Here is a 50,473-nt window from a genome sequence, read left to right as displayed (position 1 = left end):
GATTGTAGGAGACAAGGATGGAAAAGGAGATACCAGGATTTGAATGTTAGGTAAGGGTGGATTTTTTTTTTCCTGAGGCAGCAAGGGAAATGTTGAGGATTTTCAAGGAGAGAGGAGTTATAATCTGATTCAGGCTTTGGCTGGCTAGTTTTGCAATGCAGAAAACACAGGAAACAGAAAATAGAAGCAGGAGGGCCAATTTTCTGGCTGAAGTTTATTCTTTCTTTCTGATCAGTCTGAAATTAGATTCTGTGCCATTTCCTACTTGTCTAATAGAAGTGCTGTAGTACAGTGGTTAATGGCATAATTCCTAGAATTGCCTGGATCTGCCACGTTATCTGTTTAATCTTAGGCATGTTACTAAATGTCTTGGAGTCTAAGTTTCCTTCATGGAGATTATGATATTGTCTTCTTCTCCGAGTTGGTTTTTAAGGATGAACGGCATTGCTCAGGTTTGGAGCCCGTCACTGTGCTAATGCATAAGCATCAACTTACAATGGGTTACAACTTACATGGAGTTAATGTTCTGCTAACCCCAACTATTGAGTCAGCTTTTCATTAATTTTTTTAAAAGTCTGAAACAATAAACTTTAAAAGAGGAAATGTTTATTGACACCCATATTTTCAAAAACAAATTTTGCCTGGGGATTGAACTCAGGGCCTGGGCACTGTCTCTGTCCAAGGTTAGTGCTCTGCCACTTGAGCTGCAATGCCACTTCCAGCTTTGTCTATTTATGTGTTACTGAGGAATCGAACCCAGGGCTTCATGCATACTAGGTAAGCACTCTACCACTAAGCCACATTCCCATCCCCCAGTGTTGGAATTTTTAGGTCCACAATCAGGTGGATCCATTGATTTTTGAGCCAGTAGCAACACTGCATGTCACGGACACAGTGCCCAGCATATGGTGCATGATGAAGGAAACCCTTACCTCACAGCCAGAAGTCAATTCCCAAAGAATCCCCTTTAGCACCGATCTCTTGAGGTTTCCTCTGCCTCTCCATTCAGGGGTCTTCAGAGAATAGTCCAAATCGAAACTATACTCTCATCAAAGTTGAAAGTATGGTGAGTAAAAAAAAAAATGCACTTAAAAAAGATTTGTAAAGGGGCTGGGAGTTTGGCCTAGTGGTAGAGTGCTAGCCTAGCATGCACGAAGACCTGGGTTCGATTCCTCAGTACCACATACATAGAAAAAAAGCCGTAAGTGGTGCTGAGGCTCAAGTGGTAGAGCACTAGCTTTGAGAAAGTCCAAGGACAGTGCTTCAGGCCCTGAGCTCAAGCCCAGGACTGGCAAAAAAAAATTGTAAAAATGTACTTGACATAAAGAACTGAAAATAGACCTTCCTTATGATCCCGCCATACCACTTCTGGGCATCTATCCTGAACAGCATGACCCAGGATATTATAAAGACACCTGCTCAGCTATGTTCATCTCTGCACTACTCACAATAGCCAGGCGATGGAAACAATCCAGATGCCCTACTGCAGATGAATGGATATAGAAAATGTGGTATATATACACAATGGAATTCTACATAGCCAACAGACAAGATAAAATAATGGCATTCGCAGGGAAGTGGATGAATCTAGAGCGAATCATGCTGAGTGAGACAAGTCAAGACCTAAGGAACAAAAGGCACATGGTATCCTTAATATGCAGTTATTAAACCCAAAGTGTACAAGAGCGAGGACTCAATAACTGCATACCCAAAGCTATGGACATGGTAATGGAAATACAAACATAACTATATAGACAAAAAAACCTATGACTCTATAATCATAATGTTTTATTTCATAAATTGATATGTTTCTATGACATACAAACCGTTAGCCTAATTTCGATTAAGTTCTAAATACTAAGTCCCTGAGAATGTAATTAGAGATTCCCTCCTTGAACAATTGTTTGTTAAACTTGTCATTTAAAATATGATGTAAACATAAGCCATATAATTAATGATTGTTGTCCTTAAGGTACTATGTTATCTCTCATCACTTCTACTGTCCCTTGGTTATCTCCTATTGTTACACTATATCACTTTGTTACCTGATATATCGGATATATTTGTATTTGGTTATTTGAAATTGGATAGGGAATGGGGGAAAATAAGATAAGGGGTGGGGGAGGGGGGAAGGGAAATGGGGACCAAGACATGTGAAAGGGTATCAATGTATGGGAATTAATGCACCATTTATCTGGCAAATATCATGTAACCCTTCCATTAATTACAATAAAAATATATTTAAAAAAGCAGAAGAAAAAGAACAAAAAAACATATATATATATTTTTCTTTTTTGACATGATACTATTGTATATTCAGGAAACTTTGAATATTACTGATTTAGTTGCTTGGAGCATTAGAGATGGTAACTACAGGGACAAGAAAGAGGTTGGAAGGTATGGGACTGTCCTGATTTTTCCCTCAACTCTGATTAAACTGAAAAATGTTGCTTGGGGGAAAAAAATCAGTAGGTATAGAGAGCACATTTTCATCACCCTTTCAGCCAATAATATGTTCCAAGTATGACTCTGTAATCTTTTCTATGACATAGTTACTGTGAATATTGCTGTAATAAATACAGAGGCACATTTTTATCTTTAAAAAAAAATGTACTTGACAGGGAGGGAAATGGGGACCAAGACATGAGAAAGGGTATCAATGTATGTGAATTAATGCACCTCCTATCTGGCAAATACAATGTAACCCTTCTTTTAATTACAATAAAAATATATGGAAAAAAAAACATGAAAATAAAAAAATGTACTTGACACTCATTAATAGAGCATTGTATCTTAGCTACAGAGCATGGTACAGGATGGTTGTTTCTCTAATGATCTAGGGACTGACTGGCATTGTGGCTTACTGCTGCCACCCACAATCACAATACGATAGCCTACTACACATGTAAATCAGGAAACAGGACAAACTTCAAAATTAATCAGATGGCTTTTACTGAATGTCCTGTTGTAAAGCAGAACCACAGTAAATCAAAGACAGTTAGCCATCAGTAGCACTCTTATCCCTATTAAGGTGTGTAAAGGGCTTCTGGGCTGCAAATCCCTATCTTAGGAGGATGGCTGTGGCCCTCTGCCTTCTATGGCATACGTGCTTTCCCCAGGGAGTCCACATCTATCCTTCTAGTTCTCACAGTGTCAGGGCTAGCCTGGGCCCCAGGAATCAGGGAACTGTTACCACTGGGAAGGAAGAGGACATGGCTCTCAGCTCTGAAAACAGATTTTTGTCCAAATTTGAGATTTAAGACTTGGACTGGAACCAACTGAGAATGAGATTCCCAGATACACAGGCCCAAAGGGAGTGTCTCAGAGCAAAGGCCATTTACTTAGCCTTTTCATCATGACTGCCACAGAAAGAAGTGAGAGGCTCAACGCTGTTTCAGCTGCCCGGGGGGCTAGCTATGGGAAGCAACTTCAGTGAGGGCTAAAATGTAGAGTTCACAGTCAAGAGGCATCTGAGAATTCTCAGCCTCGGAGGCTTGTGTCTCTATGGTGTGATGAGTAAATATGGCAACCACCTTGGGTCCAGATGGTGTCCTGAATATCTAAGCATAGGGTATAATTCTAGGGTAGCAAACAAGGTCACCTAGTGGACCAACATTTGGAGGTTTCTCAACAAGGTCACTCAGCGACTTCTGTCAGCTCATTTCTGCTGCATGTGGGATGGAATGGATTGTCTGGGAAGCAGTCCTGGATACTCTATTAGACTTAGTCACCATAGAGGCTCTCCATGTCTGCTCCAGTTTTGTGGACTCTGGCTTCAGCTGCATTTCTCATGGCTCCCCGAGCAGGCCAGGAACTGCTTTAGGCACCAACTTTATACAAATTCTCTCGATCTCACTTAGCCAATGAGAATTAACTAATCTGCTGAGTACTTTGGCTTCAATGTGGGGCATCTTTCTAAAGGGAACTGACTTCTTTGATGACAGTAAAGAGACCTGTTGTAGTCCATATTCCTCTTACCAGCCTTATATGGCTTTATCATTCAAGGATTAATGCCATCCCCATTGCCAGCCTCTCTCTTCCTTCCCTGCCTGGTGGCATGCCTCCCCTGTCCTCTCTACTGTCTCACTCATCAAGTCCTCATAAGCAATGATGAATTCACTCACTCTGAGGTGTCAATAACGAAGAACAGCTAGAGCTGAATTTCAGATGGTGTTATTCCAGGCACCTCAAGTTGAAGGGCCCCACAATGGTGGTATGGATCACCGGAGGAGAAAGTCATCATGGAATAGCAGAATATTAACTTTCCTTTCATTTTTGGAGAATTACTCTGTGTAAGTCCAAACTCTAAGACTCCTACCCTTTTAGCATAGATTAAAGGTAAGTGTCCAGCCCTGACTTGACACATAGGAGGCGTTAGCAAATATGGCTCCCTCTTGTTACCTTGGTTTTGGAATTGTTCCAGAGCTAAGTTAAGTGCTAGATAAGAAAATGCAACAAGTTCCTTCACGTGACTTCTGTCTCTGGAGCCAGCAGAAGGTCACTGTAGCTAGATTGCCTAGTCTGAACTGGGCCTAGGATTGGTCAGTCACTGAAGCAAGGTCTGTCCACTTGAGTAAGTTGGTTCAGTTAGACTGAGCCAGACAGTTACGGAGCTACCAGTGAAAGTCACCTAGAGTGAGGCAGATGATGAAGATGCCAAATAAAGCACAGGAAGCTGATGGCAGAGGCGGCTGGAGTTGCAAGGACACACAACATTCACAGGCAGAGAGGGTCCTAAGTCTAGGAGACCTTAAATCAGAACCACGTCCCATTTCTAATTTCAATAATGACATCTTTAGTTGTCTTGTATATCTATAAGATCCTATACTGGTACCACACCTGAGCTGGAGTCTCTGGTCCTGATTCTTTGTAGTATTAGCTTCTTTCCCCAAGACCTTTTTCTTCCATGGATGTCTATCATGGAGAGAAGTGGTCTCCCTCCCTCCTGTCCTATCTAGATGACCTCTGGAGAAGCACCTGTGGCCATCCTGTCTCAGAGAACACTAGGCATCGTACACTTGAGGTGACCCTTTAGGGCTTTCTGCTTTCAGGAATTGGAGCAATGTTTCTGTTCCACAGATGTTATATTCTGTTCCCCTCTGCCAAGAACACAGCACAGCACAGCACCCTGAGCCCACTATCCCCTTGTCCTCTGTTCCAAGCTGACCCTAGACATCTGGGCACTTCCTTCATGTCAGGCCCACATTACAGTTCTGGGAGCCATTTTTTTTTTTACCATTAAATAAGGATCAAAACCATGTGGGGCTTTAATTTGATAGCCTTGAATCTGCTCAAATCCATATTATTCACTCACATAAGCTGGAAAAGGAATGTTTTTTTTTTAATTAATGAGCTTTGTGTAGGATTTATAGCATTAGAAGGGACAAGAGAGGAATGAGGGAAAGAATATAGAAGACATAGAGTTAAGTCCAATTAGAGCTCAAGGAAAAGGGTTTTCCAGAGCTGGGAGAGGCCAAAGTCACAATGTCAGAAGCTAGAAACAAGCCCAGACCCAGGAGGTCCTGTCCAGAGCAGATGGCTCCTTCTTCTCCATCTTGACCTTCAGGAGTATCCTAGGTGTTTCTTATTCCATTGTAGTTAAGGACTAGATAGGTTTGAAATTCCTGGGTGCTGAGCGATGTCTGTGGATGTTTTCTTCTGCCTGCTGACAGGCTTCTCTCAAAGTTGATCACAGGCTTTGGGCTCAGGACAAGGATTGAGAGCTAAGGATGAATTTGGTTTCTCTCACTGGACTTTAGAAGAAGGTCCTGCAGAGAAGAGAACACAGATGAGGTGGGTGCAGACCTTGTGGGTGATGCTTACTGGAGGGTGAGGTCCCACCGATGGGACTCCCGTCCTGGCAGCATGAAGCCCTGCCAACCTCTGGGGTCCCCTCATGGTGTGGCCCTAAGAGGCTCTACACCAACCACAGCCACAGCACACAAGAGGCCAGGGAGAAAGCAGAAGGAACATCTGGGATGGAGATGCAGAAGTCCAGAAAGAAGAGGGGGGTGGTCCTTTGCCAAGAACAGGTGACAAAAAAACATAGGGCCACTTAGGTCACCCTAGAAGCCACGACACAGCAGGCTCACTGTCCTGGGGACATGAGGCCCTAATGTTTTGGGAAACTTGCAACAGAGAAGACTACAAGTCCAAGATGGAGTCTGTCGCAGAGGCCATCAGCTGCCACATCCAATCCCAGTTTCACAGCTAGGGGCACAAGGTGGACAACACACCAAAGCTGGCACAGCGAGTCCCACAGATAGAGAACATGGATCCAGGGAAGGAGAAGCAGAAGAAAGTGTGCGCTGAGCAAGTATCAGGTCACAGCAGAACACAACGGGACAGGAACCAATGGAATCTACCAACCCTGGTTCTTTGGACTAGCCTTCAGGACCTGTGCATGGCCCTGGCTATGCCCACACATAGGCAACACTTATGGGAAAGGGTGGCACCTCCAGAGGAGAATCAGGCTGGATTTCCTGTGGCTTTTCCCAGACCAGCATGACCAGGTCCTGGCACTGTCAGTACCCACAGAGAACTGTGCTCAGCATCACGCTGCTCATTTAGGTGCTTTGTGTGTGACCCAAGGAGGGGGAACTTCCAGGGGCTATAATGTGTCAGAAACCCCGGGTCCCCAGACAGAGCTCCTAACTTGGGCTTTACACATTCCCTTGAGTCCCACAGCATTTCTGAGGGGCTGGCAGTAGGTCTAAGGAGGCGCTTCAGGGTGCCTTTTGTCCGCCTCCAATCAGCAGTCCAAAGAACCTGTAACAGCACTGGCAGCACATGGCCACTGCACGCAGCACAGGCAGACAGGGCCCTGCGGCCTCCTGCCTATTCACCGTGGGCTCCAGCTGCAGGAGGAACCCTTGTCTGTACACGAGAGCACGGTCTTCAAGGAGCTTTCGGACCGGCTGGGGACTTTCGGCTGCAGAAGAGGGAAGAGAAGAGCTACATACGCAGAGCAGAGCAGGAAACAAAAGGGCTTGGTTACTCCCAGGCAGAAATCTGTCGGATCACTTCCTGCTTGGCTCCTGCCTTGACTCCTGTCTAGACCCTGGGTTCCAGACTTTGGTTTCTCCAAGGCATGCAAGAATTCAGGTAGAGAGAGCTGGTCAGCATGGCCATGACAGACAAATAGGGTGTAGCCAGAGAGTGTGTGAGTGATAGATGGGGGAGTGGTGGAGAGATGTTGTGTTGAGGTAAGGGTAGAGATGTCACAGACACAGAACAACAGACAGAAGTAAGAATGCATGTGAAATGACAAGAAGCAGGGACAAGAAGAGCCAGGAATAAAGAGAAACAGAAAGCAAGCAAAAGAGAGGGAATGGGGGAGGACAGAAGAAGAGGAGAAGGGAAAAGGGGGAGGAATAAAGAGAAGAGGGACTCCTAGGGAGAGAGACTGACAGGAAGGATAGAGGAAAGAGAAATAGAGGGCAGAGAAAGACTTCCAGGTATGGATAGACTCACAAGGAGTCACAGAGAATGATAGGTTTGAGGGAAGAACCTGGGACCTTGGTGGCCTAGTGAGGCAGTAATCGTGAATACCACTAGGTATCAGGAAGACCTTCTGGAGGGTGAAAGATGGATACAGAAACCATTATCTGATAATGGTATAGGAGATACACGTGTGAGTGGAGAACCAGAAGTCATGAATCTCTGTCCCAACTTCACACTCAGTACTTGATCTGCAACCTTGAACTTTGGCTTCACATATGAAAAGAATCTGGCCAAGACAGCCTTAGCTCTGAGAACACTGACTTAGTTGGAGAACTTGTTCAGTCTAGATGTTCTAGGACTCATAACTACAGCCAGTCATGTGCCTGCAGGAGGCTACTCCTTTCCAGCTAGAAGAGATTGGAGGAGGATGGGAGGCAGGAGCAGGGCCAGGTGTCTGAGCACACTTACAGCTCATCGTCGTACTCCTTTGGGGGGCAGACTGCAACCACAAGGTCGATCCAGTCCTGTGGGAAGAAGCCGTGTGACTGAGGAGTAGGGTGGATGGCGCACGTGTCCTGGGGGCTCCATTCCCCTTCCTGGCCTTCAAATGGCCTGAAGTTAGCCAGCAGGGCCTTCTTCCCATGGGGAAGTTAGGCACAGATAAGGCTGGAGCCCTCCTGTTTGGCCTGGGCTTCCAGATAAACCCCATACTTTGATGGGGGTCTGAGAAGGCTTTCCAGTCTCTGAGGTTTCCCAACCATCAACACGGGGTTACTAGGCCCACAAATGACACTAAGTTCTCAAATGCTTTCTGTGGACTAGAGTCAGGCAGCAACCTGCAACTCATTCTGGAGAATTTCTTTAGAGCATGTGTTCATGAACTTGGCCCCTGGAAGTCTGGAGTAGGTCCTGGGAAAGAGTTCTTCTAGTAAATTGCTGGACTTCTGGCTCACTAACACTTGTTTCCTTGATGGCGTCACTGCCCTGGTTGGCTTGCCCATGACTGTCACCTTGAGCTTGGCCATATCATTTGAAAAGTAGCAAAATATAGCATTGGACCATCTACCAGGTCACAGTTCCTAAGACTGAGCTGGAATCTCTCTCCCCAGGACCAACTTCCATTCCCTCCAGCACTGCTGTCAAGAGTCATAGATCATTTCTGTTCCCTCTACCCTAAGGCAGCCCTTCAGACAATCAAAAGCAGTCATCATGTTACCCGTTCATCTTCTCTTCTTCACATCCTTTCATGTGGGTCCCAGGCCCATCTGGTCAGCTTCCTTGGCACTGAGCTTAATACCTCAGGCTCAGCTGCCTGCATACAGTTGTATAGGTTGTGCATTGCACAACACGAGTGGGCACCATTCATACTATAGTCTGTAGGAGGGTACTCTCTCAGATTGTGCAGTGCACAGCCTGTGGGAAAACCTTGCTCAGTGGCCCTGATTGAGGTAGGAGTCTAGTACATACAGAGCAGAGGATTACCAGCCCCTCCTTTCTCTAGGGTCTGTTAACACTTTCTAGTAGCTTCCAGTACTTTCTGGATTCTTATTCAATACATCTACTTAGGGAGAGACTCAGTTTTGTTCTCAGGTCAGAAGACTGTCATGCCCACACTTCTGGAGTTGGTTTGTGCCATTGTTATTTTGGACTCAAGGGCAAGAATGACTATTCCTCAGAATTCCATCCTGTCAGGTTTAGTCCATTGGCTTGACAGGAATTGGTGGCTATCATCCAAGAGTTATCTGGATCTTGGGCATCTGCTTTGAGTTGGGGTTACCCCAAAAGTGAGGCCTACGTACAGAGGGCGGGATCTGAGACAGGCAAGTGCAGAGGAAAGAGGAAAGGGCTTGTTCTTACCCCACCCTTATTCCAGGCCTTCTGTAGGGCAGCCTCGGCTTCTGCCAAGGTATAATCTGTCACAATCTTGCCATTGATGGCCATGATCTCATCTCCTTTCACAATGCCACCTGTATGAAGACAAAGGTGATGGGACAACTGGGCTGTATGTGACATGTGGCCCAGCCCAGGGATTGGCAGAATGATTCATTGTGGAGTAGCCTAGGAGGCCCAACCCTGGGCTCTGAAAACTCACATGAACTGAGAAAACAGAAGAAGAAACAACCCTGCCCCAGCACTCAGTGCATGGAAGAGCCTCCATGATGTGATTGAGGTCCTCAACAATGATCTGGAGAGTTTTAGATGCTGGCTAATAGTGCCAAGGAAGATATTGAGCTTGGGTTCAAAAAGGCTTTGCTTGGGGCCGGGAGTTTGGCCTAGTGGTAGAGTGCTTGCCTAGCATGCACGAAGACCCAGGTTTGATTCCTCGGTACCATATACATAGCAAAAAGCTGGAAGTGGTGCTGAGGCTCAAGTGGTAGAGTGCTAGCCTTGAGAAAGAAGTCCAAGGACAGTGCTCAAGCCCTGAGCCCAAACCCAGGACAGGCAAAAAAAAAAAAAAAGGCTTTGCTTGTCAACAACAGGGATTTTGTTGAGAAGGGGACATGGCAAAGCAAGAATATCATGTGTGTAGGGAGAGACACAGGGCATGGCAAACCTCTGGCCCTCTGGGATGGGACAAGACTTCCAAAGATTTTAAGCATCAATAAGTAAATCGACTGGCCAAACTGCCTGGATTTAAGTCCTGCTTCCTTTTTTTGTTGTTGTTTTTACCAGCTATGGGTCCTTGAGGAGCACTTTGATCTGTCTGTGACTCAGTTTCCTAAGCTGAAAAATGAAAACAATTACAGCACCTATTTTGGGAGCTATTTGATTAACACACACGAAGCTCCAACACCAAGCTGCATGCCAGGCACTTAGGACTAGTATGTGGCGTTGGGAGTGTGGCCTAGCATGTATGGGTTTGATTAGGCTTTGGATGGCTTTACACATGCTTTCCATGTGCGGGTCCTTCTAGAAAGCCATTGTTTCCTCTGCCACAAGGTTGGCATTCACTTATCTATTAAGTCTCAGCTTGGTGTTTCCCTTCCCAGCATTCCCTTCCCCCATGAAGCTCCATCTCTCTCTTCAGCTCCGCTTCAGCTCTTGGCAGGTGGTATTGTTACTGCCACGGATCTGGTGATCTTTATGAATGTTTCTTCCATTAGTCTGAGAGTTACTAGAAGGCAAGGCAGCACCTACTTTGTTGGTATATGCTAGGTCTTGGCAACATGGCATATCTTTAGGTAATGTCTGAAATTGGGTGGATGGTTTATAAGATGGACCTGAAGCTCTTAAGCAACTATCAGCCACATAGGCTTCTGTCAGATTTCCCACCACATAATCCACAAACAGGCATGGCCCTGTTCTTCTTACCATGCCGCTCAGCAGCACCCCCTTCGTAAACAGCAGAGACAACCACCTTCCCAATTGGGGAGTCCATACCACCTTCCACGGCCAGATCTAATGATCCTTCCTGGTTACAGGGAAACAGTGCTTAGGGGCCACATAAATGCCTGTAGGCATTTGGGCACAAGCAATCAAAAGAGAGAGATGGGGGGGGGGGAAGGCAAGGAAGGAAGTGAAGAAAGGAGGGACAGAAAGAAAAGGCATAGGCCAGGGCAGTGCTATGGAAAACAGGCCAGATGTCCACTGGGGCTCAGTGGCCCAGCATTGGAGGGCATCCCTGAAACAGGAAAGAGAGCCCTGGGACTTGGAATAGGTAAAGCAGAGAAGGTAGGGGTCAGGGGAAGAGGAGGATGGTGGCCCCACCTCTAGCACTTGCCCAGGTACCTTCTTAATGCGTAGAAGCCGGACATCCTTCCCTATGATCTGCTCTGGGGAGAACTAAATGGGAGGAAAGCAATAGGGCAGCTTTAACAGGTAGAAATGGCTCTGGGCCCTAAGAGGGACATTGAACATGTATGTACACATGCACACACACACACACACACACACACACACACACACACACACACACACACACACACCATGCAGTTCTGACTGAAAGGAGCCTTCACAAGTAGGGACAACTGGAGGAATCCTTGGGGTTTTCAAGTGTCCCATGTCATCCCTGAACCTCCAGGTAGTACAACAGAATGCACTACTACCATCAAACCCTTTTGAACTTTCTCCCCAATTTCGAGACTACTTGCCTGGGGCAGGACTACTCTTACCATAGAGTACGGGTCAAAGCCTTCCTCATATTTCCGGAAATCCTAGAAGCAAAGGGAAGGCATTTAGGATATTATAGCTGTGGTCCTGAGGTCACTGCAAACACAAGCTCAGGAAAAGAGGGTAAATGAGTTCTAACCCATGGACAAGAGATGGGGAAGGGATAGGAGCAGGTGTAGCCTGGATGGGGGTATAGAGAGGAGACAGGCAGTCCCAAAAGCCACAGTACCTTGTTCAGGGATGAGCAAAAAGCTGCAGGAAGCATTCAGAGGCATGCGACCCTACCCCCAGCAGGGGTCCCCAGCAGGGGACTGGGGGAAAATTTGAAGCTGGTGTCTGGGAGCCTGGGTAGATGGCTCTTGTCCTACAGAAAGTCTCATCCCTCAGACTTTTGAGACCCTACCTCACCTCTTCCACATCCCCACTCAGGACATGCCAGGTCCTGGAGGATGAAGGCAGGCTTCTCCACTCAGTCCTCTGACCCAGCAGAACAGGCCAGAACTGCAAGAGGATGCTCTGTCTGGGGAGCAAATAGCTACAAGGTGACCAAGGGAGGTTAAAAAAAGTGCCACCAAAGGCAAGACATGGCAGTGGTGAAACTCTGTTGATCCAGTTTTTGGCACAGTTGTTAATGGATCTAGAAGGTAAGATGTCTTCCCAGGTTGATCTTTTAGTTGGAGAGGAAGGAGGATGCACAGAACTGGGGCCTTGGATTGATGGGATTGCTGTAGGGACAATGCCCCAAAGATTTAGAAAGAGGTCAGTGAGGAGAAGGCAGAGCCAGAACACAAGGCCTTAACCACCACAGTGAACGAAGTCAGGCCCACAACCTGGCATGGTAAGCCTAAATGAAGACCGCAAAGCCACAGCAAGCCCCCATGGGAAGGTGAGAGTTTTGTGCCAGGTGCCCACACACTTCTCACCAGACTGATCAGAGTTGTGCTCAACACAGTTCCCTAGACCACACTAAATGTCCCGAGTCTGTAGTCACCATTGTGGTCGGGCTAGAGACCTTGCTCAAGGTGTAACGGCCAAACTCTGGACACCAGATTAGAAAATAGGTCCCTGGACATCCACCTTCTCCCCCTCTCACTGGCTTTATGTCCTAGGCTCAACCTAAAGGAAGTTTAGACTGAGGACTCAGTGAAGTGTAGTCTGCCTGGAGGGGAGAGATGGGGAAAGTATAGGGGGTCATTTCAGCCTATGGGTTTTGGAGCAGCACACAAGACAAGGGATGCAGTTGCTCATGAATAAGAGAGGTCAGGAGGCAAGATTGGAGCCCAGACCCTTTCCTGTAAAGGGCCTGAATGTCTCGGCCATTCCTTCTGGGCACTCCTGGCTATGACCCACTTTCTCAATGACCCTGACAACCATCTCTCATAGATGAGCCAGCTGGATGGTAGGTCTTGTGTGAATTCAGAGATTTTTTTTTTTTACAGTCCTGGGTCTTGAACTCAGGATCTGGGCACTGTCCTTGGACACTTTTTGCTCAAGGCTAGTGCTCTGCCACTTGAGCTACAGTGCCACTTCCAGCTTTTTCTGAGAAATCAAACTCAGGGTTTCATGCATGCTAGGCAAGCACTCTACCACTGGGCTAGGTTCCTGGCCCTGAATTCAGAAACTTTTTAAGCCATTCCCACTGATTGGCCCTTAAAGAGGAAGCCCTGCTTCTTGTTCAATGGATGGAGAGATTAAAACCCAGAAAGATAGCATTAAATGCCTAAGGTCACTCCGCCAGTGGGTAGACAAGCATGAATTTGACTCCACATCTAGAGCCTTGGAATCTTCTGTTACATGTCTTTTCCTAAGGGTTATTTGCTCCATAAACAACAACAGGCCTTTCAAAGTCTATTTTCAATGACAGTGCTTTGAGAAGCAGGTGATAACTGCTTCTAAGAAATACTAGATCCAAATCTAGGGTCTGACACTAGCTATATCATTGTGGATGCATTTCCAAGTCTCTCTGCTTCTGTTTCTTATCTATAAAATGAAAGTGGTAATAGCCTCTGTCCCCCAGAGTTGTTGAAAGATTAAATGAGTTCATATACATAATGAATTTTAGCAACCAGGTTTGGCACAGCACTGGTCTAAGGATTAGTTGTCTGTAGTCCTGGTTTGGGAACAGTTACTTTTTATTTCCACCCCACCCCCCACCTCGGCCCCACTTCCCAACCCCACTTGGCTTCCCTCCTCCCTAGCCACTTCAATTCCCTGCCAGTGTCAAATCAGCCTGGGAATGGGGAGGCTAGAGAAGCATGGGGCTGCCTGTGAGGTTTGCTGTTTTGATCTTAGGGTTTCTTTCATTGGTGGTAAAACCAACCATCCAATGGCTGGCTCTGGGCATAAGCTCCAGAAGGTAGGGAAACTGGATGCCCATCTGCCTGACATCACTCAGAGACCAGCAGGCACCCTGGGCAGATGGCTGAGCTGAGCGACCACTTCCTGCTGAGAGAAGTTCAACATCAGTTAGGGCTCAGTGAAGTTGTGGTCTTTTGGGAGGGGAGAGGCAAAGGAAGGTACCACGCTGGTGGGAAGGGGGTACTTCAAGCAGCCTCTTTATTCCTAAAGCAAGAGCCAGAGGCCATCGTGGGCTCTGTGACTCTCTGCAGGCTTCCTCTGACCTGCTCTTCTTTAAAAGAGCCTAGGGACTCCAGGGCTCTGTTAACTCAAACATGAGCATAGGAGATGCAAAATTCTCCTTGCTCCTGTCAGGGGAGAGGGGGCACAGTATTGGTCAGAGATTGCTGGGAAAATGACACTTGGAGCCAGGTGGAAATGGACTGGAACTCTCAAGGAGAAAGAAATCATGCACAGATTGGAGGGATAGGGTGTGAAGAAGACCATGCACACAACAGATGTCATTGTACTTGTCTGAATGTTGTCTGATAAACCACCATCCTCTTCAACATCTCCTGAGGCTGGTAGGAAAAAATAAATACCCCACCAGATGTTAAAAATAGTTCTTGACTGCCCCCTGGTGTCAGATCCCGGGCCTGCCTGCCTGGGGCTGTAGTCCCTTCCTAAGAGACATGTGTGACTTAAGATCCAGGCAAGCTCAATCCCCCAGCAGTGATCCAGCCACAGTTAAGCAGACATAGCCTATCTTGAACCAAAGAATTATGTGGATGTTTCAGGCTATCTCAGGAGCATGACCCCTGCCTTTTCAGGAGCTACCAGGGCAGCTAAAGCTCAAAATAAGTATCTGAGTGACCTGCCCTGACATTTGGACAGGGTTTCCTTGAAAGCGAAATAAATCTTCTGGCCTGGCTCTGTCCCCACCTAAAGTGGGAAGCTAATCAGAGGGGAGCACTGTAAAGGATCCCCCTGAGGTCCAGATCCCACACCCATTGGAGCTTAGTGTAGACATGTCTCTCTGTTCCCTAGGACTACTCTTAGGACTTGGCTCTAATGAGCAGTGAGAAGTAAAATGAAACAAAGTGTGGGCCTGTTTTGTCCTCTTCCATAGACAAGGGTACCCCACGTGAATGCCACTCAGACCTCGTGGGCAGGGCATCAAGAGTCTTTGTAGGTAAGACCATGGCTTTAAAGCCTGAAAGATTAGTAAATTTGTGCTCTGCCTTGGGCAATCTACTTTACCTCTGTATGCTTCTGTTTCCATAATTATTAAACACAGGCGACATTAAGAATAATCATGAAGATTTGATGATACCATAATAACCTGGCACATGGCTGTTGCTCTTACTAACTCTTAGCTATACACATTGTCATTTTACCTTTTTTTTTAATCTCTTAGAACTCATCATGAAGCCCAGGCTGGCCTACAACTTCAAAATTCTCCTGCTTCTACCTACTGAGTGCTGGGATTATAGGTATGACCCACCACACTTTGCTTAGCATTGTCACTTTTAGGTGATGATGCAGGCAATGCAGTTAGGCAGGAGACAGGAATGCTACGGGGAGGACAACACTCACTACACCCACGTGGACTCATTGCTTGGCAATAAGTTGCAAAATGATACTTGATCTCACTTTGCATGCATTTCACTTCCCTACAGGGACAGCAGAGCCCAGGAGAGATGGCTTTGCCTTGCTTCTCTAGAAATACACTGGAGGGGACCCAAGGATCTTACCAGGACCTCAGATTTCACAGCTGGCCTGTAGATAAAGTTGGACTCCTGGTGGACCATGACAGGCTTGGAGATGGTAGACACACCAGGGCCTCTTGGAGGCTGTGGGCTTGGGCAGAATGTCTACAGAGTTAGTTTAAGAGAGACCCATGTGAGGCTGTGAATGGGGGGAGGGGAAACCAAGATCAGCCATGACACTTCTATGCGCATGCAATCTACCCCCATGCACAGGAGCCTGTCTGGCCACTCTGCTAGAGGCCCCGGGTACGACTTTCTACAAAGAGATGAGAGATCTACTGTGCAAAGAATGGTTCAAGTAGCTGCAAGGAATCAGTCACTTGAACCAGCAGCCAGCACCAGCAGCCACTGTCACTCAGGAACACTGTCTAAACCTTCCCTTGGCAAACATGGGGGGCACACAGTCCAGCTCCTATATAGTAGTACAACCTATCTATTCTCAGCAATTGGGCACTGAGTGTCCGGAGGCCTTGGGAAGAGGACCAGTAACAGCAGCATCCAGGGGAGTTGACATGACGTGTCTGCTTTCTTCTAATTCACTTGCTCATCTTGGGCAAGGTGCATCTGATTGAGTTATAGCATGCCCAGACTTGTCAGCAAGTCCCTGCTGGCTTCTGAGCCCCTGAAGAACCCCTGAGATCATTCACAAGTGTTTCTACTTTCCTTGACTGTCTGACAGTCTGTGAAAATACCATACTCTCTTGGTTGCTATGCCTTCGTGCCTACTCTTTCCATTTTGCCTGTCTGGATCTCAATCTGGAACATCACTGCCCTCCAGGAATCTTCCATGTTTCCTCTCCATCCTCACAACTTGACACAGCACCTGTGTGCCCTTCAGCCTCACTCCTTCAGCAGTGTGACAGTAGTCAGTCTATTTGTCTGTCTTTCCCACTAGACTGTCTTAGGCAGGGACTGTGGCTGCCTGTCCAGTGATGGTTCTCAGTACCCAGTGCAGTGTCTGGCAGATAGTAGTCATCGGTACATGTGTGATGACTGAATAAGAGAAGCATATGATCCCTGGAGTAGATCTGGACCTGGACCTTGCCTCTAGTGTCAGTATATCAAGTCAACACAACTGACTGTTTCCACTGCAGGCTGTTGGTGGCTGGGCTGACTGTAGACCCTTCATGATGACAACTGGGCCAGAGTGCTGACACAGAAGCAAGGACCTGGTCTTTGAGTCAGGGACAGCCTGGGTTGTGAAGGTCTAGCTCCCTAGAGATGACTTGTGTGGGGGATTTTTGATCTTTCCTGTCCTCTGCTTAAGAATAAACAGTGGAAATGTTGTGATTTGTAAGAGAACCCTGTATTCAATACCAACTGCCTCAAAGTTTGCTGAGATGGCTGTAATTTCTTATTTTGGGCTTTACTCACGCGCATTTGCACTTTGTATTGTTAATAATCATGGTTAATGCCTACTGAGGACCTACTGTGAGTGTGCTACTCTTATAAGCATCAATTTAGAATGCATTACTATTCACTTTTTGCATGTGTGATTCTCATGACAGGTATGTGCAAATATGATCCCTATCTCTAGATGAGAATTCTCAGGCTCAGAAGCATGGAACAGCACATGTCCCAAATAATCCAGCCAGTGAATGGGAGAGCCAGGATTCAGGCTTAGTCAGTCTTGACTTCCTGCTATTCCTTCTGTTATTTTCACGCTCCTTCTCCTGAGGTGCTCTCCCTCCTATCCTCAGTGATTATAGCTCTCATGGCTCAACACATCAGGCCTCAACCATGAAGAGGTGTCTTCAACCTCTCATTAGATGAGCCCTTGCCACGGCACATGGCTTGTATCTGGTTTATAGCAGAGGAAGCTGTTTTCCCTTCAGTCGGCAAAGTTCTGGAAAGATGAAGTGTGACAGACCCGCTTCCTTTAGACCAAGATGCACCCAGCGGGAGCTCAGTCAGTGGACTGCAGAATTAACTTTGGAGCTTAGACTTCTCCCCACAGGACTTAGAACCCCCATTAGAGGTCCAGAGAGAGTTCTGAGTCACAGCCTTGTCAGCCTGCCAGGACCTTCACGTCCACCTTCCTCCCCACTGAGCTCTCCTGGATGCTCTGAGAAGGTTATTTTGTTCTTAAGCAGGAACTAAAAAGGGAAGGTCAAAAACAGCCACTGCTGAGGCGCTATCATGACCAGACTCCCAAATACTCAATATTCCCATTCTTAGCCAGCTCTGACTCAAGCTGGTTCTCTGGCTCTGGGAGCTTTGTATTTCCTGAAGTCAAAGCTTCAGCTCTTCTACAGTGATCACTTCTTCCAAAAGTCTTTGGATAAAAAGTAATTAATAAGCACGATGTCTCTCTTTGGGAGGAAAAATTACTGTTCAGTCTCTCAGCACCCAAGAAGAGCATCTCAAATCTCTTAATAGCAAATTTGGAGATTTCTAGTGCGCCCCCCTCTCTCTCCAATTTTCCTTTAGTCAAGTGTTGGCCAAAAATGCTACGCTTTAAGCTAGTGTAGCTGGTGAATGCCATGGCAAAGGGCACTGTACTGAGGTGACACTTGTCAGCATCATCACTGCATTTGAAGAACTCTGCACTTCTCTCCCCAGCTTCCCTCTCCCTACTTGATTGCAGTTAAGTCACTTCTCATAGTCAAGGCTTTCTGGGATAATATTGAGAAATGACAACCCATGCGGTAAAGCTGGCTAGTCATGATGAGAATCTTAAAGAACCACACTGCAAGTTCCCAGCCCTCACTAGCAAAGACTAGGACATGGATTTGAATGGAGATATGACTACTCGTCCTCCCGAGGCCTGCAGCAACCCTCCATGCCACGCAGACCCCCACACCAGCAGAAATCATGCACATGCAGCACACGCCCACAATGCAGCTTGGGAGGCGAGTCCATACTGGAAAATGGAATGAGAAAGGACTTCCCCTGGTCTTCACAGTGGGAAACAGCCCCCCCTCCTGCCTGCACACACAGCATAAGGAGCAAAAGGAGTACCTTGGGGGTGGGTGGGAAGCTCCGTTCAGGGGCAGGAGAATTGGAGGGCTTCCCACATTGGGTCTTTGCCTCCCACTCCTCCACTGCATTGCCTGGGTCCCCAGTGCGGAAGGAGTGGCTGCCCAGTGCCTCTTCTAGAGCCGAGGGTAGCGGGCGCGTAGGTGTTAGGTCTTGGGTGGGAATGGATGGAGGGGGAGGGATGGGAATGGGAGGTGGGGTGCGCTGCACCCACGGTGAGGACGAGGTGCTTGTGTGGCCTGATGAGGGAAGCACAGGGGGTGCTGGGATCTTGGAAGGTGGGTTGGAGGGTGGGGGGTGGGGCATCACAGGCAAGGCAGAGGGAGTCTTGGGGGGGTAGTAGAACATGTCCAAAGGGATGTCATCCAGGTCAGTGGTATGGAGGTGTAGTCCGCCTGCAAAGCGTCTCAAGGGTGGGGCCAGAGGAGACACAGAAGGCGGGGGAGGCGGGGGCCCTGTGGTCATCTGGGGGTAATAAGGAAGTTCTGTTATTGTCCACACCACAGTGCACGGAATATAATGCTTTTCTAATCTGTTTCTGTTGCAGTTGGAAATCCATTCCCTAAAAACTATGGCGGGGGGGGGGGGGGAGGAGGCACTTGGTTGCGAGATGAACCCACAGGGCTGGTAGAGAGCACCCAAGTGTAGGAGACACGCAAGTGATGGGGATGATAAGCCAGGCAATCAGCCTCTCCTCTAGACAGGAATACAATTTCAGTGTATAAAGGGCACTCTTAGTAATTATAGCAAGATAGCAACTCTGAAGAGAAACCCAGAGCTAAAAGACTATATGCCCTTCTGCCACAGAGAATGGGGAGGGAGCTGGTAGGCATGGGCCCTGGGCAGTGGGAATGGGTGCCAGTGTGGCTGGTGAAGTTTACTATCATGCTTCCGGCTATCCTCGGAGAGGGTGGGGCTGAAGGTAGCTGGAGGTTCTCTACAGAAAGAAAGGCCCTGTTACCTCTGAAATCTCATTATCGGCAGAGGATATCTGCTCAAGGCGCGTCTGACAGAGCCTTTCCACCCAGTACTGAATCTTTTCCGATTCCTCAAGGTCTTCTCGCTCAGTCTCAGACACCTGGGACCCACGACAAGTGCCAAAAGGAAAGGACAAAGGGCACATTTTGAATCTGGTGGCAGAACTGCTCTAAAATGCCCCAAAATACTGGAAAGTAATGGAAATCACCTGTCTAGCGCAAGACTCAAGCTAGTTCCTCCTGACCAGCAGGAGGTGGAAATGAAAATGAGGATGAAAATGACTTAACAGCACTTGCAAGCAAAACAAGAGAAGGGGCTCATACATTGCAGAACCCCAGAATACTCAGAGTTCTCTAAGACTGCCTTTTATTTTTTTGTAGCCTTCTTGTGCATTCCAAGAGTTTAACTTATCTTTACCCCCCTCCAGGCTGCCTTGTCTTTCAGAAGCACAAATTGAATCTTACTGTTAATTTTGTAGCTAATTCCTTCCTCACGTCAGACCTAATACACTTCACATTTTCCAGGACTTCTCTGGGTTTATAATCTAATCAGCTTGGCATTCTGATTCACAGATGCATTAAAGAAAAGCCAAAATAATAATACTTGAGTTTAGGGAGTTAAGGCATTGGAAACAAGAATTGCTTATGCAGTAAGATTGCTCTGGACATGTCTGACAGGAGACAGTCTTAGATATATTTTTAAGTTAATGAGATCCAGCCTCAGACACATTCACCTTCTGTTGATGGGAGTAGCCTCGGACTCATAAACTAATTGGGGAAATCCTCAGCCTTACCATCTGCACAAACAGGTTAGCCTTAGCTAAACCCATATATTCAGAGCCCAGTCAGCTTAGGGAAACATGGCCCTGTGCTCAAAATGTTGGTAGAGACCCGAGATTAATGAAGGCCTATAGACAATAGAAGTGGAGGGTTAGGTGAAGATTTGCAGCCAGCCAGAAGGGTTAACCTCAGACTGAGGCTTTGAGCAGCAAGATCAGCTTCATTACCCCATTGAAGATAGAGAATCCTAGCCAACTCATTTTGGTGGGGCAGAGTAAAAGGAGCAGACTCAAACTTCCAGCCCAGTGTGTTAATGCCTAGCCTGAGACTTATCTTCTGGGCAAAAACGTTAGCCTTCCGCTAGATCCCGAGTCAGTAGGCTAGCTTCATTCTCAAGCATGGACCTAACCTTGGAGCTGATCTTAGACAGCCCCCGTAGGAAGGTGGGTCTCACTCTTCAGACTGGAAGGGAGGCACTGCCCATCCTTGGACTATCTGCAGAAAACAACTTGAGCTGGTCCCTGGCAGTATGGTTCCAGGGTCACTTGACCTGTGAGCAGGACACGTACCTCCTGGGCCAGTCGGTTGATCTTTAGTTGTTTTTCCTTCTCCAGCATTTCCTCTTTCTCTTTGTACAGCTTTTGTTCAAACTCCAATTCCTTCTTATTCTTTCTCAACTCCTGCAGGCTGTCATACTTGGCTTTCTTCTTATCTTTTCCTTTCTGAGCAGATGTAGCATTGTTTAATATGATAAAGGTTACAAAGTAGGGTTGGTACTGGCATAGGACAGCAAGCAGGGCACTGGACTCTCAGACAACCACCCTCTGGTGAGGGCTAGACCTAGCTCTGCTGTACCACACTGAGCATCAGAACTCAGGCTAAAGACAAGCAGGCTTGTCTTTACACAGTGGGAAGACATATTCTTTTACCAGCCAGAAAAACTGGCTCACTAGTTAGCTGTGTGACACTGGTTAGATTCTTCAACTTCTCTGGACCTGATTCACCTCATTTCTAAACTAGAGAAAAATATCTGCTGCACAGGTTTTCATTCAGTGCCCATGAAATAGTATCCATGAAAGAGCACTGTGAACTTCAAAGTGTAATCTAAATAAAAGACCCTGTATTTATTTCCTTGTCTCTGGACACATGCCTTATCCATTATCTAAAGAGAAAGGTAAATGTGTTCAGATACTACAGAGGTGTCCTAGGAGATTCTGCAAAGATCTACTGTCCTGGGAGAGAGGAGATAAAAACAGATCCAGACCTGGAATAACAGATATTGCCCCATGTGGATCTTGGATCTGGAGAGTCCAAACCCAGGGCTCCTTCAATTGAGGATTAGCACTGGAAACTATAGCACTGGGCAATATGGGTGGAGGCTGCAGGACTAATCACCTTACACTGGCCACAGAGTTCCACTGGACTTGGGGCGTCAGATGAAGGGCAAATATACCTTATTGGAACTGGACCCACAAAAGGGAGCCCTATTTTCTGGGTATTTCTCTCATGGAGTCCTGGGGAAGCAGGAGGAGCTAATGGGAGACTACATCAACTATTTTCTATGTAGGTACCATGCACTCCCCTCATGTAGGAGAAAAGGCTTAGGAGGTGACATCCCTTGCCCAATGTCAGATAGCTAGTCAGTGATTGCACCAGGATTCAAACCTAAGAATTCCAGATTGCAGTATTGATGAGTTGGGAATGAGGGGAACGTGGAAGAAAAGAGGTCAGCCCCCTTCACACACAGCCTGAAGCACAGAGCTGGCATGCAGGAGAAAGGATATAGAGTCAACACTAAGGGAATTTCTAGGATAAGAGGAAGCACCCCGTTCACTGAGTTCACCTCCACCTCTAAGAAGTCTTCCTGGTCCTGCTCTGGGATTTCCTGAATCACTTCATCTTCCAAGGTTAGGAATGAGGAATTTAGATTGCCCAGCAATGGACACACAGCTTTCAACTAAGCTGCTGGGGGTAATGGGTCATTATAGACCTCGATAGAATCATCCTATCCTGTTGCCCCACTACCATGCACATCTGGCATGCTTCATAATTGGGACCAACCTTTTGAGAAAGTGGTTTTCTTTGTTTCTGAGTTCTTACTTTTTTGCCTAGCCTGTTCGCTAGGCTCTTAGCTTATGTCAGAGATGAATCAGTCTGAACGTTATACGTTCAGACAGCAATTCTCCAAAAGGAGCAACAGATATTCTGTGTAGTGGCAGCTTGCTAGAATAAGGGCATGACCTCCCATAGAGACCAGCATGATAGTGATGGCCACTGGGTTGGTTTAGAAAGAAGCCAGCAATACTAAGATGTTAAAGCAAGGCTCCTTGGTAAGAGTGCAGACAGTTTCTACCGCATCCCTAGTGAAGTAAAATTTTCCTGTAGATGCAAAGGGGCAAGTGGCTCACAATATGGTCTCCTAGGAACAGGAAATACATCCACATAACTGCTACTGGCAATTGTCTGCGTGAATCTGCCTTCTCTGCAAGACTGTAGGCTTCTTGTGGTAGGATTGCTCTGAATGAGATGTTCAAGCAGTCCTAGTGAGAGATCTTAAGCAGAATTATGAATTTTCCATGGGTTGGTATAGACTGTGGAACTACAGGATGCTTTGAGGTACAGTTGCTGACAAACAAAGTCTCTCCTGTGGCTCAAGACAAAGAGATGATGGATTTCTAGAGCTGGTATGAGAGTCGTGATTGTATTGTCCTTGTAGCTGCCAGCTAATTTATGGCAGATGTTTCTTTTAGATCCAGACTGAGAGGAGAAACAGATGGCATAATATGGTACCTACAGGCAACTGTTCTCTTTGGAAATAAAAATGAAAAAAACCCCACCAAAATATAAGCTGTTTCTGGAATTATAATGGAATTAATGAACAGGAGAAGGCTAGCCCTGCCTCTTTATCAATGGCAAGTTTCAAGTGACATGATTTGTGTGTAGAAGATTCTAGTTCTTTCATATTTGCACAGTTATGAGCCCCTGGAAAACATAAAGCTTATTTGTCTCCTTTTATTATTTTTGCAGTAAAATCCCGTGCATGTTTGTGTGCATGTTGTGCTCTGTAATTGAGTTTGAACAGACAGTGGGTGGAAAAGAATTAGCAGTCTAAGCCAATGAAAGAATCTGAGACACAGATTTAACCTCTAACACAAAAAGCCTAGATACCTATAAGACTGAGCGCTTTCTGAGACTGATAATGTGGGTAAGAATTCTGGAGGAACTATGTTCTAAATTTAGTTGATTTTTATAAATACTGACCTGTGCTCCTATGTAAGGATGATATTTCTGTTTGATATAGGAATGTTCTGAAAGAAGGGGTGGATTTTCCTAACACTTCTGATATGTCCATTTTTCAGACAGGAAAAAGTTATATATCAAGTTTACCCAGCTGTTAATGCATTAGTTTCTGGGGGACAAACTTCTTGTTGGAGGAGATGGTCAAATGAAAACATCCAATTATACTGATAGCCTTCTAAATACCAAATCATCTCGAATGTTAAAGCCACTGATAATAAGAATGGCATTTTTACAATCAAATGCCAAAGTGATTAAGAAAGACACAAATGACAAGAGCATTTTACAGGGCCTAGTGACAGTGTTATAAGATTTAGAGGGAAAACTGGAACCCCCTAGGAATGGAAAGATGCACAATCCCAAGTGCATGCACAGACATTATTATGATTTTTTTTGTGACTTCCTATCCCAACTTCATGCAACCAATTCCCTTCCTGGACAGCCAGTCCACATCTGGCACCAATGATACCATAACTTGTTCTGTGTATCACACCTTGTTATTTCGCACTGTCTGACAGGCTGTCAATCATGGCCCCTGGGTTTATATGACAGAATAAATCAGAATTTCCTTACTCTGCCCTCTGCTGGTTGAAACTGGGACAGAACTACATGCAGCCTGATGGTCTTTGGGCATTTCTCATGCCAGGCATACCTGTCCCACCAAGCCTCTGCCATAGAACCTTGCCAATAGATGTCAGAGAGGTGTAGGTAGGGCTAGCCCTCCAAGAGAATGGGCCAGGTCAACAGGAAAAGACATGTTTGGAGAAAGTCACAACCCATAGCAAATGCAACAGCAAACTGGCCTCACCCGGGACTGTCCTACCTTGCGCATGGTTGGGAATTTGCCATCATAACGGTAAAACCACCCAAAGGCTATAAGAACATAGAACAAAAACTGATGAGGTACATTTACATGGGCCAGAGCATCCACAGAAGTTCACATCCCAACGAATATCCCAAAGGTGGTTTTAGGAAATGAAGAATAGAGTGTTGGCAGATCCAACAGCAAAAGGTCATCTTCTGACTCTCCACTTACCTGGCCTTATCTGGAGCAAAGCAAACCCAGTACCACCTGAGGAAAGCCCCAATTCCCAGGTTCTGGAATGCCTCTTTTTAAGACAGAGGTTGCAAAAGTCAGTGCCAAAAATCAGCAAGCAAACTCTTTGTGAAAGGATGAGTTTTCCGGGGCTGGGAGTTTGGCCTAGTGGTTAAAGTGCTTGCCTAGCATGCACGAAGACCCAGGTTCAATTCCTCGGTACCACATACCAAAAAAAAAAAAAAAAAGCCAGAAGTGGTGCTGAGGCTCAAGTGGTAGAGCTCTAGCCTTGAGAAAGTCCAAGGACAGTGCTCAGGCCCTGAGCTCAAGCCCAGGACTGGCAAAAAAAAAAAGGATGAGTTTTCCTTAACTCATGTATAGTTTTTGAACACAAAGTTCTATTGTAGAAAAGAAAGAAAGAAACAAAGAAAGAGCCTTCCCTATCTGACACTGCTCCATCTATCCAAGAAATGGCTTGAGACAAAAGCAAGCCTGGGTGTCTGCCTAGAACTGCTGTCAGAGAGAACAAAACCGACTTGTCTCACAGCAGGGGTGAGTCTTCCCATTTCAACAGAGAAAGAGGTAGTGGCTAGTGCAGTTCTGGAGGTGCAGCAGCAAGAAAATGTGCTTCCAAACAGGCCAGACAAGCAAGGCATGGCATCTCTTCCTTCCCCAGTGGGCAAGATACCAGAATAGTACCCAAGACCGGAGCGCCCTGAGATCAGGAATGTTGGCTTACATAATTGCCTATCCTTAGCCATGAGTGCTAGACTGTGCTGGTGGAAGCCCCTTACTGTACCAAGTACTACTTCCTCAGTTGTTGGATTTAAGAGGTGTCTAGGGAATCCTGGAGGAGAGGGCCAGCAGCAGCTAAGGATGACTGGGGCTGAACCAGCAGTTCAGATGCACATATGTCTATTCACTGATTCTTTTTCAGCCAGGCCATGTATATCCTGGCCCTAAGGTTTTATGTATAGCACTGTGCCACAAAGGAAGTTGGAGGAGCTTCCCAGACTCTAGAGAGCCCCATCACAGGCTGGCCCCTTGCAGCCAGTGTCTACTCCGCTTGGGGAGATAAGCAGCACAAGCAGGGCAGCCAAGCCAGAGAGCAAAGCAGGGGTGCCAACCTGCTGTCCCCGCACCTCCATGCCTCCATCCGAGTCATCTGTAGGCTTGAGATCAGCTTCCATCCCCTGATCATCTACCAGGGGAAAAGAGGAGCAAACTGGTGAACTGAGAGGATGTGGGACACTGAGAAGCCAGAGATGCTTTCCAGGAGCCTGGGCTCCAGTGTGGCTGCGAGCTCAGGGACAGCAGCAGGGCTCAGGAGCCCAGAGCAGAAATTTCTTGCTCTACTTGGTGCACCAAGTGTTTTTAACCTCTGTATCTTTAATTGCTCTTTCTGTAAAATGGATGAACGGCAAGGGGCTTCGGATTCAATAGGGACAGAACAATTTTGAGGCATTGGACTGAAAGTTGGCAGTGTGGTGAGGAAAATAAACTACCTGACTATTAAACTCGTTTGAAGGCCTGGGCTTGCCAGGGGAGGACGGATCTTTCATCTTCTCTGCCTGGGGGTTCTGGATCTCTGGGGAGTGTCTGAGATTTGCAGATAGCAGGTGGAGGCTTGGGAGGAGATCCCAAAAGTAATGGGACACGTGTGATTAGGAAAACAGGACTTTTTAACATTGTATGTGGAGAATAGCAAACCATTCTAGCTATTTCTAAAGTAGACTGTGGCTTCTTTGGGGCCCTGACACATGATGTAAAAGTTTGCCTGTGGGCAAGGCTTCAATACCTCTTCTTGCCCATGGGCCCATGAGAAGGGTGCATGTTAATCACATTCACTCAACAGTGGAACCCTGTTGCTTCCTTGTCAACCAACAAAGACGATTTTGTCAAGCAATGGGAGTTCAAAGGCTTACCTAATAATTTGGTAGGGAAACCCCTCAACTTCCTATCATGGGTCTGTGGGGCAGGGGATAATTGATGGGCTCCTTGAGAAAGAGAGAGGGAGGAGGGGGAGAAGGCTGGAGATTTCTTATCTAAACCTTCTTATCTCCAAGTCCTGGGTCCTTAATGTACTCTCTTGACCTGCGCTGTGACTAACGGTCTTTTAGGGGCTTCTGTGACAGTGTTTGCTAGTTCTGAGGGGTTGGAAAAATGCTGTTGGCTGACCACAAGTACACGAGCTTGAAGCCACTGTAGGAGCATGCCTAGAGAGCCAGACTGGGGAAAAGGGACTTAGTTCCATCTACATGCTTATGCTGCGAGCTTATGTCAGGCTCAGTTCTGTGCTTTTGTTTATTTGTTCTAAAACCCAGGGTGCACCTTTTACAGGTCTAACCTGCTGGGTAACAGGGTCTCAATGTTAAAAGGTGATCAAGGAGCACAGCCTTGTTCATTTCCAGTTTCCTGGGAATGGGAGGCAGGAATTGAGCTAGATCTTAGGAGATCTCATTATACTTCTGGATTCTCGTAGGACTACAAATTGGAGCTAAATTGTCAGAGAATATAGAGATGGATGGCTGCAGCCACTGCCCCAGGTGAGTTGGAGAACTCCACCATCAATACTAGGCTTTGTGGAACTGCCTGAGAATATAATATGTGCATCTCAAACAATGACGAAAATTCTTGCTCCTTTTGTTCATGAAACAATTTGGTTTAAAAGCGCCAAATAAATAGCAAATGAAAGTTATTTATTTTCCATCTTTCCTGAGAGGATGTGTTTGCTGTGAAGCAGAGATCCAATTTCTAGGAAGGTACTACATTGACTCGGATTACTTTCATGAGAAGCAATTAAAATCGATTTCTGTCTTTCTGAAGCTCCTATTTCATTTGTAAGAGCAAATTAGCTTCCCATCTAAAACCCAGCATATTCACCAGGAATTTAGCTTGGGCCACATTTTCAGCTGATATTGAGTGTCATAGAGTGGCTGATGAGAATGTGCTTTGTCCTTCTGGGAGAAGCACAAGATGACACTGTGTCCTGTTGCCAGGAATGAATACACTGGGAGTTGTTTGTTTGCCCTAACCAGGCATGGGTGAAATGGAGCCATCCAGATGTTGTTCACTCTTCTTTAGTCTAAGTGACCTGCGTTGGAAAGCTTGACATCCAAGCTTGATCCAAAGCTAGCCAGACCGTGTTCCAGCATTCCAATTGGCTGCCACCAAACAGAAATGGGGAGCCTTGGTTCTCAGATCCAGATCCAGCTTCACCTCCATCTGGAGGTTCCCTAAACCTGAGCCATGTGCTCTTATCAATTATAAGTTGAACCCATCTTGGAAGTGGAATACTCAACTAGGAATCCTAGATTTGTGATGGCCATGTCTTTCCCTTGCTTTACTTCTGATCCCTAGCTCCTACTAGTTCATGAAGAAAAGAGACCCCTTTCTGTCCTAGCAGCTTGAGCCTCTCTTAAAGAGGCATTCTGGAAGCTTGATTGGGAGCAGATGACCAGTGAAGGAGCAAGTATAGGCCTGGATGAAAACTGGAGATGAGCACACAGGGTCCACTAAAAGGAGATGGGAAAACGGAGGTCGCAACAAAGCATAGCCAGCAGACGATTGCTGTGAAATCTTATAGTCCTCTCCCTGTCTGCACCCCTGACTTAACATGACAACTGCCCATCTGCTGGGATGTAGATGACAGGATACTTCAGTTACCCATCACCTCAGATCACCAGTGCTCTTTCTTGTTTCACCCAGGTCATGTTCAGAATATAGATGGAAGAGGACATTTACCTATCAAGCTAAGATTGTCATATCATTGGATGCTTTCACTTTTGCACAGCTCCCTATTCTGTATACAGAAACCTGGGAGCTGACAAGGAAAATGGTCCCTGGAAGATGGCCCCTGACACATGGTTGCTCTCTATGTATAGAATGCAGCTCAAAAAGCCATGGCTATTTACTTGGGGATATGGCAGTGACCAATATCTCCACCTAGCCCCTTTAGTTCCTAGAAAGACAGTACCAGCTCCCCATCCCACCATAATACATACACTTTGGCTTGCGAAGGGGTACTGGGTGTAGCTCAGCGGTGATGGTTTTAGGCAAGTTGAGTGGTTCCTTTGATCCCCAATCTTCTTCCCACTGTTTCTTAAACTTTTCTTCCTCCTCCACAATCCTAAAATGAGAAAAACACCCCAAAAACTGTAATTAGAGTAGAACTTTGGCAGGCCCACCTTCTGCCTTCAAGGGGACCACAATCAGACCAAGCCTCATGACTCTAATGTGGTGAATAAGTCAGGAATTCTAACCTGAATAAGAACACGGCCTAAGCAGTTATAAGACTATGCTTTAGTTGCCTTGATATGACAGGCCATACTAAATTTAAAGGATGGCTATAACTAAGGGACAATCTATAGGCCTAATAAAACCGTGTCTGGAGGTGATCTCTGACTATCCACACCCCTGTAACCATGCTTGTGTCCATTTAGACACACATGTATATATGTACATGGATCTCTGCTACTTACTGTTCCATCTCCTTCCGGTATCTCTCATTTTCCTCAGCTGCTTTCTGGGCGATCTCCTTCCTCCTTCTGAAATACATGTTGGCACATGTGAATTCACACAAGTCAACCCTTCCCTATGGCTCATTTCTGATATGAGAAGAGTTTTTTCTTTTTCTTTTCTTTCTTTCTCTCTCTCTTTTTTTTTGTGAGTCATGGGGCTTGAACTCTGGGCCTGGGCACTGTCCCTGAGCTCTTCAGCTCAAGGCTACTGCCCTACCACCCCTTGAGCCACAACCCTACTTCGCTGTTTCTAGTGATTAATTGAAGATAAGGGTTTCATGGTCTTTAGTGCCTGGGCTGGCTTTGAACCATGATTCTCAGATCTCAGCCTTCTGAGAAGGCAGGATTACAGGCATGAGCCACTGCACCTGGCAGTTTTAAGTTTTTCTGAAAGCTCCCTTCCAAAGATGCCAGCACCACCTGTGGAGTCAAGGGAGCTATCCAACAAAGTCTGGACCCTGTGCTCCTGGAAGGTTTTGTCTGGTGTTTCTGGGCAGAGATTCTGTATGCTATCAAAGCCAAGTACCAGATCTTTGCACCCTCCTCCAAAGTTCTGGGTAAAGTGACTGAAGGTAGGAGCGATTTAGGCTGAGTGAGGGTCCTGCCAGGATCCAGAGCAAAGCCAGAGACTGCTTGCTAGCTGTGGGCCCTCCAGGCTGATTCTGAGATAGAGACAATGGGCATATTCTCTTATCTTTCTATTCTAAGTACGTATTCAGTGCTGAGAATGTATCACATTTGTATTTTAGCAATAGTTTCTGATTTATGAATTGCTCACCTTGTTGATTCTCAAATCCATTTTTTTTCAACCACGTAATGTGTGAGACACTTACAATCATAGGTATGTGGCCATATGAGAATGCCCAGACACTGGAATCAGACTGTCTGAATGTGAATCCCAGCTTTGCCTTGTGTGGCTTTGGATGTGACTGGCTTCACCTCTCAGCCTCCAAAATGGGTTAATACTACTTTCCTTCCAGGGCTATTGGATGAATTGTATTATAAAATAAGCAAGGTCCTAATACAGCACATGGTAGGATTCAACATCCAAAGTCCAGAGGCTCTCCTAGCCAAAGAGAGAGGAGCCACATGGAAGCAGAGGATGGTCAGGTGGACCTGCCTTCGGGTGCATGTGGTCTGAGGGCAGGCCTCACTCAGGCTGTGGAGAAAGCTGGGTAGGCAGGAGGAAGGCGGATGGGGTTTGGGAGCAGAATGAGGGTCTGGGAGTGAGGGTGGGGTGCCCTGGGTAGGCCACTCACTGCCGCTCTGTCTCCTGCTGCTCTTGAAGAATCTTGTTGGACTCCATGGCCAGCCGCTTCTGCATCAGGAGCTCCTGGCGCTGCAGCTCCCTCTGCCGCACCTCCTCCAATCGCTCCCGATCAGTCAGGAACAGCTCCCGGCCCTTAGTTGGGGGGGGGGGAAGGGGGGAGAAGAAGAGTTCTCTTGCTCAGTTCTCTGGGGGAATTTGGGCATTTCTTGGCCAATGCATGAGCGGTTGGGCCTCTCGGTGCCATGCACTGTGACACGGATGGGCTCTTTCTCAAACTTCTTGTTGGGCAGAAGTCCTTTCCTTCTATCAGATCTTCAAAAGAGAATTTTGGCCCTTCTTTGAAAAAATAGAAAAAGCAAACAACAACCCAAAACATTTTTCCTTATTTTTAAGTAGTTGTGCAAAGAACCTTGGCCCTTCCTGAGAGAGTGTGACAGAGATCGGGGGCTAGGTGGGGGACTGGGGCTGGGGTCAGGGTCTTGGGGGTCCCATCACCTCATTCTGGACTTACAGCACCAGCTACAATGGAGATGGTCAGGCTGCGGCTACCCTTCAGCACATTCACAGCCTGTGAGGACAAGAGGACTATCAGTGGGACTGAAAATAAACCAGAGTAGGTAAGAAGTAGAATGGGGACATGCTAAAGATGCTGGAGGGTTGTAGGTTAAGGTCTCCTCCATCTTACCTCCTTGTGGTCCAGGTTGGAGAAGTCAATGCCATTAACTTCAACGATCTGGTCCCCTGTCTGGTGGAGAAACAGAAGTAGGATCAGGATGTTTATACAATCCCTTCACTCATTCATCTCCAGGCAGACCTCTGCCAGTTTGCCCGACATGGATGTTGAGATTTCAGATGGCTGTATATCAACCCTTCCTAATGAGCAGACTAGTGGAAAGCTCTGAGGGGGGCCTGGAAGGGCCTCAAGTTCATATTTGCAATCCTTTACATCTTATCCTATCGGCTATCAAGTATAACATTAGAGGTTAGTTTCTTTGGCTGAATTAGGACATCTGCTTTGCAAATTAAGTTCATCATGAGAAGCCATTGTGCTTCTCATGTAGCAGAGGGTGTAGCTGAAGCATCTCAATAACAATAGTTAGAGCTAGTGTTCATTAATCACTTTTTATGTGTCTAGCACAGATATAGCATACATACTATTAATTTCATACACACAGTAACCCATGAAGGAAGGCTCCAGTATCCCCATTTTACATATGAGGAAACGGAAGCAGAAGCACATAAAGTAAATAACTTGTTCAAAGAAAGGGTCAAGAGTTTCAACTCTGGCATCAGACCACTTGAGTTTGAATCCCAGACCTACCATGCTAGGCATGTAATCTTGGGGAAAACCACATACATTCTCTGGTTCTGTTTCCTCATCTCTTAACTAGGTACTATACACAGTAACTAATGCTTAGAGTTTCTGTAGAGCTTAAAACACAGTATAGTGTAAACAAACACACAATGTCAACTCTGGTTGTTACTACTACATTCCCAGGCTCAGGACCAATGACTTTCAGAGCTGGAGACCAAACATCACCCACTCTATGAAGCCTTCTATTGGAGAGTATATTGTAATGAGGAATCACTAGCCAGTGTTGACCAAGAGCCGGCTGTGTGATCACAGTCTGGTCCTACTGCCACTGGGCCGCCGCCAGGTCACTCACCTCCAACCCCACTTCTGCAGACAGAGAGCCAGGCTTCACATGGCTGACGAAGATGCCAGGCTTCTGGATGGGACCACTGGAAATGCTGTGGGAGGTGGGAATGTGGGTGAGACTCTGCTGTCTTGTTACCTGCAGTCCTTGCTCATTCTCAATGTCCTTCCTGTTACCTGTGTCCACAGCTCAGGCTATGGGACATTTGCAAGCCCAGGACCCAAGGAGGCCCTATGTGCGTCTCTCTTCCAGCACGACTTCTGCTGCTACCCGGGGTAATAGCCTTAGCTAACTACTTGTGATTTTTTTCTCCCTTACCCAGTTCCTCACCCAATATACTACATGTCTGTTTCCTGTTTCCAGAGCTTCAGATCAGCCCTTATGACTCAAATGACATCTCCTCTATTAGATTTTCACCTGGCTCAATTTTCTTTTCTTTTCTTTTCGGTCAATTGTGGGGCTTGAACTCTGGGCCTGGTCGCTGTCTCTGTGCTCTTCAGCTCAAGGCTAATGTTCTACCACTTGAGCCACAGTGCCACTTCTTGTTTTCTGGAGGTTTTAATTGGAGATAAGAGTCTCATAGACTTTTATGCCCAGGCTGGCTTTGAACCACAATCCTCAGATCTCTGCCTCCTGAGTAGCTAGGATTATAGGCATGAACCACCAGTGGCTTCTGACTTATTTTTCTATCCCAAGGTTAAGGATAGCACTTGGTCCTGTTATTGCCCCCTTCTAGATCTGGATAGGCATCACTAATCAATCATAGCACTCTTTCCCACGGAGCTGGATACACTGTTAGAATCTTTGCAGAGTAGTACCTTTGGCAGCCATTACTAATCAATTAGAGATGGCACAAATAGGAAAGCTGTTTTCCATCCCTGACTCAGGATGAAGCTCTGTCAGAGTCCTTGCCATCCTATGTTGTAACTATTTTTATGATTGGCTTCTATACTAAGTTATCATTTTCCGCAAGGAAGGAAGGAAGGAAGGAAGGAAGGAAGGAAGGAAGGAAGGAAGGAAAGAAAGAAAAAGAGAGAGAAAGAAAGAGAGGAAGAAGGAAGGAAGGAAGGAAGGAAGGAAGGAAGGAAGGAAGGAAGGAAAAGAAAGAAAGAAGGAAAGAAAGAAAGAAAGAAAGAAAGAAAGAAAGAAAGAAAGAAAGAAGGAAAGAACCTTTTATCATTTATAAAAATGTTAAGTAGAGCTTGGGAGTTTGGCCTAATGATATAGTGCTTGCCTAGCATGCACAAAGACCCAGGTTCGATTCCTTAGTACCACATATATAGAAAAAAAGCTGGAAGTGGTGCTGGGGCTCAACTGGTAGGGTTCTATCCTTGAGAGAGCCCAAGGATAGTGCTCAGACCCTGAGTTCAAGCTCCAAGACTGGTTAAAAAAAAGTTAAGTAAATGTGAATTAAAAGAAATAGGAACAGATGAAATAATAATAGCTAATATTTGCCAACCAACTCACTATCTACCAGACTTTAAGCTTAGTACTTTATTTCATTCATAATCCTACGAAATGGATATTATTACTCCCAATTGTACAGAATGTGTGGAGGGGGAACAGGCTTCATTCAAGGTCATGAATCTCAAGTATAGACCTGACTTCTGAGTGACTATAGTACCTAAATATTTAACAAGTCTTCATGTGGTCCAAGGCCTGTTTGGAATTCCCTGACTACCTCTTCAGAAGGTGCACAGGTGGCAAGGGAAGTGTGATAGAGACAAACAGCTGGACACAGTCCTTTGGCAGTGATTCAAGGGCCCCCTCTCAGGAATGTGGCTCTGCCTCTTGGCCTTAATTTTCTCCCCTTTAAAATGGAACATGTTAGTGCTATCTCTCTGGCCCTACAAGTGCTTGTGAATCCCAGAGGGGAAAGAAAATAGGCACTTTGAGATGCCTCTATCACTTATATAGGATAATTCCCATGACAAGTGCCCTCAGAAGCAGAGGTGAGGAAGGGAAAAGGTGCTGGGAGTCTGATGAGGTATCTACTAGTTGTGACTGAGCCCTGGGGTGTCACTGCCACCCACCTGCAGCCAAGGCCTCGGGAGCCCACGAGGCTGATGAACACCTTCTTCTCTTTGCTTGTTCGACTCCCAGGGGAGCCTAGACTTCCTCGTCCACCCTGGAGGAGGGACAGTTACTGGTTATCTATGTGCGTGCAAGTAGCCCTTGAGCTTGAGAAAGCTGGTGAGCACTGATGAATTCCCACAGGCCAAAGGGCCACAGTACTCCTTAAAAGCTGAGTCCGTATGAGTTCTGACAACTAAGGGTCAACCACCCAAATGGGAATTCTGGGTGTGTTGGGGGCTGTGTGAAGACATTTCCCCAGAGCAATCTCTCCATTCCATACAGCTGGAAGACCTGTGCACACCCCATCACAGGCAGCTCTGCACCTTACCCCAGATTCTGACACAAACTGATCCACATACTGCCATTTGAGGGGCTCATCAGGAGAGCTGAAGGGAAGGAGAAATAGAAGGGTGATTGTTAGAGAAGTTCAATGCCAAGGCTGTAGCCTTTGTCCAGGGGCAGAGCTGGCATGGAGCCTAGACCCAGGACCTGGATGCTGTGGGAAGAGGGTTGTACTCACCTCTTCACAGGTATCAGGCCAATGTCTATGGGAGAAAGACATGGGTTAGAGTGAATTTTCTGTTCTTGGGGCTGTACTCTCACTCTCCTCCTCCAAACCCCAGGCCCTCTGGCCTCACTCACGTCTCACTTTGATGGACACAGTCTTCTTGGTACGTATAAGGTTGATGACCTCCTCATGCGTGCAGGACGAGATGGAATATCCATTGATCCGGACAATTTCATCCCCTACCTTGGCCCAAGAGAGAGCAAGTGAGCCCCAAGTGGAAGGAGTGGCAGGTGGCAGGGCCAGTCTATGACCAGACTCTCTGGGCCTGCTCTCTAAACCAGGACTGACAGCCATCCTGTCCCCAGGAACAACTTTGATATGTATCCTAGTACTTCATCCCAGCCAACCTATCCTCCGTCAGCCTGAAGGAGCCCAGGGCAGACAGCACTTCCAAGCACTCTTTCTTACAGATGAGGAAATGAAGAAAGAGGGTGAGGTACTCAGGGGATGGATAGCAGGGCTGGATTAGGACTCCTTTCGCTCTGGTGCCCCTTTCATCCTATTGGGGTCCAACCAAGTTCTGGAGCCCATGCAAATCCAAGCCCCAAGCAGCCCTGCCTGGCATTTGTCCCACCCCACTTTTATGTGGCATGCTTTCTATCTCTGTTAATTATCCCAACACTGTAACTAAGTGAAGGCTTACAAGTCCTGACCCAAGCTCATTCCAACACAAATACACAATCTCTCTTTTTCCATTCAAAGAACATTCAATGAACATTTTAACTCTGATGTAGTACTAATCTCTGAATTCCTATTACAGGCACAACAAAAAACAATGAATGAGTTTTGGTATCCAATGTCATAGGTTCAAATCCCTGCTTTTTTTTTTCTTTTTTCTTATTAACTTGTGATTCTGGACAAGGTTCTGAACTCTCTGAACCTCAGGTGCCCTTACCTGTCAAATGGGGAGTGCTGGGGTTGGTATGAAAATTCACTAAACTCATGCCAGTGTCTGGTACACACCTAATGCTCGATAAATAGTTGCTTTTGCTACCATTACGCCTGAGTATGCTCACTGCTCAGCTCTCTCTTCTCAGAGCTCGGGCTGTGAGGACATATCAGTGAAGATATATGTAGAGTATGTAGAGTTTGGGGCCTGCAAAACCAGCTCTGGACACAGACCATGAGGAAAGCGATCACTGATGCACACTGCTACTTCTACTTCCGGGGATCTGTCCTATAGCACCTCATGGAATAACCAAAGAGCTGAAAGACCTTCCTGTATCAGATGATGAGAATGAGAGTCAGGAAATGGAGACCTGCAGAGTGAAGTGACTTGCTCAAGGACACCCAGCAAGCAATCAGGGCTGCTGGGAATTGTAGTCAAGTCTCTTTGACAGAAGACAATGGATGTTGTCTCTTCCGTGTCTAGATGCAGAAAAGAAGGGCATGTGGCCAAGCTTGGCTGCAATCCCCTGCATATCGCCCTCTCTGGATTACTGCCATCTGTCAGTGCCCTCAAGACTCATGGGTCAGCAGAGACTTCCCTGTCCATTTTACAGAGAGGACAACAGGGCATAGAAGATCATACTTTAGTCTTAGAATACACATTACGGTATATAGAACAGTCTGCCCTATACAGAGCAGAGGATGGACATAAAGACAGAACACTTTTAAAGAAAACTTACAAGTATCCTATAGGCAGCAAAAACAGATGACTAGAGCTCTAAGATTAGGTCCATCGAAGGGTTCAAGCCCTCACAAATAATCAAAATCTTTAGTCTTAATTTGCCTTTCCCCAGCCTTACAGAATCTTCTCTTTGTTTCCCTCAGATTTGAGAAATTTGAACCTTGGGCAGGCCAATGGATGCAGACATTTTTCTCCAAGTTTCTTTCCATTTAGTTCCTTGTTTTGTTCCTAAAGGGAGTTTGCCCAGGACTCCATTAAAATGATTCCCACAAATGCCTGGATTGAGTTGCAGGATCAACTTTGCTCTCCCCCCTAGCTGTTCATGGAATCCTGCAAAAGGGCCTTTGTGCAGAGAGCATGGAGACAAGATGATCTGAGGGGCAGAGGGACAAAGGGACAAAGGGGAGCTGAACCTGTCAGCCCCAGAAAGGGTAGATAATTCATAAGCCTAAGAAGCATCTGAGAAGGTGAAAGTCTGAGTTTCATTTAATGCCTTCCTGCCCCCAGCCATGCGGCACTGCTGAGAATACACACCCTGGGAGGAAAGCTTGCCCTGGAAAAAAAAAAAAAGAGCCCAGCTGACGCCAAGAGAGGCACTCCTTATGTTTTCTTCTCTGGTTGAGTTTCTGGGCTGGAAAATGTGCTGCAGAGAAAGGGAATAATGAAGGGGCTGAAATTTCAGCCGTCACCAGGAGCTGTGAGACAGGGATTTAGAACAAAGCAATGTCTGTCAGCTCCTTGTCTCTACCCTGTACTCCTTGGTGACTAGCAGCATTACAGCTGGAGGCCCCTGGAGCCCCAGGCTCTGCTAATGATTGGGATGCTGATAATAATCACTATGGAAACTGCCTTACCTGGACAGACCAAAACTCCAGACATGGAGCTGCACACACCAGGAGAGAGGCACCCGGGGAGCTGAAGAGAGATCCCTGGCTTGGCACTAAGAGAGACCCAGGTTCAACTCCTCACTCTGATACTTACTGGCCTCTGAGCCTCTATTAACTATATAAAATGAAGATGATTCATCTAACACAATAATGAGAAACGAACGTAAGCCCTTGTCTAGTCCACAGAGTGTAGGTAGCCATTCGATCCCCCTTTCTCTGATGATTTACCAAACAGTATCTGTGTGTTAGGCACTATAACCGCACTTTCTAGCAATTGCTTGTTCCTTGTGCAACTAGATAATTTTATCAATCTCATTTGACAAGTGAGGAAACTGAGGTCCCAGATCAGATCACTAAAGTCCTACAAGGAACAGAATGTTCCTAAAGGTTGGATGCTCCTGTTATAGTCTCTGCTGCGTTAGACTTTTTTTCCCTGCTGCTCAAACACTCCTTCACATTAAGCTTCAGATGCCCAGACATGATCCCATTCCTCCTTTGAAAGAAGGAAAAATGGAGGACAGGAGGTGGCAGCAGCTGGGATAAGGTAGTGTCAGAACCGAAGCTTGACTCAAGGAAACAGGCCTGCATCCTGAGTCTGGATTGCTTGCAAATGTATGTTAGAGCATGCTGGTCTCATCCTCTCTCAGATGCTCAGGAGAGAGTGGCCCTTGGCCCCCATTCCCTCAGACTCTGCTTATTTACCTGGAGTCCAACACTATCTGCTTGGCCACCTTTGATGAGATGGGAGATGAAGAGCCCACAGCCAAACTCAATGCCACCACGCACGCTGAGGCCAAGGCCCTCGGGGTGCAGTCGATCCAAACGTACCTCCTTTAACTTCCTGTCATGGTGAGGTGGTGAGCAGTCAGCGGTGGCCCAGCTAGCATCTGGCTATCAGAGTAGTATTGCCACTTTTGGGGAGGTACCCTTCCCAGCCTCCATCTCACTCCTTTTCCCTTGCCTCTAGCCTAGTGGATCTCTCCATACCTAGAGCGCCGAGGGGTCAGCTGGTCATATTCCACCTGGTGCTTCAGCGGAATCAGGGGTCGGATGGCATCAAACAATGGTAGGCGGTTGGGTTCATTGATGACCAGCTTCAGATCCCCCACAAGCACTGTGACATCCATCGTCCTGCAAGGCATGGAATCCCAGGCTCTTCATTCCTGCTCATGACCTGTGTGCCATTGCCTGGGTCCCAACCGCTGGGACCAGACCTAGGAATTGAGGACAACATTCCCGAAAACCCCAGAACTCCTATCTCTGGGCCAGAGGTTGATGGTGTCTCTTCTACTCTCATCTGCCACTTGGCCTGCTGGTAAAAATCTACAAATTTGCCACCACATACCTCTCACATGCCTTCACACCATTTAGACTCAACATTGCCAGCTGCCTTGTCAGCTCGATCACTTTTGATTCGCAAAACCCTTCCATGGCTTTCTACTGCCCAGAGCACACAATCTGTCTTCCTTGGCAGGCTCAGAGGACTTCAGGACCTCACTGAGGATTCTCACCACTCCATGTCATCTGTGTACTTTGAGTCCTGCCCTACCCCAAGTTACCTGACATTCCCTATTTATGCCTGTGCGTCCACACTTCTGCACCTTTGCAGGTGCTAGACTCTCACAAATGGGATTGTTTCCTGAGAATCCACCTATCAAGATCTGGCTTCTTCTTCCCTGCCCAGCCCAACCCTTCCTAGCACTTCTCTGCTCCAGGAGTAAGAAGTGAAAACTATACATTTGTATCTTATCTCCCCTTGACAGTTGTTGTATTCTAACATGTTAGAGTTCTTGTATCAGTCCATTTTCCCCAACCAGACCGGGAGATACTTATTCTGATTCTGCGTATTGCTCCACTCATGGCAGGAACTTAAAACTGAAATACTGAATGAAGTGGGAAGTCTGGGAATGTGGCTTAGTGGTAGAGTGCTTGCCTAGCATGCATGAGGCTCTGGGTTTAATTCCTCAGTGAGAGACTGGAGACACATGATGTTATGGCTGGAGTCGGCTGGCCTTTCTTGTTATGTCCCAACAATCATGCTCTATTGAACTTCTTTCACTACTTGATAAATTTCCTCATCAGATTATGAGTGATCAGAGAGTAAGAGTCAATCTTTGGTCACCAAACACCCTGAGTCCCTAGTTAAGAGCAAAACACAAAGTATTTGTGCAAATATGTAGGTAAACTGTGAATATGCCAATGAAATGTCTGAGCTCCAATGTCTGGAATTCCTTCCTTGAACACAACGGCTTTCCAGTGGGTAGCCCACAGGAGCTGGGGCCACACACTTACTGGTGGTACATCCGTAACACATCATAGAGATAGTCCTTCTCTGCATCATTTTCAATCAGAAAATCCACCTGCAAAAGCAAAAGACAAGATTACAGCTCCAGATGCAACAGACCCTTAGCAGTCTCAAGGAGGAGACCATCAAAACCTTCCCAGGCTAAGGCTGTGAGGAAAGGAGGGAGACCAGGGGCCAGGCTCATGTATCAGTCCCACACAGAGTACTTGGGGAGAAAGTGCTTCTCTGCACAACTGTAGTGACTAGGTCAAGCTTTGCCACCGGGGAGCATGACATACATATACACACATAGAGATGTATACACACACACACACACACACACACACAAACACACACACACACACACGCGCGCGCGCGCACACACACACACACACACACACACACACATACGTATGTCCTCACATGACATGACACATGCCCATGTCAATGTTGCCACTCTATCACCCAATCTGGAAGCAGCCCACTGTCTTACCTGATAGTGGCTGTAGTGCCGGATAAATGCTTTCAGAAAGGATTTGGGCCACTCACTCAGAAAGCACATCGATCGCTCATTCCTATGGTGACTTCTATGCCAGGAAACTCTTCTTTGGCACTCTTTGGGTTTCCTTGAGTCCTATACACTAGTCAGCCCCTGTCCACTCCTCTCCTCTCCTCTCCCAGGTCCCTGCATGTCCCTCAAGTGGAAGGGTCAGGTTACATCATTTCACCTTTGCTGACGTCAATGGCTGGGACTCCAAGGTCAGGCTGAGGAGCTGTTTCATTAATACATCAATCCCAGGGGAGCTAGTGAGCCAGAAGCCCCACATTCAACTAACCCTTTGGGACAGGTCAGTGTGACTCTCCATGAGCTGTATCTTTGGCCCTCTCTTCAGCCCAAGACAGAGTTGTAGAATAAGGGGGACACTGGATGGGTCGTTGGGTCTGTCAGGTTTCCTGGCTCAAGACTGTGGACCCTACCTCAGTCCCCTGTAGAGAGAAACTGCTTCAGAAGCTGAGGGCTTCCACTGCTTGGTGCTCTCAAAGGTTCTGGAAGCTCAGGGTCAGTCTGCCTCAACATATAGGGAAAATCTGCAGGGTCCAGCCCTTGGGTTTTCTAGCCTGAGTAGGGAATGTCCATGCCCAGCCTTGATGCAGTAATACCCACCTTCCTAAAACCAGGCTGAGCATTTCATTGAAAACAAACCCAAGAGGCTGCCCTCCATGGATTCACGGTGTAGGTGCCAGCTTTTCCCATGGGGGCATTCCTCCCTCCCTCCCTCCTTACTGTGAGGAGCTCCTCGCCAACTAGGACTACAAACAGCACATCCTTCAGAGACTGGTACTTAAACCTAGGGTGCTAGGCTGGCTATGTGTTCCTATACCACACAATCGAGCAACTCCAAAAGCACCCATCGGTACAAGGACACGCTCTACACTCTTGTTATCCACACTGCCCTGACCTTTGTGAGAGGTATGGGAACCTCCCTCAGTCCAGTCTGGGCTATACACACTGGGTTATGATGCCAAAGTTGGAGTAGAGAAACATCTAAGTCCCCTAGACTGGCCAGACATACACTGGTAAATGACCACTATATCACTGCTTGTTTAACATATTCTGTTGTATGAAAGCCAAATCCAGGCCCAAGCCCTTTATTCTGACATATCCAAGATTTATCTCATTTCCTCTCACATTTCCTGGCTGTGTGGTGGCTCCTTTTTGTGGCTTTCACAGGCTAGATGTTCTCCAACTCCAGATGCTGTCCATCGGCTCATCCCCTCCCTGTATGGCTGGCATCTTTCTAAAGAGTTCTTCCATGCTTACCTAAAAAGATCCCACTCCCATCTTCCAGAGATGTTTTGATTCTGTCATTACATTGCTTGGAGTTTGTCATTTTAGGGTTTAAATAATGTTTTGTTGGGGCTGAGAGTTTGGCCTAGCATGCATGAAGACCTGGGTTCAACTCCTCGGTACCATATACATAGAAAAAAGCTGGAAGTGGTGCTAAGGCTCAAGTGGTAGAGCTCTAGCCCAGGACTGGCAAAAAAAATGTTTTGTCTTGTTCCTTTGCTTGAAGGGGACAATGAGGTCTGCTTTACTCTAGATCCTTCAAGCCTAGCTCACTGTATACGTTCAGTAGGTAAGTATTGAACAGATTTGTTCCCTGCTTCCAGGAATGCCCACAGTATGGAGTGTGTGTGTGTGTGTGTGTGTGTGTGTGTGTGTGTGTGTGTGTGTGTGTGTGTGTGTGTTACCATGGCAACAGAAGGGTAGGGAAGTGATCTTCGCAGAATCCCCAAGACCCCTATCCTTATGGCACCAGAAGCTTTTCATAGTTCTATGGTCACCCTGCCATCTCCGTGAAACCTATGTGCCCACATGGTTTTGCAGAGAGGATGGACAATGTGGAGTTCACTTATCCACGGCCACAAAGCTCACAAGCAGAGCAAAGATTTGGAGCCATATCTGAGTCTACCCTCTTACTTCTGTATCCCATCAGTCCAGTGGGACACAGGAATATAACACCCAAGGCTTTCTCTGGCCAGGAATTCCAGCCTTTGCCTTTATGACATCTCTAACCCTTATCTCTCTTCTCCTCCATACTATTGAGAAACATTTTGGCTTGGATGTAGTTCAGGGATAGAGTCTGCTGGAAGCATGAAGCTCTGGGTTCCTTCCTCAGCGCCATTAAAAGAAAAGATGGGAGTGGGGAGAAAGAAGGTAGGAAGGAAGGGGGAGAGAAAGAGACAGGGGGAGAAAGAAAAGAAGGAAAAGGAAAGGTTTGGTCAATAATGTGGAAAAAATACAATTTTTCATTGGCTTGCTTATTTGTTTGTTGAAACAGGTTCCCACTGTGTAGACCAAACTGGTCTCAAACTTGTTGTCCTCCTGCCTGACCCTCCTGAATGCTGGGATTTTAGATGTGTACCACGCTGCTCAGCTTCAGGCTGGCCTGGAATTCACTGTATAGTTCAGGCTTGTCTTAAACTTGCGATCCATTACCACAGCTGGCTCCAGAGTGCTGGGATTATAGGTATGAACTATTGCTCCCAGCTTCAGAACATCTTCGAAATACATGCTTGCTGGAGGGAACATAAAACTCCCCTCTGCTGTGGTAAAGTGAGGATACCCTGACCAAAGGACCCCTACCTAAGCCTGGCTGTGACTGGTGATAGGAGGAAAAGGACAGGGAAGGGAGTGTCTTGTTGGTTTAAGCCTTAGAATTGAAATTCTCTCCCATCCCTCTTCGCCAAAATACCCTGAAATGTACTATTTAGGTTTAGATAGTAATGACTAACAACAGCAGATCACATTTATTATACACTGGATGGAAAGCTGAGATCGAAATCTAGGAGAATTTGAAGCCTGGAATTCTGCTTTTCTGCCTTCTCTGGGCCAAGTACTGATCACATAGAGATGGTTTCTGTAGGGAAAAGCCCATTTCTGGGGGTTCCAGGCTCCTGGCCATTGTAGGCAGGCTTCCAACACTGACTGCTACATCTGGAAAACTTCACTCTGAAGCTATGTCCTACCAGTCCCCTTCAGAGGTCTCCTACAGGATTCAGCTCCTCAGACCCCACTCTCCCTGGCAAGGTCTCATCCAAACCCTGTCCGTGCCTGCTTTGGGAGGATTGTCTCCTCCACTGTCCACATGGGCAGACTGCTCCCTGGATGCATGGCACCTCCCTCATCTCACTCAGAGCTTCCCCTTCACCTCCACAGCCAAGTTGACCAACACCCCCCGCCCCCAAACTCATCTATATACCAAACGGTTGGGGCAGTAGATCTGGTTCAAGGGGTCTACTCTCTAAAGATGAATTTAAGTGATTATTCAGCTGGAGATTTTACAAGGAGTGACCCAAAAATGTCTCCAAGGAGACTCAAGAAAATAGTTCTGCTTTGTTCTCTGAACTCACACTCACAACCTCACTCCCCAGGCCTTCACAAATACTTCCATAAGTCTTCTGGAAGCTTGAATGTACAATAATAATGCCACTGTTATTCAAGCTATACTTTTTAGATATTTTAAATAATTACATTCTATTGTCTCCTCCTGGAATTCCACATAGCACCCAAAGATTGTTTTTGGGAACCCCTCTGCTCTAGAGTGCTTTGTACTGTTCTTAGATACAAGTCAAGTACCTATCCTTTTCATCGTGATCTTGGTTTCTTTGTGGTACCTGACATTGTGCTGTGTGCACAGGTATACAGAACTCAGTGGTATCTTGCTAAATGACAAATAAGCTCCACTAGCACAAGATGAGCGCCTTCCTTCTACCTTCTTGGCCCAATCCTGGGATACCATCTTCCAGTCACTTCTCAGGATACATTTACCACAACCTTCTTGGATCTGTCTGCTCTAAGGCCACTTTCAAGTTGTCACAGAAGAGCAGACTCCAGACCCACTGCAGATGGCCTGCTCTCTTTTCATCTGAGCCTTCGCTTTATTTAAAGTAAGATCAAAATTCTCTTAGAGAATTTTCCTCTTCACCTACCTCCTATCTGTGGCTCTTGTCCAGCTTGCTTGTTTAGGTTACACTCTTGCCATGTCTGAGGTACTTCACAGGCTTCTCATCTCCTTACAACTTTCAGAGACATATATATATATATATATATATATATATAATATATATATACACACACGCATATATATATATATATGTATATATAATTTTTTTACAGGCTTGGAAACAGTGGCTCAGTGAAGTGGCAAAGCTGAGACTCCAGCCTATTCCCATTGGCATTGAAACCTTTGATTTTTTTGGTTCAATCCATATAAATCCATTCAATCCAATATGGTATCTACAGATATGGTGGGGTGCATTTTCTTTTGTGCGCAGTAATACACATTTATCAAACACTTCCTGTATACACCAGCCTCCTTTCTCTAACTAGATTTAGAACACTTTTTCTTTTCTTGGCTCTCCCTTGATATAGGAAAAGAAATGCTAAAGGAGCTCATCATCCATAGTTAACTATTTGTGGGGAGCTCTATCACCCCATCTCCACCCAGCACCACCATGTGTTTCTGGCATATATCCAGCTGGTACTGTACTTTTTGGCCCATGTGGGGTAGGAAAGAACACCTCTTCCCTCACCATGTTCTAACCCTGTGCCTAGGGCAACAGTTGGTGGGTGGGAGCAACACTTGGGTTTAGCCTTGGCATCTTTCAAGCCTCGTCTCTCTCGCATCCCCCATGGGCCTATTCATATGGGACAGCCACCCAGGAGAACTACATGGTATTGAACAATTACGTGTGCATGTAGCCAAACAGGGAGAGAGCCAGTGAGAACAAATTAAATAATGCATGTTGTTCCACTGGACATGCCCTCCCTGGGTTGCTGTGGAGACGAATTGGGTGACATATGTGAACCGGTTAGCTTCCAAAATGTGTGCTGTATTTTTTTCCTCATTTGTATCCTTGGCCTCTTTTGCCCCAAAGGCTTTGCCTTTAGCCCTTATAAGGAGTAGGCTTTGCTGGGTCTTCCATGCCTTCTGGCTTCCTGCTGTGTTCCACCACTAAAGGGGAGGGGGATGCAAGCCGAGATGAGTGGTGTGAGGAGAAGAAGTTGAGGTAGCTAGTCCTCATGGGCCACTCTGAACAGGTTCCTCCTTCTGGGCCTCTCTGCAGCTTTGGCTCTCCCCAAGTTGGTGACCCTCCACTTCCTAGCCCTGCCAGTGCTTCCCACTGCCGGTCCTAGCTAGGGTGCCATGCTCCTTGCTTGTTCCCACCGCCCATTCATGAGGCTCCGTTTGGTTTCCCCTTGGGATTTGGCACCTACTTTGTGCTGTGGCTCTGGTGGCTTGGCAGTATCAGCTATTAGTAAGGGTGGTCCCTATACCACTTCCTCTCTACATTTTTCCTCGTCTTTAAGATTCCCTCTTTTCCTGAAGTTCCTGTCTTATCACTCTCTGGGAACACATAGCATTCTGCCCTCACCTCCACCATAGTTATGTTTCCTGGGAGTGAGTGTTGGGGGTGAGGTCAACAAACTCTTCCTGAATTGATTCTGTATGTCCCTAGTGCCTCAGTTTCCTCATCTGTAAAATAAGCATACAAATCTTTTTTATTTTTTTTGCATCCAACTCTTTTTGGTTTAGTTATTTTTTAGATATGGTTTTGTGGGTTTTGCCCAGGGCAGCCTGAAACTGGGATCCTCTTACCTCTACCTATAGAGTAACCGGAATTACAAGCATGAGCCACTGCACTCCTTTTTAAAATCCCCCTTCTTAAAAAATAGGATTTTTCATGGGAGACTAATGATTGTTTTCATTGCTAATTCAATGAGTTAATAAGAATAGTTTAGAAAGCAATATGTTCTATGTACTTGTTAAATCACACTATATAAAAAAATGACTACAAATTCAACATCTATGGCAGCTGGTAGTACGACTGTTTGTATGGCTGAGATGAAAAGATCTAGCCGAAGATCCTCACAGTCAATATTGATATTATTCTACTCTTGTTTATTATTCTCCACCTTTTTTTTTCTTTTTAAAAACACTATCCATTGATCAGGTGCTGGTGGCTCATATCTGGAATCCTAGCTCAGGAGGCTAAGATTTGAGAATCGTGGTTCAAAGCCAGCCTAGGCAGGAAAGTCCATGAGATTATTTATTTCCAAGTAACCACCAGAAAACCAGAAGTGGACCTTGGCTCAAAGACATAGAGTGCTAGCCTTGAGCAAAAAAGTTCAGGGTTCACGCCCAGGTCTTAAGTTCAAGCTCCATGGCCAACCAAAAAAGAAAAAGGAAAAAACTACTCCGTTGTGGTAGGATTGACATGTAAAAAGCATACTCCATGTATACAAACCTTAGGAGTCTGGTGGTAAATGAACATAGCCTGTGAAACCATCTACCTTCAAGCCATGGGCCTAGCCTTCCCCTTCTCAACTGCTAAGTGGCCAGCTAGTTTGTAGCACTTGATCCAGGCTTGGCTCAGCATTTTGTACCTTCCGTCTGCTAGGTCTCCTATCTCCTTTGTCCTCTCCTTCACCCTTCCTCCAAGACTGGGGGCCCAATTCAGTCCTGGGCCTTCTCTCTATTTGCACTCTTTCTAAGTAATTTCATCAGCTTCCAGGTTTTCAGTACACTTCCATGCTGTGGATTTCTCGATGGTCATCTCCAGGCTCCTCCTAGCAGCTTCTCAGTCACTTCTCCACTCAGAGCCCTCCCAGGGCATCCTGTGATGGACTCTGTTTGTTACTACTTCCTGCTCTGTCCCCACCCATCTGCTCCTCCTGTCAGCACATGGATGCGCCTGCTGTCACTCTCCACACCCACGGGCATCACATAGCTGACAAGCCCGTCAGGGCCTCCTTTATCACATTACTGAGGCAGACTCATGCTCCTCTTAGCCTTGGTGGGGTAGAGACCCCACTCTTTCCTTCTCGACAGAGCAGCCAGGAAAAACACACAAACAAACAACAACAACAAAAAGCCTTCGAAGTGTAAAGCAGTCATCCCACTTATCACTCTTGAAACAAACTCAAAATCCTGACATTTGACAGGACTCTACCCACAACTCACTACTACCCTTCACTCTACACTTTTCAGACACATTGTCCCACCCACTATTCCTAAACATAACAGAGCCTTTGCACTTATATCCTCTTCCTAGAAGGCTCATTCATGTATATTCCATGATTCCTTTCTTCTTCCAGGCCTGTGTTCAGAGAAGGCTTCCTGACGACCTTCTATAAAAGTACCACTTGTTTTTCTTTATACCTCACCCCAGTTCATTTTTCTCACAGTATTTATCATACTTGGAATTGTGTACTTATATATTGGTTTCGTTGTTAACTGTCTTCCTCACGAGGGTGTCTTCTTTAAAAGGGAGGACTTTGTCCTGTTCTTCGGTGCTTAGACTACTGGCATACATTAGGAGTTCAGTCAATTTATGGCATGTATAAACGAATGACTGAGTAATTAGCAAATCTCTAGCAGACTCTTTCGGATTTGATTCATTCACCCCCACTCTCATTTCTCTTGCCCTGGGCAGGGTACACTCATAAATGTATGATTGCCGAAGAGGCAATAAATTCTTTCTGAGCAAATGAGTAACCAAGTGACCACAACTTGTTGTGCTTGGAGCATAGAGGCTCCTTTGAAAAGCTGGTTCTTAGCAGGGAGGCCTGAGCCTCTGCTCATAGGTTCACAGCCTATCTGGTACAACATTGTTCCTTGTTACTGGGAAAAGCAAGGGCTTTCTATTTGCTTAGGAGAAAGCACAAGCCCATTGGAGCAATACCTGGAGTCTTTGGGCTTGTCCAATATTTGGAGACACTCTAGGCCCAAAGCCTGTATTCAGTGCTTGAATTCATATTTAATCCTGATTATCTCTCATGTATGCACTACAAACTCAGCCTCATGGCTGGAGAAACTTATGCTTAGAGAGATTAAATAACTTGTGTCAGGTCTTACTGGCAAGTTATTAAGTAATAGGGTTGAGATTTGACCCCAGTTCTGCCTAATTCCAGATGCTAAACCAGGAGAGCATAGGATCTAACTTTGCCCACTACACAGACAGACCTTTGACATTCAGGCTTACTTTGTTTCACAAATTAGAGACCTGACTTATGGAGGGCTAGCTAAGTTGCCCAAGGCGACCCAGCCTTATTTGTACTATCTTAACCACTACCTCCAGCAACTAAAGACTTAGATTACAAATGATTGCCCCAGGGTAAATTTTCTCTGAAACTTCAGAGAAGGAACAATTCAAAAAGCAAGCTGTAAATATTCTCAGCAAGCTATATTATGTTTTATCTCAGTCCTCAGGGGCTCCCTTCCCTCCCAGTTCTAAGATGATCCCCAGCCAGAGGGAGAAGCTGGCTGCTATTTCCCAGGAAGCAGGTCACAAAGTCCAACAAGGGCCTTGCCCAGTACAGTGCTTGCTCTGCCTGCTTACAGTGGGGCATTAATAGATAATGTCTCTCGTGATGAGAAAGAGCTGAGTGGTAGACCACAGAGGCTTAAAGCCCTTTGAAAACTTCCTACAGCTAGGGAGAATGTATAGTGGTAAACTTGGAGTTCATTCAGATATTGGACCCTGGAGATGGATCTCAAAAGAGGCAAAGAGTAGGAACCCCAACAGGAAAAAGGCAAACAAAAACCTGGCATATTTAACCCAAAGTCAAGAAAGTGAAATTCAAGCCCAGAGCGGGAGACAAGGTGGTTGAGTTCCTTCAAAATGGGTTGCCTGAAATCTATACTTGCAGAATGACCTCAGGGGCTTAAATTTCTTCCCAATCATCCCTCTGTAACAGGAGGTATAGATGAACTCAGTTCAAGGCTTTGTTTGATAGTTGCCAGCCCCTCAATCCCTGATGAACAGCTAGCTGTCTCTTATTCCTAGAAGTGTGAGCTCTTATACCTACCACTGTGAACTGATCCTTGGTGCCCATACCAAGCTTTGGCACCAATATCATATGCCCAGTTATGGGTAACTACTAGTATAGAATCTGCCTACTACGAGATTTGAGGGTACACACTGGATCTGACACAGAATAGATGCTCAAAATATGTACAACATGCATGAATGATTGACCCCAACCACAGGCCCAAGTCATTGGCTTGTGCCCCACAGTGCTGTTGAGTTCCTTTGGGCCCAGGAGGGGAAGGGAAGAAGAAGGGAGCAGGAGAGGGGAAGGGAGAAGCATTCTGATCTTCCTCTATTGAACCCCGGTCCCCTTAGACTGAGAAGTCCCTCTACCTAAAGATGTGGCCCCTATGAGGCTCTGGGATGACATCAGAGCACTCAATTGCCCATCTCTTGGGCAGGGCCTGTGGGTAGTTTATCCAAAGACCTGGTGTGGAGAGGTCCCCTCAGTGGCTTTCTCTGGCCTCAGGGGCACTCAGATCCTGTGCAGAAAATGCCATAAATAAAAGCTCTGGAAATGCTATCTGAATAAAAGCCAACAACTTCCAATGGAGAACTTAGAGGGCCTTAGACACAAGAGGAAATGATGTGGCGCCTGAAGGCTGGCCAGAAGCCCTATTTCACACCCTCAGCTTGGCTGCCATCAGTTCTGTAGCCCCAACCCAGATCCTAGGAAATGGCCCTCGACATTTAAGGGGCTCTTCAATGCTCCCATTCTATCATCTTTCCATGTCCTCAGGCAGAGAGAGGCTCAGTTTCTCTTCTGTGGTACTCAGGCCCCAGGCTCTCCCACTGTCTCCAACAGTCCTAGGCTGGGGTCCTATAGGGGAAGTGTCTAGTTTCAGTGTCTAGTCTCTGACCAGAGCTGGAAGTTATCATCCCCTGGTGAGGGAAAAGAGATATTTTTTTTGGAGAGGGGTCAGTTTGACAGCCCTTACACCAGTGACCTTACCTTCGTTTTGCTAGAGCTCTCCCATGGCAACCAGGCAACCTTGCACCCTCCTCTTGGGCCTCAGCTCTCCCTCAGCCCTCAGCCCAGGCTGGAAAAGGTAGGGCAGCATGGAGGATGTCCAGCCGCACTCCTGTCCTGCCTTTGACTCCAGAATCTCCCATAGCTTGGGGGCACCCCTTCCCTCGCACTTCTGACCTTGTGCCGGAATTCTCGGGCCACTTTGCGGTCCATGGCTGAGGCTGATGGAGCAGTGTCAAGGCTGCTTCTTCTCCGGGCTGAGAAGCAGGCACAGGCCTTGACCGTGACCCTGGCCCAGCCTCCTTCCGGGATTAGAGGCTGGGCCTGGTAAGGAGGGGGGCGTGGCCTGGGAGGGGAGGAGGCTGGGCTGAGCGGCTGGAGTACACCTGTCGTGAGGTGAGGCGTGGAAGAAAGGGCCCCTGGTGTGTGTGTGTGTGTGTGTGTGTGTGTGTGTGTGTGTGTGTGTGTGTGTGTGTGTGTGTGTGTGTGTGTGTGTGTGTGTGT

At 46.6% G+C, this 50,473-nt stretch overlaps 1 protein-coding gene across 1 annotated transcript; it reads right to left on the bottom strand.

The window, feature by feature from the left end:
• Positions 1 to 6,725: 6,725 nt before the first annotated feature.
• Ush1c (USH1 protein network component harmonin) lies at positions 6,726 to 50,258 on the bottom strand. The gene is made up of 26 exons (XM_090349262.1): positions 50,147 to 50,258; positions 39,630 to 39,697; positions 38,325 to 38,468; positions 38,040 to 38,178; positions 34,895 to 35,003; positions 34,773 to 34,797; positions 34,581 to 34,638; positions 34,210 to 34,304; positions 32,186 to 32,270; positions 31,204 to 31,263; positions 31,030 to 31,086; positions 30,508 to 30,650; positions 29,210 to 29,275; positions 28,733 to 28,857; positions 25,856 to 25,929; positions 20,965 to 21,117; positions 19,600 to 19,716; positions 18,621 to 19,103; positions 15,645 to 15,764; positions 14,421 to 14,471; positions 11,556 to 11,597; positions 11,173 to 11,226; positions 10,756 to 10,855; positions 9,301 to 9,410; positions 7,912 to 7,967; positions 6,726 to 6,954 (listed from the first exon to the last, which is right to left on the bottom strand). The coding sequence occupies exons 1-26, from the start codon at positions 50,180 to 50,182 to the stop codon at positions 6,726 to 6,728; spliced, it is 2,799 nt and encodes a 932-aa protein (XP_090205388.1). The 5' UTR covers positions 50,183 to 50,258.
• Between the last annotated feature and the right edge of the window lie 215 nt (positions 50,259 to 50,473).

The sequence above is a fragment of the Megascapheus bottae genome, chromosome 16 (assembly GCF_031878675.1).
Source record: "Megascapheus bottae isolate mThoBot1 chromosome 16, mThoBot2.hap1, whole genome shotgun sequence".
NCBI classification, from domain to species: Eukaryota; Metazoa; Chordata; class Mammalia; order Rodentia; family Geomyidae; genus Megascapheus; species Megascapheus bottae.
The sequence above is the reverse complement of the archived record's forward strand: the minus strand, read 5'-3'. Positions and strand labels throughout refer to the sequence as shown.

Coding starts and splice junctions, on each gene's coding strand:
- Ush1c (XM_090349262.1), bottom strand. CDS start 50,182: ATGGACCGCAAAGTGGCCCGAGAATTCCGGCACAAG. Junction 19,104..19,599: donor CCGATAATGAGATTTCAGAG/GTAACAGGGCCT, acceptor TATTACCCCCAG/ATGACCACAGGGCCCCCGCC. Junction 15,765..18,620: donor GCTTCCCACCCACCCCCAAG/GTACTCCTTTTG, acceptor CTAACTCTGTAG/ACATTCTGCCCAAGCCCACA.